At 47.0% G+C, this 71,667-nt stretch overlaps 4 protein-coding genes and 1 pseudogene across 5 annotated transcripts in view; 1 reads left to right on the top strand and 4 right to left on the bottom strand.

Moving 5' to 3' along the window:
• Nucleotides 1-12,626, bottom strand: part of LOC135531669 (coiled-coil and C2 domain-containing protein 1A-like) — a 301,157-nt gene extending 288,531 nt beyond the window's left edge. Inside the window, 11 exon segments of the mRNA XM_064959578.1 lie at nt 1-20; nt 343-470; nt 667-759; nt 1,284-1,356; nt 10,228-10,337; nt 10,478-10,796; nt 11,077-11,304; nt 11,488-11,597; nt 11,725-11,836; nt 11,949-12,038; nt 12,463-12,626. The exon segment at nt 1-20 is cut by the window's left edge and continues 53 nt beyond it. Coding sequence (XP_064815650.1) covers nt 1-20; nt 343-470; nt 667-759; nt 1,284-1,356; nt 10,228-10,337; nt 10,478-10,796; nt 11,077-11,304; nt 11,488-11,597; nt 11,725-11,836; nt 11,949-12,005 — 1,250 coding nt within the window. The 5' untranslated portion in view covers nt 12,006-12,038; nt 12,463-12,626.
• Nucleotides 12,627-12,680: 54 nt separating this feature from the next.
• Nucleotides 12,681-26,885, top strand: LOC135531549 (cyclic nucleotide-gated cation channel beta-1-like). 2 transcript variants are annotated; one of them, XM_064959569.1, is made up of 7 exons: nt 12,681-12,916; nt 13,135-13,186; nt 13,878-13,996; nt 14,139-15,590; nt 15,662-15,774; nt 22,224-22,310; nt 26,293-26,885. In XM_064959569.1, exons 2-7 carry the CDS (start codon nt 13,159-13,161, stop codon nt 26,399-26,401), a joined length of 1,908 nt encoding a protein of 635 aa, XP_064815641.1. In that variant the 5' UTR covers nt 12,681-12,916; nt 13,135-13,158; the 3' UTR covers nt 26,402-26,885. The 2 variants fall into 2 exon arrangements, with proteins under 2 accessions (XP_064815641.1, XP_064815635.1); XM_064959563.1 differs by having other exon boundaries at nt 12,681-13,186.
• Nucleotides 26,886-47,201: 20,316 nt separating this feature from the next.
• LOC135526121 (nanos homolog 3-like) lies at nt 47,202-47,791 on the bottom strand (annotated as a pseudogene).
• Nucleotides 47,792-57,459: 9,668 nt separating this feature from the next.
• Nucleotides 57,460-59,277, bottom strand: LOC135526113 (nanos homolog 3-like). The gene has a single exon (XM_064954229.1). The coding sequence runs from the start codon at nt 59,117-59,119 to the stop codon at nt 58,469-58,471; it is 651 nt and encodes a 216-aa protein (XP_064810301.1). The 5' UTR covers nt 59,120-59,277; the 3' UTR covers nt 57,460-58,468.
• A 469-nt stretch (nt 59,278-59,746) lies between these two features.
• LOC135526108 (afadin- and alpha-actinin-binding protein-like) lies at nt 59,747-71,062 on the bottom strand. The gene is made up of 11 exons (XM_064954217.1): nt 70,916-71,062; nt 68,904-68,972; nt 68,686-68,809; nt 67,160-67,229; nt 66,888-67,008; nt 66,152-66,305; nt 65,916-66,019; nt 63,031-63,192; nt 62,581-62,692; nt 60,257-60,440; nt 59,747-59,911 (listed from the first exon to the last, which is right to left on the bottom strand). The coding sequence occupies exons 4-11, from the start codon at nt 67,225-67,227 to the stop codon at nt 59,812-59,814; spliced, it is 1,005 nt and encodes a 334-aa protein (XP_064810289.1). The 5' UTR covers nt 67,228-67,229; nt 68,686-68,809; nt 68,904-68,972; nt 70,916-71,062; the 3' UTR covers nt 59,747-59,811.
• Between the last annotated feature and the right edge of the window lie 605 nt (nt 71,063-71,667).

Raw genomic sequence — 71,667 nt, 5'->3', positions numbered from 1 at the left:
CTGATGGCATCCTGGTATTGCTGTTACACACACACACACACACACACACACACACACACACACACACACACACACACACACACACACAAACACAGAAAAAACATTAGTACGATATATCCAAGCAGGTATACATTAGTGTGGGTGTGAGACGTTTCTGCTGTCAAAAGCATGGAACTTTTGGAGTTATTTTTCATTCTTTGTGTGTGTGTGTGTGTACGTGAACCACCAGTCATTTCTTTGATGTGTGTGTGTGTGTGTGTGTGTGTGTGTGTGTGTGTGTGTGTGTGTGTGTGTGTGTGTGTGTGTGTGTGTGTGTGTGTGTGTGTGTGTGCGCGCGCGTACCTTGACGATGCGCTGGTGCATGCGTGCCTTGCGGTCGTCTCCTTTGCTCTTGGCCCCCTCTGCTGCAGCTTTGTATCTGTCCATCCTCTGTTGTAACGCTTCCCCTACACTGCCTGGGGCTGGGAGGGCTGTCACACACACACACACACACACACACACACACACACACACACACACGTCTCCACTGAGCGACCTGGCACAAAATGGCTGCCGTGCATCAACCAGATGGGAGCAACACATTAGTGATGGAGGTGATTTCCCCCTTTAGAAAGACCCTTTATATATCCAATCCGTCATTATTATCATTAATATTATGTGTGTTACCGGAGTCGACCACCGGGGGAGCTGCAGGGGGAGCTGCAGGGGAGGGCCTGGAGGAAGACTGGGGAGGAGCTGAACGCTCTACCACTGCATCTCCTGAGGAGAGAGAGAGAGATGAGAAGAAAGAGGAGTTGCACCGTACGGGGGGGGGGGGGGGTTGAGATCAGATGTTTAGGGGTCAGGGCAGAATGTACGAAGTGTCTCAGATTAGGAGTCCTGGTCTAGGATCAGGTTCCCCATGTCCTCTTTTTCATTGTGATCTAAAAGGGGAAACTGATCCCAGATCTACACTCTCTCAGAGACTGAGACACTATGAATACAGATCCTGGTCTTCTAGTCTCTAGCAGGTCTTTAGGGATGAGACAGACACTATGAATACAGACCCTGGTCTTCTAGTCTCTAGCAGGTCTTTAGGGATGAGACAGACACTATGAATACAGACCCTGGTCTTCTAGTCTCTAGCAGGTCTTTAGGGATGAGACAGACACTATGAATACAGACCCTGGTCTTCTAGTCTCTAGCAGGTCTTTAGGGATGAGTTTCAAATGGCAGCCTATAGGCCCTAGTCAAAAGTAGTGCACTATATAGGGAATAGGGTGTCATTGATAAACCAAGCGCACCTGGAGGGGGAGGTAGAGAGCTGAGGTCCACTGGTTCCCCTCTGTCCAACGCCTCTACTACTGGGTCTAGTTTCTGTACAAGGAGAGGTGGTGGAGTGGGAGAGGAGGTGGAGAGGGAGAGGAGGTGGAGAGGGAGAGGAGGTGGAGAGGGAGAGGAGGTGGTGGAGAGGGAGAGGAGGTGGTGGAGAGTGAGAGGAGGTGAAGAGGTGGTGGAGAGGGAGAGGAGGTGGAGAGGGAGAGGAGGTGGAGAGGTGGTGGAGCGCGAGAGGAGGTGGAGAGGTGGTGAAGAGGGAGAGGAGGTGGAGAGGGAGAGGAGGTGGAGAGGTGGTGGAGAGGGAGAGGAGGTGAAGAGGTGGTGGAGAGGGAGAGGAGGTGGAGAGGAGGTGGAGAGGGAGAGGAGGTGAAGAGGTGGTGGAGAGGGAGAGGAGGTGGAGAGGAGGTGGAGAGGGAGAGGAGGTGGAGAGGTGGTGGAGAAGGAGAGGAGGTGAAGAGGTGGTGGAGAGGGAGAGGAGGTGGAGAGGAGGTGGAGAGGGAGAGGAGGTGAAGAGGTGGTGGAGAGGGAGAGGAGGTGGAGAGGAGGTGGAGAGGGAGAGGAGGTGGAGAGGTGGTGGAGAAGGAGAGGAGGTGAAGAGGTGGTGGAGAGGGAGAGGAGGTGGAGAGGGAGAGGAGGTGGAGAGGGAGAGGAGGTGGAGAGGAGGTGGAGAGGTGGTGGAGAAGGAGAGGAGGTGAAGAGGTGGTGGAGAGGGAGAGGAGGTGGAGAGGGAGAGGAGGTGGAGAGGGAGAGGAGGTGAAGAGGTGGTGGAGAGGGAGAGGAGGTGGAGAGGAGGTGGAGAGGGAGAGGAGGTGGAGAGGAGGTGGAGAGGGTGAGGAGGTGGAGAGGGAGAGGAGGTGAAGAGGTGGTGGAGAAGGAGAGGAGGTGGAGAGGTGGTGGAGAGGGAGAGGAGGTGAAGAGGTGGTGGAGAAGGAGAGGAGGTGGAGAGGGAGAGGAGGTGAAGAGGTGGTGGAGAGGGAGAGGAGGTGGAGAGGGAGAGGAGGTGGAGAGGGAGAGGAGGTGGAGTCTTTTATACAGGGAGAGGAGGTGGAGAGGTGGTGGAGAGGGAGAGGAGGTGGAGAGGGAGAGGAGGTGGAGAGGGAGAGGAGGTGATGGAGAGGTGGTGGAGAGGGAGAGGAGGTGGAGAGGGAGAGGAGGTGGTGGAGAACGAGAGGAGGTGGAGAGGTGGTGGAGAGGGAGAGGACGTGGAGAGGGAGAGGAGGTGGAGAGGTGGTGGAGAGGGAGAGGAGGTGGAGAGGAGGTGGAGGTGGAGAGGTGGTGGAGAGGGAGAGGAGGGGGAGAGGGAGAGGAGGTGGAGAGGTGGTGGAGAGGGAGAGGAGGTGGAGAGGGAGAGGAGGTGGAGAGGAGGTGGAGAGGGAGAGGAGGTGGAGAGGGAGAGGAGGTGGAGAGGAGGTGGAGAGGGAGAGGAGGTGGAGAGGAGGTGGGAGGGAGAGGTGGTGGAGAGGGAGAGGGAGAGGTGGTGGAGAGGGAGAGGAGGTGAAGAGGTGGTGGAGAGGGAGAGGAGGTGGAGAGGTGGTGGAGAGGGAGAGGAGGTGGAGAGGTGGTGGAGAGGAGGTGGAGAGGTGGTGGAGAGGTGGTGGAGAGGGAGAGGAGGGAGAGGAGGTGGAGAGGTGGTGGAGAGGGAGAGGAGGGAGAGGTGGTGGAGAGGGAGAGGAGGTGGAGAGGGAGAGGGGGTGGAGAGGAGGTGGAGAGGAGGTGAAGAGGTGGTGGAGAGGGAGAGGAGGTGGAGAGGAGGTGGAGAGGTGGTGGAGAGGGAGAGGAGGGAGAGGTGGTGGAGAGGGAGAGGAGGTGAAGAGGTGGTGGAGAGGTGGTGGAGAGGTGGTGGAGAGGGAGAGGAGGTGGAGAGGTGGTGGAGGGAGAGGATAGGGAGGTGGAGAGGTGTAGTCAGGTGGGTGTGTTCCTGTACATTGCCAACATGCCACATCTCACAATGGCTGGATAGGTCACAGGAGGTTGGTGGCACCTTAATTGGGGAGGATGGGGCTCGTGGTAATGACTGGAGCAGAACAGGTGGAATGGTATCAAATCAAATACATCAGACACATGGTTTCCATTTGCTCCGTTCAGGCCATTATTATGAGCCGTCCTCCCCTCACCAGCCTCCACTGGGATAGGTGTTGAACATATCAGCTAACCACATCATGTGATACAGCAACTTGATGTCAGACTGAGCAGTCGATGACGTGGCACGCAGCTATTGGTTGATGCAATGCAGCAGCTGGCATCTAGTCAGACAGGAACACCACCTTGTTTACTTTTACAACACTACATTCCTAAAGACAATTATGGACTTTTTACTCCATTTTCCCTGACTCCTAAAAGTACTTGTTACACTTTGAATGCTTAGCAGGACAGGAAAATGGTCCAATTCACACACTTACCAAGAGAACATCTCATCCCTACTGCCTCTGACCTGGCGGACTCACTAAACACACGTGCATCTTTTGTAAATTATGTCAGACTGTGCCCCTGGCTATCTGTACATTTAAAAAAACATGACATTTTTTGCTAAATATAAGGAATTTGAAATGATTTTTACGTTTACTTTTGATAGTACTCAAGTAGTATTTTGCAGAGTGACTTGAGATATTTTCTTTTAAGGTATCTTTACTTTAACTCAAGTATGACAGTTGGGTCCTTCTCCCACCATTACAGGACATTCCACCTGGGAAAGTGGGTGTGTCCTTCTCTCTGAACTCCTACAGGTTTTACAGGACCTCACTGCTGCCTCGTCTTTCTCTGCCATTTCTGACACGACGGAGTGGTGGAGAGTCGACTTCAACATAATTGATTCCTCGACTCCCGGTGTCAACTTCCCTTTCTGAGTGTCACGATTCGATTTCGCGAGGAATCAACTCCTACGATTCAGTATTTTTTTTAGATAGGAGGAGAATGATTGGTTGCCGTACACAAACACTCAAGAGAGAGAGAGGGGGCACAGTATAGGCAGGTCAGCCACCAGACAGACAGACAGAACCGTGCACTGGGTCTATCTATCAGTATAGACAGGTCAGCCACCAGACAGACAGACAGAACCGTGCACTGGGTCTATCCATCAGTATAGTCAGGTCAGCCACCAGACAGTCAGAACCGTGCACTGGGTCTATCTATCAGTATAGGCAGGTCAGCCACCAGACAGACAGAACCGTGCACTGGGTCTATCTATCAGTATAGGCAGGTCAGCCACCAGACAGACAGAACCGTGCACTGGGTCTATCTATCAGTATAGGCAGGTCAGCCACCAGACAGTCAGAACCGTGCACTGGGTCTATCTATCAGTATAGGCAGGTCAGCCACCAGACAGTCAGAACCGTGCACTGGGTCTATCTATCAGTATAGGCAGGTCAGCCACCAGACAGACAGACAGAACCGTGCACTGGGTCTATCTATCAGTATAGGCAGGTCAGCCACCAGACAGACAGTCAGAACCGTGCACTGGGTCTATCTATCAGTATAGGCAGGTCAGCCACCAGACAGACAGACAGAACCGTGCACTGGGTCTATCTATCAGTATAGGCAGGTCAGCCACCAGACAGACAGAACCGTGCACTGGGTCTATCTATCAGTATAGGCAGGTCAGCCACCAGACAGACAGAACCGTGCACTGGTTCTATCTATCAGTATAGGCAGGTCAGCCACCAGACAGACAGAACCGTGCACTGGGTCTATCTACCAGTATAGGCAGGTCTGCCACCAGACAGACAGTCAGAACCGTGCACTAGGCCTATCTATCAGTATAGGCAGGTCAGCCACCAGACAGACAGACAGTCAGAACCGTGCACTGGGTCTATCTATCAGTATAGTCAGGTCAGCCACCAGACAGACAGAACCGTGCACTGGGTCTATCTATCAGTATAGGCAGGTCAGCCACCAGACAGACAGACAGAACCGTGCACTGGGTCTATCTAGCAGTATAGGCAGGTCAGCCACCAGACAGACAGAACCGTGCACTGGGTCTATCTATCAGTATAGGCAGGTCAGCCACCAGACAGACAGACAGAACCGTGCACTGGGTCTATCTAGCAGTATAGGCAGGTCAGCCACCAGACAGACAGAACCGTGCACTGGGTCTATCTATCAGTATAGGCAGGTCAGCCACCAGACAGACAGAACCGTGCACTGGGTCTATCTATCAGTATAGGCAGGTCAGCCACCAGACAGTCAGAACCGTGCACTGGGTCTATCTATCAGTATAGGCAGGTCAGTCACCAGACAGACAGAACCGTGCACTGGGTCTATCTATCAGTATAGGCAGGTCAGCCACCAGACAGTCAGAACCGTGCACTGGGTCTATCTATCAGTATAGGCAGGTCAGCCACCAGACAGACAGAACCGTGCACTGGGTCTATCTATCAGTATAGGCAGGTCAGCCACCAGACAGACAGTCAGAACCGTGCACTGGGTCTATATCAGTATAGGCAGGTCAGCCACCAGACAGACAGAACCGTGCACTGGGTCTATCTATCAGTATAGGCAGGTCAACCACCAGACAGACAGAACCGTGCACTGGGTCTATCTATCAGTATAGGCAGGTCAGCCACCAGACAGACAGACAGAACCGTGCACTGGGTCTATCCATCAGTATAGGCAGGTCTGCCACCAGACAGACAGAACCGTGCACTGGGTCTATCTATCAGTATAGGCAGGTCAGCCACAAGACAGACAGACAGAACCGTGCACTGGGTCTATCTATCAGTATAGGCAGGTCTGCCACCAGACAGACAGACAGAACCGTGCACTGGGTCTATCTATCAGTATAGGCAGGTCTGCCACCAGACAGACAGACAGAACCGTGCACTGGGTCTATCTATCAGTATAGGCAGGTCAGCCACCAGACAGACAGACAGAACCGTGCACTGGGTCTATCTATCAGTATAGGCAGGTCTGCCACCAGACAGACAGACAGAACCGTGCACTGGGTCTATCTATCAGTATAGGCAGGTCAGCCACCAGACAGACAGTCAGAACCGTGCACTGGGTCTATCTATCAGTATAGGCAGGTCAGCCACCAGACAGACAGAACCGTGCACTGGGTCTATCTATCAGTATAGGCAGGTCAGCCACCAGACAGACAGACAGAACCGTGCACTGGGTCTATCCATCAGTATAGGCAGGTCTGCCACCAGACAGACAGAACCGTGCACTGGGTCTATCTATCAGTATAGGCAGGTCAGCCACAAGACAGACAGACAGAACCGTGCACTGGGTCTATCTATCAGTATAGGCAGGTCAACCACCAGACAGACAGAACCGTGCACTGGGTCTATCTATCAGTATAGACAGGTCAGCCACCAGACAGACAGACAGAACCGTGCACTGGGTCTATCCATCAGTATAGTCAGGTCAGCCACCAGACAGTCAGAACCGTGCACTGGGTCTATCTATCAGTATAGGCAGGTCAGCCACCAGACAGACAGAACCGTGCACTGGGTCTATCTATCAGTATAGGCAGGTCAGCCACCAGACAGACAGAACAGAACCGTGCACTGGGTCTATCTATCAGTATAGGCAGGTCTGCCACCAGACAGACAGAACCGTGCACTGGGTCTATGTATCAGTATAGGCAGGTCAGCCACCAGACAGACAGTCAGAACCGTGCACTGGGTCTATCTATCAGTATAGGCAGGTCAGCCACCAGACAGACAGACAGAACCGTGCACTGGGTCTATCTATCAGTATAGGCAGGTCAGCCACCAGACAGACAGACAGAACCGTGCACTGGGTCTATCTATCAGTATAGGCAGGTCAGCCACAAGACAGACAGACAGAACCGTGCACTGGGTCTATCTATCAGTATAGGCAGGTCAGCCACCAGACAGACAGACAGAACCGTGCACTGGGTCTATCTATCAGTATAGGCAGGTCAGCCACCAGACAGACAGACAGAACCGTGCACTGGGTCTATCTATCAGTATAGGCAGGTCTGCCACCAGACAGACAGACAGAACCGTGCACTGGGTCTATCTATCAGTATAGGCAGGTCAGCCACCAGACAGACAGAACCGTGCACTGGGTCTATCTATCAGTATAGGCAGGTCAGCCACCAGACAGACAGAACCGTGCACTGGGTCTATCTATCAATATAGGCAGGTCAGCCACCAGACAGACAGAACCGTGCACTGGGTCTATCTATCAATATAGGCAGGTCAGCCACCAGACAGACAGAACCGTGCACTGGGTCTATCTATCAGTATAGGCAGGTCAGCCACCAGACAGTCAGAACCGTGCACTGGGTCTATCTATCAGTATAGGCAGGTCAGCCACCAGACAGACAGTCAGAACCGTGCACTGGGTCCATCTATCAGTATAGGCAGGTCAGCCACCAGACAGACAGTCAGAACCGTGCACTGGGTCTATCTATCAGTATAGGCAGGTCAACCACCAGACAGACAGAACCGTGCACTGGGTCTATCTATCAGTATAGGCAGGTCAGCCACCAGACAGACAGACAGAACCGTGCACTGGGTCTATCTATCAGTATAGGCAGGTCTGCCACCAGACAGACAGTCACTGGGTCTATCTATCAGTATAGGCAGGTCAGCCACCAGACAGACAGACAGAACCGTGCACTGGGTCTATCTATCAGTATAGGCAGGTCTGCCACCAGACAGACAGACAGAACCGTGCACTGGGTCTATCTATCAGTATAGGCAGGTCAGCCACCAGACAGACAGACAGAACCGTGCACTGGGTCTATCTATCAGTATAGGCAGGTCAGCCACCAGACAGACAGACAGAACCGTGCACTGGGTCTATCTATCAGTATAGGCAGGTCTGCCACCAGACAGACAGACAGAACCGTGCACTGGGTCCATCTATCAGTATAGGCAGGTCTGCCACAAGACAGACAGACAGAACCGTGCACTGGGTCTATCTATCAGTATAGGCAGGTCTGCCACCAGACAGACAGACAGAACCGTGCACTGGGTCCATCTATCAGTATAGGCAGGTCTGCCACCAGACAGACAGAACCGTGCACTGGGTCTATCTATCAGTACAGGCAGGTCTGCCACCAGACAGACAGAACCGTGCACTGGGTCTATCTATCAGTATAGGCAGGTCAGTCACCAGACAGACAGAACCGTGCACTGGGTCTATCTATCAGTATAGGCAGGTCTGCCACCAGACAGACAAAACCGTGCACTGGGTCTATCTATCAGTATAGGCAGGTCAGCCACCAGACAGACAGAACCGTGCACTGGGTCTATCTATCAGTATAGGCAGGTCAGCCACCAGACAGACAGAACCGTGCACTGGGTCTATCTATCAGTATAGGCAGGTCAGTCACCAGACAGACAGAACCGTGCACTGGGTCTATCTATCAGTATAGGCAGGTCTGCCACCAGACAGACAGAACCGTGCACTGGGTCTATGTATCAGTATAGGCAGGTCTGCCACCAGACAGACAGAACCGTGCACTGGGTCTATCTATCAGTATAGGCAGGTCTGCCACCAAACAGACAGACAGAACCGTGCACTGGGTCTATCTATCAGTACAGGCAGGTCAGCCACCAGACAGACAGACAGAACCGTGCACTGGGTCTATCTATCAGTATAGGCAGGTCAGCCACCAAACAGACAGACAGAACCGTGCACTGGGTCTATCTATCAGTATAGGCAGGTCAGCCACCAGACAGACAGTCAGAACCGTGCACTGGGTCTATCTATCAGTATAGGCAGGTCAGCCACCAGACAGACAGAAACGTGCACTGGGTCCATCTATCAGCAATCAAAAGCTGTATTCACAACTTATTGGCTTGCAATGTCTCACAGCGTCAGTAATGCAGGACTCTAGACTAGGATATTGACATGAGCAAGATGCAACACTTGGCTCTCACGCAGTATCTGCGCATGTGCACTGGTTCACTTCACAGCGTGGTAGACAGGGCACCAAAATAGCGGAGAAGCTTAACCTCGCGCTTCAACACCCTTAGTTGTTGCGGAAATTGACCCACTATGCTGTTGACTCTCTGCATCTACTTCATATCGCTGAGTCAACCTTTAGAATGACACTAGTTTCCCCACGCCTTTATAGCCTATCGTCTTGTTATGATATAAATAATATAGATTTTGTGATAACTGCACTTAGAGTTTAAAAAACATTTAGGGATTTTTCTTAACATTAAGGATCCCAATTTGAAGACTTGGTCGAGGTCAATGGAGGTCCTTTAACCCCTAGTGGAGGTCCTTTAACCCCTAGTGGAGGTCCATTAACCCCTAGTGGAGGTCCTTTAACCCCTAGTGGAGGTTGTTTAACCCCTAGTGGAGGTCCTTTAACCCCTAGTGGAGGTCCTTTAACCCCTAGTGGAGGTCCTTTAACCCCTAGTGGAGGTCCTTTAACCCCTAGTGGAGGTCCTTTAACCCCTAGTGGAGGTCCATTAACCCCTAGTGGAGGTCCTTTAACCCCTAGTGGAGATCCATGGAGGTCCTTTAACCCCTAGTGGAGGTCCATGGAGGTCCTTTAACCCCTAGTGGAGGTCCATGGAGGTCCTTTAACCCCTAGTGGAGGTCCATGGAGGTCCATTAACCCCTAGTGGAGGTCCTTTAACCCCTAGTGGAGGTCCATGGAGGTCCATTAACCCCTAGTGGAGGTCCATTAACCCCTAGTGGAGGTCCTTTAACCCCTAGTGGAGGTCCTTTAACCCCTAGTGGAGGTCCTTTAACCCCTAGTGGAGGTCCTTTAACCCCTAGTGGAGGTCCTTTAACCCCTAGTGGAGGTCCTTTAACCCCTAGTGGAGGTCCTTTAACCCCTAGTGGAGGTCCTTTAACCCCTAGTGGAGGTCCATTAACCCCTAGTGGAGATCCTTTAACCCCTAGTGGAGGTCCATTAACCCCTAGTGGAGGACCTTTAACCCCTAGTGGAGGTCCTTTAACCCCTAGTGTGTGGGGTACCTTGGCGATGTGGTAGTGTTGTCTGGCCAGTTCTGACTCTCCTCCCTGCTTGGCGTGGAGGGCTGCCAGCTTATACTCCCTCTGTCTGTTTAGAACACACTGCTTCAACTCTACAGAGAGAGAGAAGGGAGTAGGGAGAGAGGAGGGAGAGAGAGAATGATATAACAACCAGAATGTTCCAGTGCTTAGGGGACTGCATTGACATTTACAGGCTGGTGTCTGTCTTCAAAAAGGTGTATGTGTGATCTACCTGAGTGCCGTGCGTCTGGTTGAATGGGGGTGAGGGGGGAGATAGCAGGTGTATCCGGGGTAACGGCAGTGTGTTTCTGAGGGGGGACCAGGAGGCGGGGCTTAGGAGGAGGGACAACAGGCGTAGCCTCCCTCAGTGGCTTCTGATTGGTGAACGGGGAGGGTGTCAGCACTGGGGTTGGCAGCCCCCGCTCTTTGATTGGTTTAGGTTGCTGCACGGGGGCTGGGGCAGGCTTTCCACCTGTGGAGACAGGAGGCGGGATTTCCTCTTCGTTGATCGGTTTTCCTTTCTTGGCTGACGTCATCATGGACTGCAACGTCTAGGGGGAGACAACAAGCAAACATAAAATTCAGCTGGCTGGAAAAGTAGACCTTCACATGTCGAATCACAGGTTTACATATGGCTAGATGATTGTGGGGTAATTCATGTTCCTGGAGGGGGAGATATATCAAGCGTTTCATAGGATTGCTGATCTAGGATCAGGTCCATCCTGTCCAGTAATCTTGTTCATTATAATCTTAAGGGAAAAACTGGTCATAGATCAGCACTCCTACTCTGAGACACATCATCATACAACCAGCCCATGGTCTCTGGCTCACCTTCAATCCGCGGTCGTATCTGCGAGCCTTGCTGGTCTCCCCCTCTGCATTAGCATTGGAGATGGCTGTCTGGTACATGTCAATGCGTTCAGCCAGGCAGGCCTCCAGCCCGGTTGCACCACTAGGAGTACTGGGGGTGGAGCGGGGGGTGGAGTTAGAGCTTGGAGTGGTGGCAGGTTTCTGAACCTCTTCATCATCATCGTCCTCCAAAACCTCATTCAGCTCAGCCTGGGGTTGGATAAAGACACATAAATGCATAAAACACACACAGATAGGGAGAGAGAGAGAGACACACATACACACACACACACAATTCATGAAAAGTGTTGCCATTGGGAATGAAACAACAACCAATAGGAGGAAGATAAAGGACAAGAGAAGTGTGAAGAGGAGTGTAAACATGGTGGATACCAGGAGATCATCATCATCCTCCAGATCATCATCCCCATCATCATCATCCTCATCAAGGTCCTTCATACACAGAGCCGCCATACGCTCGATATCAGCCATGGGAACTGGAGCTGTGGAGGGGCAGGCAGGTCAGACACACACACGGTATCAACCCGGTTCGAGTGGTAGGGTCTGTGGAAGTCATTTCATACAAGATTGGGTGAGGATGATGATGACGATGAATAGGTTGATCCTCACCTTTTCCTGTCCCTTTCTTCCCCTGGGACCCGCCCATCAGTGCCAGTAGCTCCGCCTCCAGCTCTTTTTCATTTCCTCCTCCATCCGGAGACAGATCCAGGAGCAGCCCCATCTTAGAGAGACAAAGAGAGGGAGAAAGAAAGAGAATTGAAAACACAAATGACTGGTGTTATCAATGACAACTTGACTTACAGTTATCAAAACAATGATCAAAATGACGTTACCTGTTTGGCTCGCGCTGCCCCCTGTCCCCTGGGCGGGGGGTTCCGAATGTGACTCATGGAGAGAACCTTGTCAACTGACCTGTGATACAACTACAACAACACAGTAGAACCAAAGAGACCTATATTATAACATGTGGCAAATAGTTCCAGTAGTTAGCTACATGCAGCTTTTATCGTACACGTGTTGACAGACACAAATGGACAGCTAGCTACAGGACTTTGTTGAATTTACACTGCATTTAGCTAGTTGGATAAATGTCATTGATATCGTGGCTGCTAATAACACGTTCGTTGACTTGCTCACGTTTTGTGTCAGTCTCTGACAACGCTTAGCAACAAATGTTAGCAGTTAGCTAGCTATCAACAGCAAATTCATAGTATCATCCATGGCACAAATGTTGTTTATCCTCATTCGATGTTGAGCAGCTCTGACTTGTAGTAGTTAGCTTGTTAACAAGGTAACGTTAGCTTGCTATAAGCAATGTAAACATTGCCACTAAAAGCTTTGTTTTACCTTGTCATACGTTATCCACGGACCATATGTTGAGCGCTTTCTTAGTTCACACGACGACTGATCATTTCAAAAACATACGAGAGAACCCTAGTCACGTATAAATCATTGCTAGTTAGAGAGCTATTAAAAACACGAAAAGGTGTATACATTGGCTACTTCCTACTTCCTGCATTGGGTAACCATTGACAACGCGACTACCTCGCTTTACGGCGTTTGAAGAACACGCCCAGAAATCGCTGAAAAATATTCTAACAAGTGTCTAGCTGTCAGGTCCAGTCAAAGTTATATGTAAAAAATCTTATATTCGTCACCGAACATTAGATTAGTTTAAATCTTAGCAAGACAGTTGTGCTTGGTATGCACTGTAGCTATATGTTTCAGTGGGAGTGTTAAACGTTTGATAGCTAGCTAGCAAGAGAGACCACTCACAATCCGTCTTGATCTGCACTGCCAGGTAGGCTAGCTAGCTACAGTTGTGACCAAACCAAGAGCTTGAGGAGAAACTAAGATCTCCCATCAAAATTCAAAAGTATTAGCTAGATAGATGTTATTGGCTAGTTATCTTTGTTTTGAATGAGATGTTTTGTCAGTGTCATGATATCATATTATTGGCAAATCATTGTTAGCTAACTTAGCCAACTGACACTTTGTCTCTGTTTTGTTTTTGCATAGCATTTGAAGAGCTAGCTTGGGAGGATGACCAAAAAACAAAAGCAAACCACAAGTAAGACTGAAATAACCCCCGTTAAATTCACATCAACTGTATATTGGGGCTTAAATGATCTCCAATGCTTTCATTGGCTGAAATCATTAATTCCTAAAGTGAATACCTGGACATAAAACATTCATCCAACATAGTTGAATTTATCGGAGATTTTAATTTAACCAGGTAAGTCGACTGAGAACACATTCTCAGTTACAGCAACAACCTGGGAAATAGTTACAGGTATGAATGAGCCAATTGGAAGCTGGGGATGATTCAGTGACCATGATGGTACGAGGGCCAGATGGGGAATTTATCCCAGACACCTTTGTTAACACCTCTACTCTTACAATAAGTGCCATGGGATCTTTTAGTGACCACAGAGAGTCAGAACCCACATTTAACGACCCATCCAAAAGACAGCACCCTACACAGGGCAATGTCCCCAATCACTGACCAATATTTTTTTTGACAAGAGGAAAGTGTGCCTCCTACTGGCCCTCTAACACTACTTCCAGCAGCATCTGGTCTCCCATCCAGGACCAACCCTGCTTATCTTCAGAAGCCAACCAGCAGTGGGATGCAGGGTGGTATGCTGCTGGCAAGATACTGAAAAACAAAGTGAAAGGTTGCCAGTCCACCCGTTTGCTTGCTAATGGATGTGTGAAAGAAAGGACATTTCCTTAGCATGAAGTGGATGTTTTCTCTCCAGGTTTCACACCTCCCCAGCCTAGGTCACTCAGGTCAAGGAAGAGAAAGTGCAGTAATGAGTCAGAGGAGAGCGCCCCCTCTGGAGAGACAGTGGAAGCACAGCCCTCACACCTAGAACAGGTAGCCACCAGAAGTTCCATTTGCTGGTTGAGCGTTTGTCAGTTACAATTCAAATGTTGCTATGTTCTATGTTGAGCGTTTGTCAGTTACAATTCAAATGTTGCTATGTTCTAACTGATTCCTCCTCCTCTGCTGTGTGCAGCAGGACACTGAGGGAACAGTGTTAAACACCACCCCTCCTCCTAAAGATCCCCACTGCCCTCTGACGGCCTGTACTACTCATCCATCTCAGCAGGCTAACAAAGCGGGAGATACCACTGCACCCAAGCAAGAGGGGGATCCAGTGGAGGAAAGGCCGGTTGTGATTGGCTTCGAGGGAGAACAGGCCATTGGAGGGGCTGTGGAGGGGGCGGGCACAGAGGAGTCAGTTCCAACCAATCAGGATGGTGGAAATAGTCCACAGGAAGACCATAGTGTGGAGTCCTCTGTCAAAGATGACGAGGGTAGAGAAGAAGACATCAAGACACAGAGTTTCCTCAGCTTCCCCCCACACCCACTGACTGTAGCACAGCCCCAACCCCAGCCCTCCCTACTTCCCTCCAAGGAGGTCAACGTTGGGCACGGGGACAGTCAAACCGACAAGGAAGAGGAGCAGTGTGGAGAGAAGAACCCAAAGCCCAATATGGAGGAGCTCGACAGTGAACAGCAGGAGGCTATAGATGACAGAGGTGTTTGTCTGGGTGGTGGGAGGGAGGGGCCACCAGTGGAGGAGGACAGATCTGTGGAGGAACCAGTGAAGAAGAGGAGAAGGAGAATGGGGATGTGTGGTCTGGGAGAGAGAGAGAGGAGAGGAATAGATGAGCAGTGGCAGAAGGAACGAAAGAGTGTGATGGAAGGAGGGAGGGAGGGAGAAGAGATGGTGCTGGTGAGGAAAACGGAGGAGGAGAAAGTGGAGAAAGAGAGAGAGGAGGACATCGGGCAGAGTGGTGATAGTGGTGGTGGTTGTGCCAACCTGGTGGCTGTAGAGGGAACTACAGCAGCATCATCCTCTGAGCCGTCCCTCCTTTCATTCATCCCTCCATCCAATCCTCTGGGGAGTACCACTGAGCAGAGGAAGGAAGAGGGGGAGAAGTTAGATGAGGAGCAGCTTCAGTCAGGGGGAGAGGCCAGCCATGCAGACCCCAGAGAAGTGGCTTATTCTGGGACAGAGCAGGTCACAGGAGAGGGTCTCCGGACCGGCCTGGAGGTGGACCCACTGGGCAGTGAGCAGCCTGTGTTGGTGGAAGAGCTAGACACAGAGGGGGTTGTGGAGAAGAACCAGGAGGGGGACAGGGGGGGCTGTGGGTCTAATGAGCCAGAGGAGAGCCCCCCTAGGGCCCCTACAACATCCTCCACCACCACCCCTACCTCTATCCCTCTGGAGGCTGGGACAGAGAGGGAGCACCACGGAGAGGTTCAGAGCTCACCTACCCAGAGAGAGGGGGGGGCTGAAGATGGGGCAGGGACTGGGAGTGTGGCCGACCCCCGGGCACTCATTCTGGCCCCGGCTGACAGAGGAGAGTCCACCATGCCTCCCCCCACAAAGCCAGGTCCTGGAAGGGAGGGGCACAACCAGGCTCCTGTGAAACCTGGTGGCTCGGAGGAGAACGACCACGTGAGTGTTTTTGTTGACGTCTTTGTTTGTTACTTTGTTTGTTTTGAGTCCTGATTGTTTGTGTATTTCAGTCCACCACCCCAGACCTGACCCTTGACAACGATGAGGCTGCTGTCGTTGATCCGTTTGGAGTGCTGCCTCTGGACGACGTGTCCGACTCTCAACTCAACACCATCACTCTGACGTGAGAGAGGGGAAGGAAGGAGGGGTATAGGAGGGAGACACAGGGATGGGGGAGGAAGGAGGGGGTATAGGAGGGAGACGCAGGGATGGGGGAGGAAGGAGGGGGTATAGGAGGGAGACGCAGGGATGGGGAGGAAGGAGGGGGTATAGGAGGGAGACACAGGGATGGGGGAGGAAGGAGGGGGGTATAGGAGGTAGACGCAGGGAGGGGGAGGAAGGAGGGGTATAGGAGGGAGACACAGGGAGGGGGAGGAAGGAGGGGGTATAGGAGGGAGACGCAGGGAGGGGGAGGAAGGAGGGGGTATAGGAGGTAGACGCAGGGATGGGGAGGAAGGAGGGGGGTATAGGAGGTAGACACAGGCATGGGGGGAGGAGGGGGGTATAGGAGGGAGACGCAGGGAGGGGGAGGAAGGAGGGGGGTATAGGAGGGAGACGAGGGATGGGGAGGAAGGAGGGGGTATAGGAGGTAGACGCAGGGAGGGGGAGGAAGGAGGGGTATGGGAGGTAGACGCAGGGAGGGGGAGGAAGGAGGGGGGTATAGGAGGTAGACGCAGGGATGGGGAGGAAGGAGGGGGGTATAGGAGGGAGACACAGGGATGGGGAGGAAGGAGGGGGGTATAGGAGGTAGACGCAGGGAGGGGGAGGAAGGAGGGGTATGGGAGGTAGACGCAGGCATGGGGGGAGGAAGGAGGGTGTATAGGAGGTAGACAGGGATGGGGGGAGGAAGGAGAGGTATAGGAGGTAGACGCAGGGAGGGGGAGGAAGGAGGGGTATGGGAGGTAGACGCAGGGAGGGGGAGGAAGGAGGGGTATAGGAGCTAGACGCAGGGAGGGGGAGGAAGGAGGGGTTTAGGAGGGAGACGAGGGAGGGGGAGGAAGGAGGGGGTATAGGAGGTAGACGCAGGGAGGGGGAGGAAGGAGGGGTATGGGAGGTAGACGCAGGCATGGGGGGAGGAAGGAGGGTGTATAGGAGGTAGACGCAGGGATGGGGAGGAAGGAGGGGGTATAGGAGGGAGACACAGGGATGGGGAGGAAGGAGGGGGTATAGGAGGTAGACGCAGGGAGGGGGAGGAAGGAGGGGTATGGGTAGAGGTAGACGCAGGCATGGGGGGAGGAAGGAGGGTGTATAGGAGGTAGACAGGGATGGGGGGAGGAAGGAGAGGTATAGGAGGTAGACGCAGGGAGGGGGAGGAAGGAGGGGTATGGGAGGTAGACGCAGGGAGGGGGAGGAAGGAGGGGTATAGGAGCTAGACGCAGGGAGGGGGAGGAAGGAGGGGGTTTAGGAGGTAGACGCAGGGAGGGGGGAGGAAGGAGGGGTATGGGAGGTAGACGCAGGCATGGGGGGAGGAAGGAGGGTGTATAGGAGGTAGACAGGGATGGGGGAGGAAGGAGAGGTATAGGAGGTAGACGCAGGGGAGGGGGAGGAAGGAGGGGGTATAGGAGCTAGACGCAGGGAGGGGGAGGAAGGAGGGGTATAGGAGGTAGACGCAGGGAGGGGGAGGAAGGAGGGGTTTAGGAGGGAGACGCAGGGAGGGGGAGGAAGGAGGGGTATAGGAGGTAGACACAGGCATTGGGGGAGGAAGGAGGGGTATAGGAGGTAGACGCAGGGAGGGGGAGGAAGGAGGGGTATAGGAGGTAGACACAGGCATGGGGGGAGGAAGGAGGGGTTTAGGAGGGAGACGCAGGGAGGGGGAGGAAGGAGGGGTTTAGGAGGGAGACGCAGGGAGGGGGAGGAAGGAGGGGGTATAGGAGGGAGACGCAGGGATGGGGGGGTATAGGAGGGGGTATAGGAAGTAGACACAGGCATGGGGGGAGGAAGGGGGGGTATAGGAGGTAGACACAGGCATGGGGGAGGAATGAGGGTGTATAGGAGGGAGACGCAGGGATGGGGGGGTATAGGAGGGGGTATAGGAGGGAGACGCAGGCATGGGGGGAGGAAGGAGGGGGTATAGGAGGTAGACACAGGCATGGGGGGGGAAGGAGGGGGGTATAGGAGGTAGACACAGGCATGGGGGGGGAGAGAAGTGCTGATATGCAGATGAGGTAGATGAGATGCAGGTATATGAGGAAATTTGAAAATAAGAGTGAGAGAGAGAGAGGGATGAGAAGGAGGGATTTGAGAGTTAGAGAGAGGGATGAGATGGAGGGATAGGAGAGAGAGGGATGAGAAGGGATGGTAAAGGATGAGTGTGACAGAGATGAGAGTAGATGAAGGGATATCTCCATCTTTACCTCTGGGCCTGGAGACAGAGATTAGAGTAGATGAAGGGATATCTCCATCTTTTCCTCTGGGTCTGGAGACAGAGATGAGAGTAGATGAAGGGATATCTCCATCTTTACCTCTGGGCCTGGAGACAGAGATGAGAGTAGATGAAGGGATATCTCCATCTTTACCTCTGGGTCTGGAGACAGAGATTAGAGTAGATGAAGGGATATCTCCATCTTTACCTCTGGGCCTGGAGACAGAGATGAGAGTAGGTGAAGGGATATCTCCATCTTTACCTCTGGGTCTGGAGACAGAGATGAGAGTAGATGAAGGGATATCTCCATCTTTACCTCTGGGTCTGGAGACAGAGATGAGAGGAGATGAAGGGATATCTCCATCTTTACCTCTGGGCCTGGAGACAGAGATTAGAGTAGATGAAGGGATATCTCCATCTTTACCTCTGGGCCTGGAGACAGAGATGAGAGTAGATGAAGGGATTTCAATTCAAGGGGCTTTATTGGCATGGGAAACATGTGTTAACATTGACAAAACAAGTGAGGTGAAATGTAGTGCATTTTAGCAGTGACATGAACGGCCTGTTATGAACCTTTAGCATTGTGAAAAGTAATGTCAAGTGGCTTATAACACCATTAATAACCTCAACTGTTATTATTTTTGGAAGATTGTTTTTTATCCTCCCAGAAATTGCGACCACCTGCAGTACCCAACGATAACCACTGATCTAGATATACCACCTGCAGTACCCAGCGATAACCACTGATCTAGATATACCACCTGCAGTACCCAGCGATAACCACTGATCTAGATATACCACCTGCAGTACCCAACGATAACCACTGATCTAGATATACCACCTGCAGTACCCAACGATAACCACTGAACTAGATATACCACCTGCAGTACCCAACGATAACCACTGATCTAGATATACCACCTGCAGTACCCAACGATAACCACTGATCTAGATATACCACCTGCAGTACCCAGCGATAACCACTGATCTAGATATACCACCTGCAGTACCCAACGATAACCACTGATCTAGATATACCACCTGCAGTACCCAACGATAACCACTGATCTAGATATACCACCTGCAGTACCCAACGATAACCACTGATCTAGATATACCACCTGCAGTACCCAGCGATAACCACTGATCTAGATATACCACCTGCAGTACCCAGCGATAACCACTGATCTAGATATACCACCTGCAGTACCCAGCGATAACCACTGATCTAGATATACCACCTGCAGTACCCAGCGATAACCACTGATCTAGATATACCACCTGCAGTACCCAGCGATAACCACTGATCTAGATATACCACCTGCAGTACCCAGCGATAACCACTGATCTAGATATACCACCTGCAGTACCCAGCGATAACCACTGATCTAGATATACCACCTGCAGTACCCAGCGATAACCACTGATCTAGATATACCACCTGCAGTACCCAGCGATAACCACTGATCTAGATATACCACCTGCAGTACCCAGCGATAACCACGGATCTAGATATACCACCTGCAGTACCCAGCGATAACCACTGATCTAGATATACCACCTGCAGTACCCAGCGATAACCACTGATCTAGATATACCACCTGCAGTACCCAGCGATAACCACTGATCTAGATATACCACCTGCAGTACCCAGCGATAACCACTGATCTAGATATACCACCTGCAGTACCCAGCGATAACCACTGATCTAGATATACCACCTGCAGTACCCAGCGATAACCACGGATCTAGATATACCACCTGCAGTACCCAGCGATAACCACTGATCTAGATATACCACCTGCAGTACCCAGCGATAACCACGGATCTAGATATACCACCTGCAGTACCCAGCGATAACCACTGATCTAGATATACCACCTGCAGTACCCAGCGATAACCACTGATCTAGATATACCACCTGCAGTACCCAGCGATAACCACTGATCTAGATATACCACCTGCAGTACCCAGCGATAACCACTGATCTAGATATACCACCTGCGGTACCCAACGATAACCACTGATCTAGATATACCACCTGCAGTACCCAGCGATAACCACTGATCTAGATATACCACCTGCAGTACCCAGCGATAACCACTGATCTAGATATACCACCTGCAGTACCCAACGATAACCACTGATCTAGATATACCACCTGCAGTACCCAACGATAACCACTGATCTAGATATACCACCTGCAGTACCCAACGATAACCACTGATCTAGATATACCACCTGCAGTACCCAACGATAACCACTGATCTAGATATACCACCTGCAGTACCCAGCGATAACCACTGATCTAGATATACCACCTGCAGTACCCAGCGATAACCACTGATCTAGATATACCACCTGCAGTACCCAACGATAACCACTGATCTAGATATACCACCTGCAGTACCCAGCGATAACCACTGATCTAGATATACCACCTGCAGTACCCAACGATAACCACGGATCTAGATATACCACCTGCAGTACCCAGCGATAACCACTGATCTAGATATACCACCTGCAGTACCCAGCGATAACCACTGATCTAGATATACCACCTGCAGTACCCAGCGATAACCACTGATCTAGATATACCACCTGCAGTACCCAGCGATAACCACTGATCTAGATATACCACCTGCAGTACCCAGCGATAACCACTGATCTAGATATACCACCTGCAGTACCCAGCGATAACCACGGATCTAGATATACCACCTGCAGTACCCAGCGATAACCACTGATCTAGATATACCACCTGCAGTACCCACGGATCTAGATAACCACTGCAGATCTAGATATACCACCTGCAGTACCCAGCGATAACCACTGATCTAGATATACCACCTGCAGTACCCAGCGATAACCACTGATCTAGATATACCACCTGCAGTACCCAGCGATAACCACTGATCTAGATATACCACCTGCGGTACCCAACGATAACCACTGATCTAGATATACCACCTGCGGTACCCAGCGATAACCACTGATCTAGATATACCACCTGCGGTACCCAACGATAACCACTGATCTAGATATACCACCTGCAGTACCCAGCGATAACCACTGATCTAGATATACCACCTGCAGTACCCAGCGATAACCACTGATCTAGATATACCACCTGCAGTACCCAGCGATAACCACTGATCTAGATATACCACCTGCAGTACCCAACGATAACCACTGATCTAGATATACCACCTGCAGTACCCAACGATAACCACTGATCTAGATATACCACCTGCAGTACCCAACGATAACCACTGATCTAGATATACCACCTGCAGTACCCAACGATAACCACTGATCTAGATATACCACCTGCAGTACCCAACGATAACCACTGATCTAGATATACCACCTGCAGTACCCAGCGATAACCACTGATCTAGATATACCACCTGCAGTACCCAGCGATAACCACTGATCTAGATATACCACCTGCAGTACCCAGCGATAACCAATGATCTAGATATACCACCTGCAGTACCCAGCGATAACCACTGATCTAGATATACCACCTGCAGTACCCAGCGATAACCAATGATCTAGATATACCACCTGCAGTACCCAACGATAACCACTGATCTAGATATACCACCTGCCGTACCCAGCGATAACCAATGATCTAGATATACCACCTGCAGTACCCAGCGATAACCACTGATCTAGATATACCACCTGCAGTACCCAACGATAACCACTGATCTAGATATACCACCTGCAGTACCCAGCGATAACCACTGATCTAGATATACCACCTGCAGTACCCAGCGATAACCACTGATCTAGATATACCACCTGCAGTACCCAACGATAACCACGGATCTAGATATACCACCTGCAGTACCCAGCGATAACCACTGATCTAGATATACCACCTGCAGTACCCAGCGATAACCAATGATCTAGATATACCACCTGCAGTACCCAGCGATAACCACTGATCTAGATATACCACCTGCAGTACCCAGCGATAACCACTGATCTAGATATTTCATCTTGTTTCAGTAACATTACTGGTCAGATACATGTATCCATCTTCCTAGAACCAGTACACTATTTTATAACTTTGTATTGGCTTGTTTTGAAGCCTACGATGAACCCGTATTCCCCATATAGTGCACATGTGGTCCTGGTCGAAAGAAGTGCATTATATAGGGAATGTTGCCATTCTCTGTCTCTCTCTTCCCCTTTACTAGTGAGAAAGAGGAAGAGGAGAAAGAGGAAGGGCATGAAGACGCTACACAACTGGTCTGTGGCCTGATCAGAGAACTCTCCTACCTAAAGTGAGTCTTCGTCTCTTTTCCCTCCTCTCCCTCCATCCTTCTACTGCTTCACCACTTTCTCCTAGTGATGACCTTTGACCTAATGAACTTTAGAAGTCAGCCTGATCCGCCCCACAGATCTCTGAGCTCTGATTGGCTAGATGGTTGTATGCTCAGATGGACACATAGATAAGAAACTCTCCTTAGTTAACACAGGAGAGGAGGAGAACAGGGGATGAGGTTCTAAATTCTGCTGTTAGCTGTACCATGTGTTCCTCTCCTTCATCCTTCACTACTGTTAGCTGTACCATGTGTTCCTCTCCTTCATCCTTCACTACTGTTAGCTGTACCATGTGTTCCTCTCCCTCCTCCTTCACTACTGTTATCTGTACCATGTGTTCCTCTCCCTCCTCCTTCACTACTGTTAGCTGTACCATGTGTTCCTCTCCTTCATCCTTCACTACTGTTAGCTGTACCATGTGTTCCTCTCCTTCATCCTTCACTACTGTTAGCTGTACCATGTGTTCCTCTCCCTCCTCCTTCACTACTGTTAGCTGTACCATGTGTTCCTCTCCCTCCTCCTTCACTACTGTTATCTGTACCATGTGTTCCTCTCCCTCCTCCTTCACTACTGTTAGCTGTGCCATGTGTTCCTCTCCCTCCTCCTTCACTACTGTTAGCTGTGCCATGTGTTCCTCTCCCTCCTCCTTCACTACTGTTAGCTGTACCATGTGTTCCTCTCCCTCCTCCTTCACTACTGTTAGCTGTACCATGTGTTCCTCTCCCTCCTCCTTCACTACTGTTAGCTGTACCATGTGTTCCTCACCCTCCTCCTTCACTACTGTTAGCTGTACCATGTGTGCCTCTCCCTCCTCCTTCACTACTGTTAGCTGTACCATGTGTTCCTCTCCCTCCTCCTTCACTACTGTTAGCTGTACCATGTGTTCCTCTCCCTCCTCCTTCACTACTGTTAGCTGTACCATGTGTTCCTCTCCCTCCTCCTTCACTACTGTTAGCTGTACCATGTGTGCCTCTCCCTCATCCTTCACTACTGTTAGCTGTACCATGTGTGCCTCTCCCTCCTCCTTCACTACTGTTAGCTGTACCATGTGTTCCTCTCCCTCCTCCTTCACTACTGTTAGCTGTACCATGTGTTCCTCTCCCTCCTCCTTCACTACTGTTAGCTGTACCATGTGTTCCTCTCCCTCCTCCTTCACTACTGTTAGCTGTACCATGTGTTCCTCTCCCTCCTCCTTCACTACTGTTAGCTGTGTAATGTGTTCCTCTCCCTCCTCCTTCACTACTGTTAGCTGTACCATGTGTTCCTCTCCCTCCTCCTTCACTACTGTTAGCTGTACCATGTGTTCCTCTCCCTCCTCCTTCACTACTGTTAGCTGTACCATGTGTTCCTCTCCTTCACTACTGTTAGCTGTACCATGTGTTCCTCTCCCTCCTCCTTCACTACTGTTAGCTGTACCATGTGTTCCTCTCCCTCCTCCTTCACTACTGTTAGCTGTACCATGTGTTCCTCTCTCTCCTCCTTCACTACTGTTAGCTGTGCCATGTGTTCCTTTCCCTCCTCCTTCACTACTGTTAGCTGTACCATGTGTTCCTCTCCCTCCTCCTTCACTACTGTTAGCTGTACCATGTGTTCCTCTCCCTCCTCCTTCACTACTGTTAGCTGTACCATGTGTTCCTCTCCTTCACTACTGTTAGCTGTACCATGTGTTCCTCTCCCTCCTCCTTCACTACTGTTAGCTGTACCATGTGTTCCTCTCCCTCCTCCTTCACTACTGTTAGCTGTACCATGTGTTCCTCTCCCTCCTCCTTCACTACTGTTAGCTGTACCATGTGTTCCTCTCCCTCCTTCTTCACTACTGTTAGCTGTACCATGTGTTCCTCACCCTCCTCCTTCACTACTGTTAGCTGTGCCATGTGTTCCTTTCCCTCCTCCTTCACTACTGTTAGCTGTACCATGTGTTCCTCTCTCTCCTCCTTCACTACTGTTAGCTGTGCCATGTGTTCCTTTCCCTCCTTCTTCACGACTGTTAGCTGTACCATGTGTTCCTCTCCCTCCTTCTTCACTACTGTTAGCTGTACCATGTGTTCCTCACCCTCCTCCTTCACTACTGTTAGCTGTACCATGTGTTCCTCTCCCTCCTCCTTCACTGCTGTTAGCTGTGCCATGTGTTCCTCTCCTTCATCCTTCACTACTGTTAGCTGTACCATCTGTTCCTCTCCTTCACTACTGTTAGCTGTACCATCTGTTCCTCTCCTTCCTCCTTCACTACTGTTAGCTGTACCATGTGTTCCTCTCTCTCCTCCTTCACTACTGTTAGCTGTACCATGTGTTCCTCTTCTTCACTACTGTTAGCTGTACCATGTGTTCCTCTCCTTCACTACTGTTAGCTGTACCATGTGTTCCTCTCCCTCCTCCTTCACTACTGTTAGCTGTACCATGTGTTCCTCTCCCTCATCCTTCACTACTGTTAGCTGTACCATGTGTTCCTCTCCCTCATCCTTCACTACTGTTAGCTGTACCATGTGTTCCTCTCCCTCATCCTTCACTACTGTTAGCTGTACCATGTGTTCCTCTCCCTCCTCCTTCACTACTGTTAGCTGTACCATGTGTTCCTCTCCTTCACTACTGTTAGCTGTACCATGTGTTCCTCTCCTTCACTACTGTTAGCTGTACCATGTGTTCCTCTCCCTCCTCCTTCACTACTGTTAGCTGTACCATGTGTTCCTCTCCCTCATCCTTCACTACTGTTAGCTGTACCATGTGTTCCTCTCCCTCCTCCTTCACTACTGTTAGCTGTACCATGTGTTCCTCTCCCTCATCCTTCACTACTGTTAGCTGTACCATGTGTTCCTCTCCCTCCTCCTTCACTACTGTTAGCTGTACCATGTGTTCCTCTCCCTCATCCTTCACTACTGTTAGCTGTACCATGTGTTCCTCTCCCTCCTCCTTCACTACTGTTAGCTGTACCATGTGTTCCTCTCCCTCCTCCTTCACTACTGTTAGCTGTACCATGTGTTCCTCTCCCTCATCCTTCACTACTGTTAGCTGTACCATGTGTTCCTCTCTCTCCTCCTTCACTACTGTTAGCTGTACCATGTGTTCCTCTCCTTCACTACTGTTAGCTGTACCATGTGTTCCTCTCCCTCCTCCTTCACTACTGTTAGCTGTACCATGTGTTCCTCTCCCTCATCCTTCACTACTGTTAGCTGTACCATGTGTTCCTCTCCCTCCTCCTTCACTACTGTTAGCTGTACCATGTGTTCCTCTCATTCCTCTTTAAGTTGTCTCACCTCAGTCCGATGAGCAGCTCTCTCAGACGTCCGTCTCCACCTTCTGCCCCCCGGGTCTTGTTGGGGGGGTGTTGTTGTGCGGGTCTGTTTTGTGGTCTGTTCTGTCTGGATAGTGTGGACTAGATCTCTGAGCTCCATGTCTCTCTCCGGCTCTGTGAATGTATCCCTCTCAGTGATGGATGCAGTTGTGGGACCTGGGTGTGTTCAGTGCTGAGGGGGGCGACTATCCTCGTCTACAGGACAGTTTGAAGAGATGTGATCAGACTCACTCAGGATGGGGGAGTCGTCACAGAGAGAGATCTTGTCCTGCTATGCTCTCTCTTTGATCTCTCTCTCAATTCAATTTCAATTCAATGGGCATTATTGGCATAGGAAACATGTGTTTACATTGCCAAAGTAATCTCACACCTCTCAAGATCAAACCAACAACATTTGCATGACAGTGGTGATCAGATGTTTTGTAAGTAGTAGTAAAAACAGACAAATAAGCAACTGAAAATAATATCACTCTCTCCCAATGCATCTCTTCCTTCCTCCCCCATCCTTCTCTTTTCTCCTCTTCTCTCCCTCTTTTCTTTCCTCCCTCCATCTCTATCTCTCCCTCCTTCATCCTTCTCTTTTCTCCTTTTCTCTCCCTCTTTTCTTTCCTCCCTCCATCTCTATCTCTCCCTCCCCCATCCTTCTCTTTCAGTCGGGTAGTGATGGCTACCCATCGGGAGCTAGAGTCTCTTCGCCGTGGCAACAAGACTGTGAGGCCTCCACCACGCCGCGTCTTCCCCCCACGACGCTCTGAGATCTAGAATGCCTCCCAAATAGCACCCTATTCCCTATATAGTGCCCTACTTTTGAGCTGGGCCCATAGACACTATATAGGGAATAAGGCTCTGGTCAATAGTGGTACACTATATAGGGAATAAGGTGCCATTTGGGACCTAGGGCGAACAATCATCGCAATGCCCCCAAAGGCTCATGGGTAACAGTCTTCACATAGTGGAGGCTCACTTGAAAGTTGATTTGTATTTATGTTTTGACTTGAATACTCAAGATCAGTTTGAGAACAATGATCCAAAGTATCAACCCAGATGAGAACTGAATGTTTGTCAAGTTATATGGACACAACGTTATCATAATAATGCTGGTCTATAATACCATTTAAGGGATATTTTCTTCTCCTCTGCCTTTCCTAATGCTGAGGACATCAGTTTGGAACAGTATGTAGTTACTGTGTTTTGTAGAATGTGTTATAAAATAAATGATCACGAAGGTGAATCTTTGGTTATTGTACATCTCCTCATCTCAGTCGTGTCTCTATGAAACATGTTGCTTTAATAATCAACCAGTCTAAAGATTCCCAGCTTAAAGATCACCTTTACCACTAAGACCTAAAGTCCACCTGTAGACAATGCCCTATATAGTGCACTACTTTAGACCACAGCCCTATATAGTGCACTACTTTAGACCACAGGCCTATATAGTGCACTACTTTAGACCACAGCCCTATATAGTGCACTACTTTAGACCACAGCCCTATATAGTGCACTACTTTAGACCACAGCCCTATATAGTGCACTACTTTAGACCACAGCCCTATATAGTGCACTACTTTAGACCACAGCCCTATATAGTTCACTACTTTAGACCACAGTCCTATATAGTGCACAACTTTAGACCACAGCCCTATACAGTGCACTACTTTAGACCATAGCCCTATATAGTGCACTACTTTAGACCACAGTCCTATATAGTGCACTACTTTAGACCACAGCCCTGTATAGTGCACTACTTTAGACCACAGCCCTATATAGTGCACTACTTTAGACCACAGACCTATATAGTGCACTACTTTAGACCACAGACCTATATAGTGCACTACTTTAGACCACAGCCCTATATAGTGCACTACAGGTGTAGTAGACCTTACAGTGAAATGCTGAATACAACAGGTGTAGTAGACCTTACTGTGAAATGCTGAATACAACAGGTGTAGTAGACCTTACAGTGAAATGCTGAATACAACAGGTGTAGTAGACCTTACAGTGAAATGCTGAATACAACAGGTGTAGTAGACCTTACAGTGAAATGCCGAATACAACAGGTGTAGTAGACCTTACTGTGAAATGCTGAATACAACAGGTGTAGTAGACCTTACAGTGAAATGCTAAATACAACAGGTGAAGTAGACATTACAGTGAAATGCTGAATACAACAGGTGTAGTAGACCTTACTGTGAAATGCTGAATACAACAGGTGTAGTAGACCTTACAGTGAAATGCCGAATACAACAGGTGTAGTAGACCTTACAGTGAAATGCTAAATACAACAGGTGAAGTAGACATTACAGTGAAATGCTGAATACAACAGGTGTAGTAGACCTTACTGTGAAATGCTGAATACAACAGGTGTAGTAGACCTTACAGTGAAATGCTGAATACAACAGGTGTAGTAGACCTTACCGTGAAATGCCGAATACAACAGGTGTAGTAGACCTTACAGTGAAATGCCGAATACAACAGGTGTAGTAGACCTTACAGTGAAATGCTGAATACAACAGGTGTAGTAGACCTTACAGTGAAATGCTGAATACAACAGGTGTAGTAGACCTTACAGTGAAATGCTGAATACAACAGGTGTAGTAGACCTTACAGTGAAATGCTGAATACAACAGGTGTAGTAGACCTTACAGTGAAATGCTGAATACAACAGGTGTAGTAGACCTTACTGTGAAATGCTGAATACAACAGGTGTAGTAGACCTTACCGTGAAATGCTGAATACAACAGGTGTAGTAGACCTTACAGTGAAATGCTGAATACAACAGGTGTAGTAGACCTTACCGTGAAATGCTGAATACAACAGGTGTAGTAGACCTGAATAGTGAAATGCTGAATACAACAGGTGTAGTAGACCTTACAGTGAAATGCTGAATACAACAGGTGTAGTAGACCTTACTGTGAAATGCTGAATACAACAGGTGTAGTAGACCTGAATAGTGAAATGCTGAATACAACAGGTGTAGTAGACATTACTGTGAAATGCTGAATACAACAGGTGTAGTAGACATTACTGTGAAATGCTGAATACAACAGGTGTAGTAGACCTTATAAGGAGTCTGTGGGCACCGATATAGAGGCATTGTGTGGGGGTACAGGTCAGTTGAGGTCATTTGTTGGTGGAGGTTGGTAGTAAAGGGGGACAACAGTTCTGCTTTTTCCTCCCCAAAGTAGCAGGGAGAAACGTGGATAAATGTCTAATTCTCTAATGAGAGAGAATTACGTTGTTAATGTTGTAAATGACTGTTGTAGCTGGAAATGGCTGATTTTTAATGGAATATCTACAGAGGCGTACAGAGGCCCATTATCAGCAACCATCACTCCTGTGTTCCAATGGCACAACATTACAACATTAACCATGTCTACACTATATTTCTGAGCAATGATGTTATTTTAATGGACAAAAAATTTGCTTTTCTTATAAAAACAAGGACATTTCCAAGTGACCCCAAACTTTTGAACGGTTTTGGTCGACCAACATATGTTTTATGACTGCATATCACCGGCAAGGGTTTTGGTCGGCCAACATGTGTTTTATGACTGCATATCACCGGCAAAGGTTTTGGTCGGCCAACATATGTTTTATGACTGCAAAGAGCGCTACAATACCCACAAAAATTAAGTGAAATCAAGCTTATTAAACAGTATTGCCATTGATTAAAAAATAAATATATATTCACATATATGTATATAAATGTTCCCTGGCAAAGAGCCCAGAGAGGACCATTACTTGGAGTAAATCCTGAACGGTTTCAAAATGCCGACCTGTTGAATATCCTCGTCTGCAGCCAAGAAATATATTATAGAGCATTGGTTAAATGCGGACATTCATACTACGGAAGAGTGGAGAGGTAGACTCAAAGAACTGTATTTAATGGAAAAGATCACCCTTAACATAAAAAACTACAGACAGATGTAGTCTACTTGAAAAGGATTAGAACCGCTTGTTGTAAATAATATTGCGTCGATACGACTCAGTCTCAAAGCAACCAAACAGATGATAATTGTATATATATATATAATTTTATTGTTTAATTATTATGACTTTAGTTTCTTAGTTCTAAAGTTATCTTGTTTATTGTATAGTCGCACATAAATGTGTGTCTTTTCTCAGAAATTCTGTTCAGAAAGTCTGCTCAGAAGAATCGAAAACAGTATATATAGCAATACAAACACCATTTCTAAAACGGGATTAAATAAATACAACATTAAGGTATATTCATAACGTTCAATAATGCAGAAAAAATAGAAATATAGGTTATCGTGTTTAAAATATTGTCTTTTCTCACGAATTGAGCTACAAAAAAACGCACGACATCTGCTGAAATACATTATGTACATGCACGAATTGAATGTGAGATTGTGTTGTCAAATTGGCCTGAACTGGTTTTGAGTGACCATTTACAATTTATTTACATTCAATTTAAGGAATAATAGCAAACCACTCAAGTCAATTGAGCACACATCAATTCACGGGAGACGCCAGGGTTGGGTCACTAACCCTGATTCACAGAATAATGATGATTAATGGCCCATCTCAGGGTCCGAGACTCATGTCGTCATTGGAGCCTAAACAACAATGGTTTGATGATTATCCATCTGTGGAGCATTCTAGAAGGACTGTGCTGATCCAGAAAGCTGGTTGTGTGGCTTGTGCTGCCCTACTTAGTTTGTTCATTTGGGAGTAAAAGATTGCCTGTTGACAACATTGAAACGGTGTCTGTTTCTTTACATCAGTGTTTCCCAACTCCAGTCCCCCAACAGCACACATTGTTGTTGAAGCCCCGGACAAACTCAGCTGATTCAACTCATTGAGGGCTTGATGATTACCACATCATAGTCTACAAAACTAGTCAGCCTGTTCCAAACGACTTCTAAGCTAAATATCCACTCCTAAACCCTCTTACAATTGTCCGCATACAGGATGTTAGAGACGCTAAACGAAGTCGCCAACACAACAGCCTGAACAGCGCGTCTCCAGCTCCGGTCCCACCCATCTCTCAACAACAAGTATCCTCAGGCCTGGGGTAGTGTACCAACGGCCTGGACCAGTTTGGCTTCTCCGACTTGAACCAGTGGTGGAAGTACCCACCTCTCATACTTGAGTAAAAGTAAAGATAACTTAATATAAAATGACTCAAGTATAAGTGAATGTCAACAGATAATACCATTTGAGTAAAAGTCTAATAGTAAATGGTTTAAAATATAAAGCAAACCAGATGTCACCTTTTTGTTGTTCTTTATTCATTCACAGAAAGCAAGGAACACACTACAAGCATTTCGCTACATTCGCATTAACATCTGCTACCCATTTGTATGTGACAAATACAATTTGATTTGACACTCCAATACTCAGACATCATTTACAAACGAAGCATGTGTTTAGTGAGTCGGCCAGATCAGATACAGTAGGGATGTTCTCTTGATAAGTGTGTGAATTACACAATTGTCGTGTCCCGATGAGCATAAAAAAATCTGAAGAATAGTTTTGGGTATCGGGGAAAATGTACGGAGTAAAAAGTACATCATTTTCTTTAAGAATGTCGTGAAGTAAAAACCGTCATTTAATTAGGGATGTCAATTAAAAACAAATAGGTATTTACAATCACAGCCAAACCCGGACGACGCTGGGACTATGGGACTCACAATCACGACCGGTTGAGATACAGCCTGGATTCGAACCAAGGTGTCTGTAGTGACGCCCCATGCGCCTTAGACCGCTGCGCCACTCGTAAGCTCAGGTAAAGTACAGCGGGGGATCTGGACGGTGCTGTAGGGGGCTCGGGACCCTCGGTGCTGCTCCGCGATCAAGGAACGTCTTCATGCAAGAGGACGATTTCGGAATCCAGGGGTTCCATTTCGTGCCATAGGAGTGGTGTCGCCACGGGTGACAGCAAGGCTCGCGACAGGAACTCTTCAAATTCCACAATGGTCAAACTTATCCCGGAGTCATGACCCTCAACGGTTGACGGTTCTGGGGTGAACTTGCCTAACTGCATCGCACGCACTTGGTCAGCTAACTTCATGTAGTCACGCCACGGTTCGAAACTCATGCAAGGCGGTAGGTCTTGGAGTTGACAAATCATAGCGTTCATACTCCCACTTGTATTTTTTTATAGCCCAACAGTCTAGTGTCTGATAACGATCAGAATGTCCCAGAATAAAGAACGCTGGGTCTGAACTGACAACTCAACAAAAGGCAAATTTGACCACCTTCACGTTTTTAACCTGTCAGTGTTATGTTAATCAGCCAATCAGATGGCGTTGTGCGGAGTCCGTGGAACCTGACAACAGCCAATCAAATGGTTTCAAACTGACAACTGCTAAATTGGTCAACTATTTGGGGTACAATTTTACACCTCAACAATATTAAAAACGTCAAATAGAACAGTTTAATCTATTCTAGGGTCTAAATTGATAGGACTTCTAATTCTTAGTTATAGGAAGCTGTTTGATAAGAGCCTATTTTAACAAGAAAATATCAGTAAAATAACCATTAAAATTCAAAACTGCTTTTTTTCTTTTTTAATATTCATTTGGTTGAGGCCAGTTGAGAACAAGATCTCATTTACAACTGTGACCTGGCCAAGATAAAGCAAAGCAGTGCGACACAAACAACAACAACACAATAGGAAAAAGTCTATATACAGTGAACTTCCTTGCTGTTTACTATGCTTCGACGTCCTTGCTGTTTACAATGCTTCGACGTCCTTGCTGTTTACTATGCTTCGATGTCCTTGCTGTTCACTATGCTTCGACGTCCATGCTGTTTACTATGCTTCGACGTCCTTGCTGTTTACTATGCTTCGACGTCCTTGCTGTTTACTATGCTTCGACGTCCTTGCTCTTTACTATGCTTCGACGTCCTTGCTGTTATTATGCTTCGACGTCCTTGCTGTTCACTCTGCTTCGACGTCCTTGCTGTTTACTATGCTTCGACGTCCTTGCTGTTTACTATGCTTCGACGTCCTTGCTGTTTACTATGCTTCGACGTCCTTGCTGTTTACTATGCTTCGACGTCCTTGCTGTTCACTATGCTTCCACGTCCTTGCTGTTCACTACGACCAAAACGATTTTATAACACAATGGAAATGACAAAGGAATAACAACTGAAACAGACAATATTATAAAACATAAAATGGAAACTACATAAACAGGCATCCTACTGAAATGACCAGTCCAGGCAGTGACGGGGACGGGAGTTGGGGTAATCGGGGTTTGGAGAGAGGGATGGGGGACGGTAGTTGGGGTAATCGGGGTTTGGAGAGAGGGATGGGGGACGGGAGTTGGGCTAATCGGGGTTTGGAGAGAGGGATGGGGGACGGTAGTTGGGGTAGTTGGGGTAATCGGGGTTTGGAGAGAGGGATGGGGGACGGTAGTTGGGGTAATCGGGGTTTGGAGAAAGGGAAGGGGGACGGGAGTTGGGGTAATCGGGGTTTGGAGAGAGGGATGGGGGACGGTAGTTGGGGTAATCGGGGTTTGGAGAGAGGGAAGGGGGACGGGAGTTGGGGTAATCGGGGTTTGGAGAGAGGGATGGGGGACGGGAGTTGGGGTAATCGGGGTTTGGAGAGAGGGAAGGGGGACGGGAGTTGGGGTAATCGGGGTTTGGAGAGAGGGATGGGGGACGGGAGTTGGGGTAATCGGGGTTTGGAGAGAGGGAAGGGGGACGGGAGTTGGGGTAATCGGGGTTTGGAGAGAGGGATGGGGGACGGGAGTTGGGGTAATCGGGGTTTGGAGAGAGGGATGGGGGACGGGAGTTGGGGTAATCGGGGTTTGGAGAGAGGGATGGGGGACGGAGTTGGGGTAATCGGGGTTTGGAGAGAGGGATGGGGACGGGAGTTGGGGTAATCGGGGTTTGAGAGAGGGATGGGGGACGGGAGTTGGGGTAATCGGGGTTTGAGAGAGGGATGGGGGACGGGAGTTGGGGTAATCGGGGTTTGGAGAGAGGGATGGGGGACGGGAGTTGGGCTAATCGGGGTTTGGAGAGAGGGATGGGGGACGGTAGTTGGGGTAATCGGGGTTTGGAGAGAGGGATGGGGGACGGTAGTTGGGGTAATCGGGGTTTGGAGAGAGGGAAGGGGGACGGGAGTTGGGGTAATCGGGGTTTGGAGAGAGGGATGGGGGACGGTAGTTGGGGTAATCGGGGTTTGGAGAGAGGGAAGGGGGACGGGAGTTGGGGTAATCGGGGTTTGGAGAGAGGGATGGGGACGGGAGTTGGGGTAATCGGGGTTTGGAGAGAGGGATGGGGGACGGGAGTTGGGGTAATCGGGGTTTGGAGAGAGGGATGGGGGACGGAGTTGGGGTAATCGGGGTTTGGAGAGAGGGAAGGGGGACGGGAGTTGGGGTAATCGGGGTTTGGAGAGAGGGAAGGGGGACGGGAGTTGGGGTAATCAGGGTTTGGAGAGAGGGAAGGGGGACGGGAGTTGGGGTAATCGGGGATTGGAGAGAGGGATGGGGGACGGGAGTTGGGGTAATCGGGGTTTGGAGAGAGGGATGGGGGACGGGAGTTGGGGTAATCGGGGTTTGGAGAGAGGGAAGGGGGACGGGAGTTGGTGTAATCGGGGTTTGGAGAGAGGGATGGGGGACGGGAGTTGGGGTAATCGGGGTTTGGAGAGAGGGATGGGGGACGGAGGGGAATACCGGGATCAGAGGAATGAGGAGATGGAGGAATTTAGTTACAGTTAAATAAATACACATGCAACAATCTACACAAAAGTCCTTCTGTTATCATATAAGATCAATGATTACCTCAATCACCAATAACGATTTTCCCTTTGGGGATGATGAATAAAGTTACGTTGAAATCAATCGAATTGAAGAAAGATGACAAAGAAGGAAGGATTTAAACAGTTTAGTAACCAGGTCTGCGTGATAAATGACACCACATTCCCATCCAAAGTATCAACCCCGATGTGAACTGAAAGTATGTGAAGTTATATAATGCAGGTCTGTATATCACATTTTACGTTATTTAATAATTGAAATGCAGGTCTGTATATCACATTTTATTTCTATTTACACATATTTTAGCAGATATTATTGTGGTTGTATTGAAATGCTTGTGTTCCATTATTAAAGTTCCATTATTAAAGTAGAGTTCCATTATTAAAGTGACTAACAGTGCAGTGGTGTCTAACTATTGACAACAATACACATTAAATTTAAATGTTCCATGATAAATAAAATTATATATAAAATTAGGCATTGACTTAAATACACTAGAATATAATTTGATTCATGTTCCATTATTAAAGTGACTAGAGTTCCATTATTAAAGTGACTAGAGTTCCATTATTAAAGTGACTAGAGTTCCATTATTAAAGTGATTAAAGTGGCTAGAGTTCCATTATTAAAGTGACTAGAGTTCCATTATTAAAGTGATTAATGTTCCATTATTAAAGTGATTAATGTTCCATTATTAAAGATTAATGTTCCATTATTAAAGTGACTAGAGTTCCATTATTAAAGTGAAGTGTTCCATTAAAGTGATAGAGTTCCATTATTAAAGACTAGAGTTCCATTATTAAGGTGACTAAAGTTCCATTATTAAAGTGATTCATGTTCCATTATTAAAGTGACTAGAGTTCCATGTTCCATTATTTATTAAAGTGACTAGAGTTCCATTTTTAAAGTGATTAATGTTCCATTATTAAAGTGACTAGAGTTCCATTATTAAAGTGATTAATGTTCCATTATTAAAGTGACTAGAGTGTTCCATTATTAAAGTGACTAGAGTTCCATTATTAAAGTGAGTTCCTCCATTATTAAAGTGATGTTCCATTATTAAAGTGATGTTAGTGTTCCATTATTAAAGTGATTCATTATTAAATGTTCCATTATTAAAGTGATGTTCCATTATTAAAGTGATTCATGTTCCATTATTAAAGTGTAGAGTTCCATTATTAAAGTGAGTTCCATTATTAAAGTGACTAGAGTTCCATTATTAAAGTGACTAGAGTTCCATTATTAAAGTGATTCATGTTCCATTATTAAAGTGATTCATGCTCCATCATTAAAGTGATTCATGCTCCATTATTAAAGTGGCCAGTGATTCCAGTATGAATTGTGCAGTTGAATTGGCATAAAAAGCTACCACCCGGTTTAAGAGTAGAACTTAAGGGATATTTCTTCTCCTGTGCCTTTCCTAATGCTGAGGACATCAGTTTGGAACAGTATGTAGTTACTGTGTTTTGTAGAATGTGTTGTAAAATAAATGATCACAAAGGTGAATCTTTGGTTATTGTACATCTCCTCATCTCAGTCGTGTCTCTATGAAACATGTGGCTTTAATAATCAACCAGTCTAAAGATTCCCAGCTTAAAGATCACCTTTACCTCTAAGACCTAAAGTCCACCTGTAGACAATGCCCTATATAGTGCACTAATTTAGACCACAGCCCTATATAGTGCACTAATTTAGACCACAGCCCTATATAGTGCACTACTTTAGACCAGTAAACCCTATATAGTGCACTACTTTAGACCACAGCCCTATATAGTGCACTACTTTAGACCACAGCACTATATAGTTCACTACTTTAGACCACAGCCCTATATAGAGTGCACTACTTTAGACCACAGCCCTATATAGTGCACTACTTTAGACCACAGGCCTATATAGTGCACTACTTTTCACCACAGCCCTATGGCCCTTGATCAAAAGTAGGGCACTATTTATGAAATACAATGCCATTTAGGACACAAACATGATGTGCAGACAGGGACCTCCGCTTTGAGGATAACACAGTGCCACCAACGCGGCCGCTACCAAGGACTGTGTGCTCTCCTTCTCCGTGGCCGACGTGAGTAAGGCATTTAAGCATGTTACCCTCGAAAAGCTAGCTGGAGTGTTTATGGACATATTCAATCTCTCCCTATCCCAGTCTGCTGTTCCCACTGGTTTCAAGTTGTCCACCATTGCTCCTGTACTCAAGAAAGCAAAGGTTATCTGAACTAAATGACTATCGCTCCATAGCACTCACTTTGCTTTGAAAGGCAAGTCAAGGATCATATCACCTCTACCTTACCTGACACCCTAGACCCACTTCATTTTGCATACCGCCCCAATAGATCCACAGACGATGCAATCACCATCACACTGCACACTGCCCTAACCCATCTGGACAAGAGGAATACCTATGTAAGAATGCTGTTCATTGACTATAGCTCAGCATTCAACACCATAGTACCCTCCAAGCTCATCACTAAGCTCTGGACCTGGGTCTGAACCCCGCCCTGAGAGCATCCTGTCGGGCTGTATCACCACCTGATGAGGCAAGTGCACTTCCCTCAACCACAAGGCTCTCCAGAGGGTAGTGTTGTCTGCCCAACACATCACCAGGGGCAAACTACCTGTCCTCCAGGACACCTACAGCACCCGATGTCACAGGAAGGCCATAAAGATCATCAAGGACAAGAACCACGGTCTGTTCACCCCGCTATCATTCAGAAGGCGAGGGCAGTACAGGTGCATCAAAGCTGGGACCGAGAGACTAAAAAACAGCTTCTATCTCAAGGCCATCAGACTGGTAAATAGCCACCACTACTTGGCTCCCACCCGATTACGCAACCCTGCACCTTCGATGCTGCTGCCCCATATACATAGACTTAGAATCACTGGCCACTTCAATAATGGGCCACTAGTCCCGTTAATAATGTTTACATGCTGCTTTTACTCATCTCATGTATATGCTGTATTCTATTCTACAGTATTCTACAGTATTTTTTGAAAATGTCACTCTCGACATTGTTCGATCTAATGTGTACATATTTCTTAATTACATTATTTTACTTCGATTTGTGTGTTTTGTTATGAATTGTTAGATACTACTGCACTGTTGGTGCTAGGAACACAAGCATTTCGCTACACCCGCAATAACATCTGTTAAATATGTGTATGGACCAATAACGTGATTTATTTGATATGCAGAACAAGGCAGAAAGTTACCTCCCCTGCAGCCGATTGTGTTGACGAGCTGGAACGCGCTCTGCATTACGTTGGGTTGAAAGTTGCCCATGTACAGCACTGATCTTGGGTCAGTTTTCCATTATTTTCTGGTCGGCTTGGGGGGAGAAAGCTGATCCTAGATAAGTTACTACACTACCATTCAAAAGTTTGGGGTCATTTAGAAATGCCCTTGCTTTTGAAAGAAAAGCATTTTTTTTTTGTCCATTAAAATAACATCAGATTGATCAGAAATACAGTGTAGACATTGTTAATTATAGAGCATTGGTTAAAGGAGGACATTCATACTACGGAAGAGTGGAGTGGTAGACTCAAAGAACTGTATTTAATGGAAAAGATCACCCATAACATAAAACTTGCAGACAGATGTGGTCTACTTGAAAAGGATTAGAACCGCTCGTTGTAAATAATATTGCGTCGACACGACTCAGTCTCAAAGCAACCAAACAGATGATAATTGTATATATATATATTATTTTATTGTTTAATTATTATGACTTTAGTTTCTTAGTTCTAAAGTTATCTTGTTTATTGTATAGCCTATTTGCTGGTATCTCAGACGACTAGAACCTTAATAATAATCATCACACCTACGTCACAGACAATAATTCTACTGGTTGACTGAACGGACACAAAGCAGGATACTGACACTCAGTCCGCTGTGGTCGGGAATGCGTTTTGGGGCTGGACACACCGCGAACCAGCCCCTACTGTTGTCGATCACACATACTAATGCCACGTTCATGTGCAATCGGAGTTATCGGAAATCCCTAGTTCCGACTGGGAATTGTCACTTGAATGACCCTCAAATTTGGAATGACAAGTGGGAAACAGAGAAAATGTTGTTGGCAATCTATTGGTTAATTAATTGTTCCAACTTGAAAATAACTTGAACACAATCATGTCGGAGTTACGACTTCAAATGTTCTAGTGTCCCAGGAGAATATGAAGCCAGCATAATACAGCATTCAAGTGCTCGTCGGTGCAAGGAAACGGACACTTCTGACTCGCTAACATGATTGACACCGTAATAATCATAATGATACGGCCTTGTAGGAGCCATAAGTGTCAACCAACATAATTCATTATTTGACATTAACCTGTTTAACTTGTATTAAATGCATTATGAAGAATTATTGTGTGATTTAGGCTCCAATAAATATGAAATGCGTTATGAAGTCAGAAGGTGAATTCACCAATTTGTAAGTCGCTCTGGATAAGAGCGTCTGCTAAATGACTTAAATGTTAAATTAAATGTTAATGAAGAATATCGTGTACTGTTGCCTTCACGAAAGTATCCCAAAGTATTACACGAAATCAAGAACAGAAAACAGCAGTGGCATTAATACAAATGTTTTCCCCACGGATTAAGTCGCACATAAATGTGTGTCTTTTCTCAGAAATTCTGTTCAGAATGTCTGCTCAGAAAAATCGAAAACAGTATATATAGCAATACAAACACCATTTATAAAACGGGATTAAATAAATACAACATTAAGGTATATTCATAACGTTCAATAATACAGAAAAAATAGAAATATAGGTTATCGTGTTTAAAATATTGTCTTTTCTCACGAATTGAGCCACAAAAAAACGCACGAAATCTGCTGAAATACATTATGTACATGCACGAATTGAATGTGAGATTGTGTTGTCAAATTGGCCTGAACCGGTTTTGAGTGACCATTTACAATTTATTTACAAGCAATTTACAGAATGATAGTAAACCACTCAAGTCAATTGAGCACACATCAATTCACGGGAGACGCCAGGGTTGGGTCACTAACCCTGATTTACAAAATAATGATGATTAATGGCCGATCTCAGGGTCCGAGACTCATGTGGTGATTGGGGCCTAAACAACAATGGTTTGATGATTATCCATCTGTGGAGCATTCTAGAAGGACTGTGCTGATCCAGAAAGCTGGTTGTGTGGCTTGTGCTGCCCTACTTAGTTTGTTCATTTGGGAGTAAAAGATTGCCTGTTGACAACATTGAAACGGTGTCTGTTTCTTTACATCAGTGTTTCCCAACTCCAGTCCCCCAACAGCACACATTGTTGTTGAAGCCCCGGACAAACTCAGCTGATTCAACTCATTGAGGGCTTGATGATTACCACATCATAGTTTACAAAACTAGTCAGCCTGTTCCAAACGACTTCTAAGCTAAATATCCACTCCTAAACCCTCTTACAATTGTCCGCATACAGTATGTTAGAGACGCTAAACGAAGTCGCCAACACAACAGCCTGAACAGCGCGTCTCCAGCTCCGGTCCCACCCATCTCGCAACAACAAGTACCTGACCTGTAAATGGTTTCAAAATCTAAAGTAAATGTAAATGCTAAAATATACTTCGGTATCAAAAGTAAAGCAAACCAGATGGCACCTTTTTGTTGTTCTTTATTCATTCACAGAAAGCCAGAGACACACTACAAGCATTTGAGTACAAATGTAAATCTGCTGCCCATTGAATGTGACAAATACAATTTGATTGACACTCCAATATAGACATCATTTACAAACGAAGCAGTTTATCGGCCAGATCAGATGCAGTAGGGAAGTAAATGTAATCGTGTCCCGATAAGCATTCAAAATCTTAAAATAGTTTTGGGTATCGGGGAAAATCTACGGAGTAAAAAAGTACATCATTTTCTTTAGGTATCAAAAGTAAAACCGTAATTTAAAACCAATTAAGAACAAATTTTTTTGTTCTTTATTCATTCACATGGGACTCACAATCACGGCCAGTTAAGATACAACATTGGAACAAGCATTTCGCTACTGAGTTTCAGCATTAACCGCTGCGCCACCTGAAGCATTGTAAATGGACAAATACCCCAAAACTATTTGACACTCCAATACTCAGACATCATTTACACCAATGGTGGACAATGGTGTTTAGTGGCCCCGGTGACCCCGCAGAGATCAGATAGTTGCAGGTAGGGATGTCCCCATCTCTTGAGGCTGTGGGACAGAAACACCGACTCATTATCGTGTCCCAGAAGCATGCAAAATCTTAAGAATAAAATCTAGGGAGTCGGGTGATACATCATTTTCTCCCACTTAGGTCCCAGGTGTCGGGTGATGACACCTCCTCCGGCGTTTTCTCACTCATGTCCTCCAATTAAGAACAAATCCGGCGTATTTCTCCCACTCTGGTCCCAGGTGGGCCGGGTGATGGCACCCCTCCGGCGTGACTCCCACTGGTCCCAGGTGCGCTCGGGTGATGGCACCTCCTCCGGCGTGTTTCTCCCACTCTGGTCCCAGGTGCGCTCGGGTGATGGCACCTCCTCCGGCGTGTTTCTCCCACTGCTGGTCCCAGGTGCGCTCGGGTGATGACACCTCCTCCGGCGTGGTTCTCCCACTCTGGTCCCAGGTGCCAGCGGGGGATCTGGACGGTGCTGCAGGGGCTCGGGACCCCGGTGCTGCTCGGCGATAAAGGAACGTCTTAGTTGCAAGAGGACGATTTCGGAATCCAGGGGTTCCATTTCGTGCCATAGGGGTGGTGTCGCCACCGGTGTTATCGGTAACAGCAAGGCTCGCGGCGGAAACTCTTCAAATTCCACCATGGTCGACCATATCCCGGAGTCATGACCCTCAACGTTTGACGGTTCTGGGGTGAACTTGCCTAACTGCATCTCCCGCACGAGGTCAGCTAACTTCATGTAGTCACGCCACGGTTCGAAACTCATGTAAGGCGGTAGGTCTTGGAGTTGACAAATCATTGCGTTCATACTCCCGCGTGTATTTTTTATAGCCCAACAGACTAGTGTCTGATAACGATCCGAATGTACCAGAATAAAGAACGTTGGGTCTGAACTGACAACTCAACTGAAGGCAAATTTGACAACGTTCACCTTTTAACCTGTCCGTGTTTTGTTTACCAGCCAACCACATGGCGTTGTGCGGAGTCCGTGGAACCTGACAACAGCCAATCAAATGGTTTCAAACTGACAACTGCTGAATTGGTCATTTTAGAAGATCAACTATTTGGGATACAATTTTACACCTCAACAATATTAAAAACGTCAAATAGAACTGTTTAATCTATTCTAGGGTCTAAATTGATAGGACTTCTAATTCTTAGTTATAGGAAGCTGTTTGATAAGAGCCTATTTTAACAAGAAAATATCAGTCAAATAACCGTTAAAATTCAAAACTGTTTTATTTTAATTTTTTTAATATTATTTTATTTCATCTTTATTTTACCAGATTGTCCAGTTGAGAACAAGTTCTCATTTACAACTGTGACCTGGCCAAGATAAAGCAAAGCAGTGCGACACAAACAACAACACAGAGTTACACACGGAATAAACAAGCGTACAGTCAATAACACAATAGGAAAAAGTCTATATACAGTGAACTTCCTTGCTGTTCACTATGCTTCGACGTCCTTGCTGTTTACTATGCTTCGACGTCCTTGCTGTTTACTATGCTTCGACGTCCTTGCTGTTCACTACTACCAAACTACCAAAACGATTTTATAACACAATGGAAATGACAAAGGAATAACAACTGAAACAGACAATATTATAAAACATAAAATGGAAACTACATAAACAGGCATCCTTGAAAATTCAGTCCTGCAGTGACGGGGACGGGAGTTGGGGTTCGGGTTTACTATGATGGGGACGTAGTTGGGGTAATCGGGGTTTGGAGAGAGGGATGGGGACGGGAGTTGGGGTAATCGGGGTTTGGAGAAGATGACGGGGACGGTAGTTGGGGTAATCGGGGTTTGGAGAGAGGGATGGGGACGGTAGTTGGGGTAATCGGGGTTTACTAGGGATGGGACGTCCTTGCGGGGTTTCTATGCTGGGGAACGGAGTTGGGGTAATCTGTTTACTATGGAGCTGGATGGGGACGGAGGAATTTAGTTACAGTTAAATAAATACACACGCAACAATTACACTAAAGTTCTTCTGTTATCATATAAGATCAATGATTTCAATAACACAATGGAAATGGGAAATGAATAAAGTTACGTTGAAATCAACAATATGAAGAAAGATGACAAAAATGGAAGGATTTAAACAGTTTAAACCAGGTCATCCTGATAAATGACCAGTCCAGGCAAAGTATCAACGGGAACGAAAGTATGTGGTTATATGGGGTTTGGAATAATAATGCAGGTCTGTATATCACATTTTATTTCTATTTACACATATTTGGAGATATTATGGGGGGATGTATTGAAATGCTTGGGTTGGCTCCAACAGTGCAGTGGGTCTAACTATTGACAACAATACACACAAATTTAAAAGTAGGGATAAATAAAATTATATATAAAATTAGGCATTGACTTTGGAGAGAATATAATTTGATTCATGTTCCATTATTAAAGTGATTAATGTTCCATTATTAAAGTGACTAGAGTTCCATTATTAAAGTGACTAGAGTTCCATTATTAAAGTGACTAGAGTTCCATTATTAAAGTGGCTAGAGTTCCATCATTAAAGTGACTAGAGTTCCATTATTAAAGTGACTAGAGTTCCATTATTAAAGTGATTAATGTTCCATTATTAAAGTGATTAATGTTCCATTATTAAAGTGACTAGAGTTCCATTATTAAAGTGACTAGTGTTCCATTCTTAAAGTGATTCATGTTCCATTATTAAAGTGACTAGAGTTCCATTATTAAAGTGATTAATGTTACATTATTAAAGTGACTAGAGTTAAAATGATTAAAGTGACTAGAGTTCCGTTTTAAAGTGATTAATTTCCATTATTAAAGTGACTAGAGTTCCATTATTAAAGTGATTCATGTTCCATTATTAAAGTGACTAGAGTTCCATTATTAAAGTGACTAGAGTTCCATTATTAAAGTGATTCATGTTCCATTATTAAAGTGATTAATGTTCCATTATTAAAGTGATTCATGTTCCATTATTAAAGTGATTCATGTTCCATTATTAAAGTGATTAATGTTCCATTATTAAAGTGATTAATGTTCCATTATTAAAGTGATTCATGTTCCATTATTAAAGTGATTAATGTTCCATTATTAAAGTGATTAATGTTCCATTATTAAAGTGATTAATGTTCCATTATATTATTTAAAGTGATTCATGTTCCATTGATTATGTTCCATTATTAAAGTGACTAGAGTTCCATTAGAGTTCCATTATTAAAGTGACTAGAGTTCCATTATTAAAGGTGTTCCTAAAGTTCCATTATTAAAGTGATTCATGTTCCTAGAGTTCCATTATTAAAGTGACTAGTTCCATTATTAAAGTGATTAAGTTCCATTATTAAAGTGATTAATGTTCCATTATTAAAGTGACTAGAGTTCCATTATTAAAGTGATTCATGTTCCATTATTAAAGTGATTCATGTTCCATTATTAAAGTGATTCATGTTCCATTATTAAAGTGATTCATGTTCCATTATTAAAGTGATTCATGTTCCATTATTAAAGTGATTCATGTTCCATTATTAAAGTGATTCATGTTCCATTATTAAAGTGATTAATGTTCCATTATTAAAGTGATTCATGTTCCATTATTACAGTGACTAGAGTTCCATTATTAAAGTGACTAGAGTTCCATTATTAAAGTGACTAGAGTTCCATTATTAAAGTGATTCATGTTCCATTATTAAAGTGATTCATGTTCCATTATTAAAGTGATTCATGTTCCATTATTAAAGTGGCCATTATTAAAGTGATTCCATGTCTGTTATAAAGGGCAGCAGCCTCTAACGTGCAGTTGAATTGGCATAAAAAGCTACCACCCGGTTTAAGAGTTCCATTATTAAAGAACTTAAGGGATATTTTCTTCTCCTGTGCCTTTCCTAATGCTGAGGACATCGGTTTGGAACAGTATGTAGTTACTGTGTTTTGTAGAATGTGTTGTAAAATAAATGATCACAAAGGTGAATCTTTGGTTATTGTACATCTCCTCATGTCAGTCGTGTCTATGAAACAGTGTATGATGCTGAGATTGGAGGAAGCCCAACAAACGGTTGAAGCATCCAAATCATGCCACTGCATGGGTACCAGGCGCCAAGTCCAGGTCCAAAAGGTTCCTTAACAGCTCCGACACCCGAGTCATAAGACTGAACAATGCCCTTTGTTTTACCCTTCTGCTCCTCAATATCTGCATTGGCTACTCCTGTGTCTTAATTATCAGCCAGGTGTCCCTAAAAAGGTGTCCCTGTCTGCACATCATGTTTGTGTCCCAAATGGCATTGTATTTCTTAAATAGTGCCCTACTTTTGATCAGGGGCCATAGAGCTTTGGTGAAAAGTAGTGCACTATATAGGGTTGTGGTCTAAAGTAGTGCACTATATAGGGTTGTGGTCTAAAGTAGCGCACTATATAGGGCTGTGGTCTAAAGTAGTGCACTATATAGGCCTGTGGTCTAAAGTAGTGCACTATATAGGACTGTGGTCTAAAGTAGTGCACTATATAGGACTGTGGTCTAAAGTAGTGCACTATATAGGGCTGTGGTCTAAAGTAGTGCACTATATAGGGCTGTGGTCTAAAGTAGTGCACTATATAGGGTTTACTGGTCTAAAGTAGTGCACTATATAGGCCTGTGGTCTAAAGTAGTGCACTATATAGGGTTTACTGGTCTAAAGTAGTGCACTATATAGGCCTGTGGTCTAAAGTAGTGCACTATAGGGCTGTGGTCTAAAGTAGTGCACTATATAGGGCATTGTCTACAGGTGGACTCTTGGTCTTAGATGTAAAGGTGATCTTTATGCTGGGAATCTTTAGACTGGTCGGTTATTAAAGTTTAAAAAACAATGACACAAAACTAGCTCTGCCCAGCACGTCATAAAACAGAAGTTGTCTTGATGTCAATAGTAATGTTCTTATAATAGTTATTTTAGGCCCGTAGACTTGCATATGTACAGTTAGATTATAGCATGTCGTTTTAAAGTCAAGAAAACCAAGTCTCAAAACAAGACAACACTTCCGTTTTTTCCTCCCCAAAGTAGCAGGGAGAAACCTGGATAAATGTCTAATTCTGCAATGAGAGTTTGTTGATAAGGGCGGTTTATTAGTAGACACAGTATTAGAGGTTGGGAGGTTTTACAAAATCTCACACCAACATGTAAATACGCAGTTAGTTTGGTCACAGACAGACAGATTTACACTTTAAAGTATAAAACAGAAAACTCAAACCCAACATGTGTTGAAAAGAACAACTGAACGGGTATGCAAATAATCAAAAAACACGTCATAAATACATAGAAATAAGTGAGAGAAAAAAATTAAACCACACGAGAAAAAGTAAAACAAAACCACACGATAAACAGGCTATTACACAGTCTACAAACTAGTCAGGCTGTGCAGTCTACAAACTAGTCAGGCTATTACACAGTCTACAAACTAGTCAGGCCATTCCAAACGACTTCTCAGCTAAATATCCACACCTAAATCCTCTTACAATTGTCCGCATACAGTGCACTTCTAGAGACAACTCAAGAAAGTCTGCAAAACAACAGCCTGAAAAGTCTCTCAAGAGGACAGTCTATGATTTGGATGACTGGACTATTCAATCATTTGTTCGGCCTTCCTCTCCAATCTAAGTAGCATACACATTGAAAAGTAAAACAAACAAACAAGAAACCACACTTCTAGATCTTAAAAAAAACAAGTATAACACTAAAATAGTAGCTAGCATGGTAAATTACAATGACACAAAGTAGCTCTGCACACCACGTCATAAAACAGAAGTTGTCTTGATGTCAATAGCAATGTTCTTATAATAGTTATTTTAGGCCTGTAGACCTGCAGATGTACAGTTAGATTAGAGCATGTAGTTTTAAAATATTAGTCAAGAAAAACAAGTTTTCTCCCCAAAGTCAGGGAAAACAAGACAACCCTTCCGCCTTCTTTTTTCTGGACCCGGGTCCCCACGGAGGGTCTGGACGCTGCTGTATGGGTCCTGGGACCCTCTGCTGCTCGGATGCAAAAGGAGCGTCTTTACGCAAGGGAACAATTTTGGAAAGGTTTTTTTACCCTCCCCAAAAAGAAGTAGGGAGAAACGTGGATATACGTCTAATTCTGCAATGAGAGTTTGTTGATAAGGGCGGCTGATTCGTCGACACAGTATTAGAGGTTGGGAGGTTTTACAAAATCTCACACCAACATATAAATACGCTGTTAGTTTGGTCACAGACAGAGACATTTACACTTTCAAGTTAAAACAGAAAACTCAAACCCAACATGTGTTGTAAAGAACAAGTGCACGGGCTTGCAAATAATGAAAAACCACACAAATAAATTGAAATAAGTGAAAAAGTTGAGAACACACGAGAAAAAGTAAATAAATAAATCAAATCACACGATAAACAGGCTATGACACAGTCTACAAACTAGCCAGGCTATGACACAGCATACAAACTAGTCAGGCTATTCCAAACGACTTCTCAGCTAAATATCCACACCTAAATCCTCTTACAATTGTCCGCATACAGTGCGCTAGAGACGCTCAAGAAAGTCTGCAAAACAACAGCCTGAAGTCTCTTCAGCGCTTCTCTAGCTCTGGTCCCACCCATCTCGCAACAACAAGTTGACTATGTTAGTAGGTCTAGAGAGTAGCGCAGTAACGGCCTGGACCAGATCCTAGCGCTTCTATCACTTGACATAGACAGAGTTGTAGGTGGTTTCCACCCGGGGACAGAAGCGCTTGGTGTGGGCTTTGGCCCGGTGGCCCCCAAAGAGGACAGACATACTGCCGCAGGTACGGGCACACCACGCCCCCATCCTGGTCCTTTAGACTGTGGGACCCAAACACAGACTCAGACTCCCCGTTGTGTTTGCAGAAGCTGCAGGACTGGCGCTGAGGTGAAGCAATCCCTCCGGCATCTTGGAGCGGGTCGCCTTCTTTCTCTCCCTCTGGACCCTGGTCCCCACGGAGGGTCTCGACGCTGCTGTCGGAGTCGGGACCTCGCTGCTGCTCGATGTAAAGGAGCGTCTTTACGCAAGGGGACAATTTGGAATCCAGGGCTCAAAAAGCCGTAGAGGTGGTGTCGCCACCGGTGCTATCGGTGACAGCAAGGCTCGCGACGGGAACTGTTCAAATTCCACCATGGTCGAGCATATACCGGAGTGATGACCGTCAACGGTTGATTTCTGATGTGAAGTTCCCTAACTTCATCTCCCTTTTCCGTCCGCTAGCTTCTGTAGTCCCGCCACAGTTGGAAACTCTTATTTTCGGACTCCATTTTCGGTAGGTGTTGGAGTTGATAACTAAACGATGCCATGGTTCAATGAATTGAGAACTAAACTGAAGGCAAGTTGGACAATACGCACGTTTTGACCTGTCCGCGTTTTGGAAAGCAGCCAATCAAATGGTGTTGTGCGGAAGCGGTGGGAGGTGACAACTGCCAATCAAATGGTTTCAAACTGCGAAATTGGCCATTTTAGAAGATCAACTATTTGGGATTCAATTTTACACCTCAACAATATTAAAAAACTTCAAATATAACTGTTTAATCTATTCTAGGGTCTAAATTGATAGGATTTAGATTATAATTCTTAGTTATAAAATGATGTTTTATAATAGCCTATTTTAATTAAAATATCACTTAGCGGGTCGCCTTCTTTCTCTGTTAAAATTCAAAACTGCTTCGACTTCCTCGCTGTTCACTACTACCACCATTAAGTTATTGTAGCATTTCTCCTGGCTCATCGAGTCATTCCAGTAATAGTATTGGTACTGCGGAGTTGGAGGGATGGGTGGAGGGAATGGGGGTGAAGGAGAGGTTGACGGGTAATGTTTCGGAGGAGGCATGGCTCTCGAACCTCGCCTCTCCGGAGTCCGTACTGGAGTTGCAGCGATGGGGTAAGACTGTAACTACAAATTGGATGTCACGAAATTGGGAAGAAAAGGGGGTAAAAGTAAAACAAAATAAAGAATGGCCTTACTGAAGAGCTCAGCAACCCCAACTGTAATTATTTGTGGAAGATTGTTGTTTTTTATCCCCCCAGAAATTGCGGACCACCTGCAGTACCCAGCGATAACCACTGATCTAGATATACCACCTGCAGTACCCAGCGATAACCACTGATCTAGATATACCACCTGCAGTACCCAGCGATAACCACTGATCTAGATATACCACCTGCAGTACCCAGCGATAACCACTGATCTAGATATACCACCTGCAGTACCCAGCGATAACATTTTAACATTTACATTTAAGTCATTTAGCAGACGCTCTTATCCAGAGCGACTTACAAATTGGTGAATTCACCTTCTGACATCCAGTGGAACAGCCACTTTACAATAGTGCATCTAAGTCATTAAGGGGGGGTGAGAAGGATTACTTATCCTATCCTAGGTATTCCTTGAAGAGGTGGGGTTTCAGGTGTCTCCGGAAGGTGGTGATTGACTCCGCTGTCCTGGCGTCGTGAGGGAGTTTGTTCCACCATTGGGGGGCCAGAGCAGCGAACAGTTTTGACTGGGCTGAGCGGGAACTGTACTTCCTCAATGGTAGGGAGGCGAGCAGGCCAGAGGTGGATGAACGCAGTGCCCTTGCTTGGGTGTAGGGCCTGATCAGAGCCTGGAGGTACTGCGGTGCCGTTCCCCTCACAGCTCCGTAGGCAAGCACCATGGTCTTGTAGCGGATGCGAGCTTCAACTGGAAGCCAGTGGAGAGAGCGGAGGAGCGGGGTGACGTGAGAGGGCAGGAAGGTTGAACCTGCAGACGGGCTGCGGGCGTTCTGGATGGGTGTAGGGGTTTAATGGCACAGGCAGGGGCCCCGTATGACGGTTGCAGTAATCCAGACGGGAGATGACAAGTGCCTGGATTAGGACCTGCGCCGCTTCCTGTGAGGCAGGAGTCGTACTCTGCGGATGTTGCAGGCATAGACCTACGAGGCAGACCCCGCCATGATGTTGGTTGAGAACGACAGGGTGTTGTCAGGATCACGCCAAAGGTTCTTAGCGCTCTGGGAGGAGGCTGTGGAGTTGTCAACCGTGATGGCGAGGTCATGGAGCGGGCAGTCCTTCCCGGGAGGAAGAGCAGCTCCGTCTTGCCGAGGTTCAGCTTGAGGTGGTGATCCGTCATCCACACTGATATGTCTGCCAGACATGCAGAGATGCGATTCGCCACCTGGTCATCAGAAGGGGGAAGGAGAAGATTAATTGTGTGTCGTCTGCATAGCAATGATAGGAGAGACCATGTGAGGTTATGACAGAGCCAAGTGACTTGGTGTATAGCGAGAATAGGAGAGGGGCCTAGAACAGAGCCCTGGGGGACACCAGTGGTGAGCGCGTGGCGGGGAGACAGATTCTCGCCACGCCACCTGGTAGGAGCGACCTGTCAGGTAGGGACGCAATCCAAGCGTGGGGCGCCGGAGATGCCCAGCTCGGAGAGGGTGGAGAGGAGGATCTGATGGTTCACAGTATCGAAGGCAGCCGATAGGTCTAGAAAGGATGAGAGCAGAGGAGAGAGTTAGCTTTAGCAGTGCGGGCGCCTCCGTGATGCAGAAGGCAGTCTCAGTTGAATGACTAGTCTTGAAACCTGACTGATTTGGATCAAGAAGGTCATTCTGAGAGAGATAGAGGAGAGCTGGCCAAGGACGGCACGTTCAAGAGTTTTGGAGAGAAAAGAAAGAAGGGATACTGGTCTGTAGTTGTTGACATCGGAGGGATCGAGTGTAGGTTTCTTCAGAAGGGGTGCAACTCTCGCTCTCTTGAAGACGGAAGGGACGTAGCCAGCGGTCAGGGATGAGTTGATGAGCGAGGTGAGGTAAGGGAGAAGGTCCCCGGAAATGGTCTGGAGGAGAGAGGAGGGGATAGGGTCGAGCGGGCAGGTTGTTGGGCGGCCGGCCGTCACAGAAGCGAGATTTCATCTGGAGAGAGAGGGGAGAAAGAGGTCAGAGCACAGGGTAGGGCAGTGTGAGCAGAACCAGCGGTGTCGTTTGACTTAGCAAACGAGGATCGGATGTCGTCGACCTTCTTTTCAAAATGGTTGACGAAGTCATCTGCAGAGAGGGAGGAGGGGGGAGGGGGAGGAGGATTCAGAAGGGAGGAGAAGGTGGCAAAGAGCTTCCTAGGGTTAGAGGCAGATGCTTGGAATTTAGAGTGGTAGAAAGTGGCTTTAGCAGCAGAGACAGAGGAGGAAAATGTAGAGAGGAGGGAGTGAAAGGATGCCAGGTCCGCAGGAGGCGAGTTTTCCTCCATTTCCGCTCGGCTGCCCGGAGCTCTGTTCTGTGAGCTCGCAATGAGTCATCGAGCCACGGAGCGGGAGGGGAGGACCGAGCCGGCCTGGAGGATGGGGGACATAGAGAGTCAAAGGATGCAGAAAGGGAAGAGAGGAGGGTTGAGGAGGCAGAGTCAGGAGAAAGGTTGGAGAAGGTATGAGCAGAGGGAAGAGATGAAAGGATGGAAGAGGAAAGAGTAGCGGGGAGAGAGAGCGAAGGTTGGGACGGCGCGATACCATCCGAGTAGGGGCAGTGTGGGAAGTGTTGGATGAGAGCGAGAGGGAAAAGGATACAAGGTAGTGGTCGGAGACTTGGAGGGGAGTTGCAGTGAGGTTAGTGGAAGAACAGCATCTAGTAAAGATGAGGTCGGCGTATTGCCTGCCTTGTGAGTAGGGGGGAAGGTGAGAGGGTGAGGTCAAAGAGGAGAGGAGTGGAAAGAAGGAGGCAGAGAGGAATGAGTCAAAGGTAGACGTGGGGAGGTTAAAGTCGCCCAGGACTGTGAGAGGTGAGCCGTCCTCAGGAAAGGAGCTTATCAAGGCATCAAGCTCATTGATGAACTCTCCGAGGGAACCTGGAGGCGATAAATGATAAGAATGTTAAGCTTGAAAGGGCTGGTAACTGTGACAGCATGGAATTCAAAGGAGGCGATAGATAGATGGGTAAGGGGAGAGAGAGAGAATGACCACTTGGGAGAGATGAGGATCCCGGTGCCACCACCCCGCTGACCAGAAGCTCTCGGGGTGTGCGAGAACACGTGGGCGGACGAAGAGAGAGCAGTAGGAGTAGCAGTGTTATCTGTGGTGATCCATGTTTCCGTCAGTGCCAGGAAGTCGAGGGACTGGAGGGAGGCATAGGCTGAGATGAACTCTGCCTTGTTGGCCGCAGATCGGCAGTTCCAGAGGCTACCGGAGACCAGGAACTCCACGTGGGTCGTGCGCGCTGGGACCACCAGATTAGGGTGGCCGCGGCCACGCGGTGTGGAGCGTTTGTATGGTCTGTGCAGAGAGGAGAGAACAGGGATAGATAGACACATAGTTAACAGGGTACAGAAGAGGCTACGCTAATGCAAAGGAGATTGGAATGACAAGTGGACTACACGTCTCGAATGTTCAGAAAGTTAAGCTTACGTAGCAAGAATCTTATTGACTAAAATGATTGAAATGAAACAGTACTGCTGGAGTAGGCTAGCTGGTAGTGGCTGCGATGTTGACACTACACTAATCAAGTCGTTCCGTCGAGTGTAATAGTTTCTACAGTGCTGCTATTCGGGGGCTAGCTGGCTAGCTAGCAAGGTTGATTGCGTTCCGTTACTTAAAAGAACGACAATAGCTGGCTGGCTAACCTAGAAAATCGCTCTAGGCTACACAATTGTCTTAGATACAAAGACGGCTATGTAGCTAGCTAGCTACGATCAAACAAAACAAACCGTTGTACTGTAATAGTTACAACAGTGCTGCTATTCGGGGCTAGCTGGCTAGCTACGTTAGAAGAACGACAATAGCTGGCCAGCTAACCTAGAAAATCGCTCTAGACTACACAATTGTCTTAGAAACAAAGACGGCTATGTAGCTGGCTAGCTACGATCAAACAAATCAAACCGTTGTACTGTAATGAAGTGAAATGAAAATGTGATACTACCTGTGGAACGACGCGGAATGTTGACCGGGTAGTTGGAGTTCAATTCGGTAGAGGTTGGCTAGCTGTTGGCTAGCTAGCTAGCAGCATTTCCTACGTTAAGGACGACAAATAGCTGGCTAGCTAACCTCGGTAAATTAAGATAATCACTCTAAGTCTACACACTCTAAACTGCACAATTATCTTGGATACGAAGACAACTATGTAGCTAGCTGACACTACGCTAATCGAGTCGTTCAGTTGAGTGTAATAGTTTCTACAGTGCTAGTGGACAGTGGATGTTAGCTAGCTGCTTAGCTGCTTAGCTAGCTGCTTAGCTAGCTGCTGGGCAGATACGTTAGGACGACGAAATACGATAATTATGCAATTGTCGTTGATACAAAGACGGCTATGTAGCTGGCTAAGAAGAAATTGCTAAGATTAGACAAATCAAACCGTTGTACTATAACGAAATGTAATGAAAAGTTATAAAAAGTTATACTACCTGCGGACCGAAGTGTAGATGCGGCCGCTCGTCTCCAACCGGAACCGGAGACATAACCACTGATCTAGATATACCACCTGCAGTACCCAGCGATAACCACTGATCTAGATATACCACCTGCAGTACCCAGCGATAACCACTGATCTAGATATACCACCTACAGTACCCAACGATAACCACTGATCTAGATATACCACCTGCAGTACCCAGCGATAACCACTGATCTAGATATACCACCTGCAGTACCCAACGATAACCACTGATCTAGATATACCACCTGCAGTACCCAGCGATAACCACTGATCTAGATATACCACCTGCAGTACCCAGCGATAACCACTGATCTAGATATACCACCTGCAGTACCCAACGATAACCACTGATCTAGATATACCACCTGCAGTACCCAGCGATAACCACTGATCTAGATATACCACCTGCAGTACCCAGCGATAACCACTGATCTAGATATACCACCTGCAGTACCCAGCGATAACCACTGATCTAGATATACCACCTGCAGTACCCAGCGATAACCACTGATCTAGATATACCACCTGCAGTACCCAGCGATAACCACTGATCTAGATATACCACCTGCAGTACCCAGCGATAACCACTGATCTAGATATACCACCTGCAGTACCCAGCGATAACCACTGATCTAGATATACCACCTGCAGTACCCAACGATAACCACTGATCTAGATATACCACCTGCAGTACCCAGCGATAACCACTGATCTAGATATACCACCTGCAGTACCCAGCGATAACCACTGATCTAGATATACCACCTGCAGTACCCAGCGATAACCACTGATCTAGATATACCACCTGCAGTACCCAGCGATAACCACTGATCTAGATATACCACCTGCAGTACCCAGCGATAACCACTGATCTAGATATACCACCTGCAGTACCCAGCGATAACCACTGATCTAGATATACCACCTGCAGTACCCAGCGATAACCACTGATCTAGATATACCACCTGCAGTACCCAGCGATAACCACTGATCTAGATATACCACCTGCAGACTTTTGTCCAAAGCGATAACCACTGATCTAGATATACCACCTGGTCCCAGCGATAACCACTGATCTAGATAAGCCATGCTCTACCGACTGATAACCACAGATCTAGATATACCACCTGCAGTACCCAGCGATAACCACTGATCTAGATATTTCATCTTGTTTCAGTAACGATAACCACTGATCATTTATCCATCTTCCAGAACCAGATAACCACTATTTTATAACTTTGTACCTGGCGTGTACCCTACGATAACCACTGATCTAGATAGTGCACCTGCAGTGTATGGTAACCTTTCTCTCCTCTCTCTTCCCCTTCTACGATAACCACTGATCTAGAATATACCACCTGCAGTACCCTTAACTATGAACCAGAGATCTTTTTATACCACCTTTATTTAACCAGGCAAGTCAGTTAAGAACAAATTCTAGATTTTCAATGAGAACAGTGGGTTAACCACTGATCTAGATAACCACCAGATTTGTACCTTGTCAGCTCGGGGTTTGAACCACTCATCTAGATACTAGTCCAACCTCAGTAACCACTAGGCTAACCACTGAAGAGGAGAAATACCACCTGCAGTAAGACGATAACAACTGGTCTGATGGCCTGACCAGAGTACCCTACGATAACCACTGATCTAGATATACCACCTGCTACCTCCATAACCACGGATCTACTGATTCACCACTTTCAGTCCTAGTGATAACCTTTGATCTAATGAATATACCACCTGATCCGCCCCACAGATCTCACTGATGGCTAGATATACCACCTGCAGATGGACACATAGATAACCACTGATCTAGATAATACCACCTGCAGTCCACTCAAATCAAGTTTCAAGTGATAACCACTGATCTAGATATACCACCTGCAGTACCCAGCGATAAAACTGATCAGATATACCACCTGCATTACCCAGCGATAACCACTGAATAGATATACATTTCACCTGTCAGTATTATGTATATAACCACTGATCTAGATATTTCAAATGGTTCAACTACAAAAGGTAAAATAAATTGGGGAAACAGACCGAACATCATCCATCTTCCTAAAGGCTCATGGGTAAAGTACACAATTTATATAATATTGGGATGAGCAATGTCAGTTTGGCATAGACTCAAATACAGTAGAATAGAATACAGTATTACATATGAGATGAGTGCACATGTAAACATTATTAAAGTGACTAGTGCATTATTAAAGTGACTAGTGTTCCATTATAAAGTGTCCAGTGATTCCATGTCTGTGTATATACTAGTGAGTCTCTAAGGTAAGAGGAGAACCGGGTGGTAGCTTTATTGGCATAAAAAAGCTACACAACTGGTCTGTGGCCTTTCAGAGAATCTCCATTTAAGGGATATTTTCTTCTCCTGTGCCTTTCCTAATCCCTGAGGACATCAGTTTCAGTATGTAGCTTCACCACTTTCTCCTGTAGATGACCTTTGACCTAATGAACTTTAGGTGAAAGTCAGCCTGATCCTCATCACAGATCTCGGAGCTCTGATTGGCTAGATGGTTGTATGCTCAGATGGACAATAGATAAGAAACTCTCCTTAGTTAACACAGGAGTCAGAGCTGTTTATAATTTGCATCCTCCATCTAGACATTCCTCGCCCAATTGAATGTTTCAAGTGAAATAATAAAACAACGAAGTAAACATTACAAACATTTCAAAAGAATAAATGCATTTCAAATGTCATTAAACATGACTGTAAAACCACAAGTGTTGTAATGATTGCAAATGGTTAAAACCACAAAACGTGGAAAATAAATTTTCAAACATCATCGAACCATCATCCCAAGCCCCCAAAGGCTCAGGGTCATTTGAAGTTTTAACATAACATGAACAAACTTGAATTAATTTGTTTTAAATTTAACTTGACATGTCAGTTAAGAATCAGTTTGAGAACAATGATCCAAGAAAAGTATTAACCCTTGATGAGAACTGAACGTTTGTTTAGTCATATGGACACAACATAATAATAATAGCCGAACGGTCTATACCATCAAATCAAGTGGCATTGTGTCACAGTACGCACTCTGCATTTATAGCTACCATTGCGGAAGAGGACGTGAAATGCTTCTGTGGCTGGCAGAGCTGGACCACTTTATTGCAGTAGTATCTTATAACAATATTCACAACAGCTGGCAGAGCTGGGTCTAAAAGATAAAACAATGTTTATTAAGCATCTCCCACTTTGCGGATGAGTTCAATGTATAGTGCATGACTGAAATTACAGTAGTTCTTTAGCTCGTGGGTATATACATCCATCTCGTGAGATGGTAAATCAGCTCCATCCAAACATTATTAAAGTGGCCAGTGATTCCATGTTGTGTACATCCGCTTCTTTCTCTAAGGTTGTCAGGAGTGGAGCGGCATATACGGCAGTCTGGTAGCTTTGGAAGTTGGCTTTTAAAAATGGCTACCACCCGGTTGGAAGCTGTATACCATTTTAGAGTTATTTCTGTCCTGTGCCTTTCCCTATACTGAGACATCGGTTTGGAACAGTATGTAAGTTACTGTGTTTTGTAGAATGTGTTATAAAATAAATGATCACGAAGGTGAATCAGTTATTGTACATCTCCTCATCTCAGTCGTGTCTCTATGAAACATGTTGCTTTTATAAGAACCAGTCTGAGATGAAGGGAGGTGATAGAAAATAATGCTCTTAAAAGTAGAATGCTCTTTCAGGATTTTCACCGTCCAGACAATGTTTAAAGGTCTTATTTAATTATATGCCCGCCCATGATCTGTAAATGAACATCAAATGGGGTTGATGCTGTAAATGTGAACATGAGTTAATGCCCGGGTGTATGATGCTTAAATGTGCATTTCATCAGTATTCTAATGATGATGCTGTAAATTAACATGAGTTAATGCCCGGGCGTATGATGTAAAAATGTGAACATGAGTTAATGCCCGGGTGTATGATGCTGTAAATTAAACATGACTGTAATGCCCACGTATGATGCTGTAAATGTGAACATGAGTTAAATTTGATCATAAATCATGAGTTAATGCCCGGGCGTATGATGCTGTAAATGTGAACATGAGTTAATGCCTCCACTTCATATTACTCTGACGGTTTATCCTGCAGAGTACGTAATGATTTATAAAAACTACTACTTCAGACCACAGCCCTATATAGTGCACTACTTCAGACCACAGCCCTGTATAGTGCACTACTTCAGACCACAGCCCTATATAGTGCACTACTTCAGACCACAGCCCTATATAGTGCACTACTTTTCACCACAGCGCTATATAGTGCACTACTTCAGACCACAGCCCTATATAGTGCACTACTTCAGACCACAGCCCTATATAGTGCACTACTTCAGACCACAGCCCTATATAGTGCACTACTTTTTACCACAGCCCTATGGCCCCTGATCAAAAGTAGGGCACTATTTAGGAAAAACAATGACATTTGAGACACAAATATGATGTGCAGACAGGGACACCTTTTTAGGGACACCTCGCTGATAATTAAGACACACGACACACAGGAGTAGCCAATGCAGATATTATTGTTATAGAAGACATGTATAATAATAAACAAACATACTATTCAACATGGGGTAGCGCAGTTCTTTAAAGTGAGATTAGACTTAACATTAAAGTCCTGTACAGCCAATGTAAGATGCATCGAGGTTGAAAAGTCAAATTTAAAATAAAATAAAGAACACTTCTAGATCTATTAAAGTAATTCAAATACAAGTATAACAGTTCTTAATAGTAGCTAGCATGGTAAATGAGGAATACAAAGTAGCTCTGCACACCACATCATAAAATAGCAGTTGTCTTGTCAATAGTCATTTTCTTATAATAGTTATTTTAGGCCTGTAGACTTGCAGTTGTACAGTTAGATTAGAGCATGGTCGTTTTAAAGTCAGGAAAACAAGTCTCAAAACAAGACAGCACTTCCGTTTTTTCCTCCCCAAAGTAGCTGGGAGAAACGTGGATAAACGTCGAATTCTGCAATGAGAGTTTGTTGATAAGGGCGGTTCAGTAGGCGACACATTAAGAGGTTGATGTTTTACAAAATCTCATACCAACATGTAAAGACGCAGTTAGTTTGGTCACAGACAGACAGAGACATTTACACTTTAAAGTAAAAAAAAAAAACTCAAACCCAAAATGTGCTGAAAATAAATGCACGGGCACGCAAATAATCACACGTCATAAATACATAGAAATACGCGACAATGGTTGAAAAACACACGAGAAAAAGTCAAGGAAATAAATAATAAAAATCACACGACTAACAGGAAATTACACAGTCTACAAACTTGTCAGCCTGTTCCAAACTGCGTCTAAGCTAAATATTCACTCGTAAATCCTCTTACAATTGTCCGCATACAGTGCGCTAGAGACGCTGAAGAAAGTCTGCAAAACAACAGCCTGAAGTCTCTTCAGCGCTTCTCTAGCTCTGGTCCCACCCATCTCGCAACAACAAGTTGACTATGTTAGTAGCTCTAGAGGGTAGCGCAGTAACGGCCTGGACCAGATCTAGCGCTTCTATGACTTGACATAGACCGAGCTGTAGGTGGTTTCGACTTGGGGACAGAAGCGCTTGGTGTGGGCTTTGGCCTTGGTGGCCCCGCAGAGAGGGCAGATATACTGCCGCAGGTACGGGCACACAACGCCCCCATCCTGGTCCTTTAGACTGTGGGACCCAAACACAGACTCTGACTCTCCGTTGTGTTTGCAGAAGCTGCAGATCTTGCGCTCAGGTGATGACACCTCCTCCGGCGTCTTAGAGCGAGGCTCCCTCATTCTCTCCTTCTGGCCCCGGGTGCCCGCGGAGGATCTGGACGCTGCTGTAGGGGGCTCGGGACACTTGGTGCTGCTCGGACGTAAAGCAGCGTGTTTATGCAAGGGGACGATTTCGGAATCCAGGGGTTCCATTTCGTGCCATAGGGGTGGTGTCGCCACAGGTGTTATCGGTGACAGCAAGGCTCGTGGCGGAAACTCTTCAAATTCCACCATGGTCGACCATATCCCGGAGTCATGACCCTCAACGGTTGACGGTTCTGATGTGAAGTTCCCTAACTGCATCTCCCGCACTGCTTCCGCTAGCTTCATGTAGTCCCGCCACGGTTGAAATCTCCTGTTTTCGGACTCCATGTAACGCGGTAGGTGTTGGAGTTGACAAATCATAGCGTTCATATTCCCAACAGACTAGTGTCTGACAATCAGAATGTGCCAGAATAAAGAAAGCGGTGTCTAAACTTCTGAACAATGCGATGGGTTCAATTTATTGATAACTCGACTGAAGGCAAGCTTGACAACATGCATCTTTGGGCTTTTCCGTGTTGGGGAAAGCAGCCAATAAGATGGTGTCGTGCGCCAGCAGTGCGGAGTCCGTGGCACGCGACAACAGCCAATCAAATGGTTTCAAACTGACAACTGCTAAATTGGCCATTTTAGAAGATCAACTATTTGGGATACAATTTTACACCTCAACAATATTAAAAACTTCAAATATAACTGTTTAATCTATTCTAGGGTCTAAATTGTTAGGACTTAGATTATAATTCTTAGTTATAAGAAGATGTCTTATAATAGCCTATTTTAATAAAATATCACTTAGCGGGTCGCCTTCTTTCGCTGTTAAAATTCAAAACTGCTTCGACTTCCTCGCTGTTCACTACTACCACCATTAAGTTATTGTAGCATTTCTCCTGGCTCATCGAATCATTCCAGTAAACATTAGTAGAGAAGGAACGTGTCAAACAATAAATCTTTATTAATCACACTAAAAAACGATTTCATAAAACACAATAGAAACGACAAAATGAACAACTGAAACAGCCAAAATTATAAAACATACAATGGAAACGACATATAAAACAGCAATACTACTGAAATGACCCGTCCAGGTGAGGACCAGGGGGGGCGAACTGTAGCCTCTCTGCCCCCACATCCCAGCCCTCTGACTGGGCATCACTCTCACTGGACCTGCAGAGTTGGAGGGACAGGGCGGGGTAATGGCAGAATTTATATATATATATATATCACACACACCAATCTACAACGAAAATCCATCTGTAATCATATAAGATCTGTGATAACCTCAATCACTAATAATGATTTCCCTTTGGGGATGATTAATAAAATATCTTACTGAAGAAAGATGACAAAGACTGGATGGATTTAACAGTTTAGTAACTAGGTCCACATCTTAAATGACATCCCATTCCCTATATAGTGGCCTTCTTCTGACCAGGCCCTGGTCAATAACAGAGCACCAACTAGGGAATAGGGGGCCATTTGGAACTGAGCCAGGACATGTCTGGGCCTGACCTGCAGCTGTAGGGCAGTTGGAGGGCAGAGTAGAGCTCTGGGGTGCTGGGCGTGTGAACGTTGACCTTGCCATGAACCTGCAGAGACCCCGATGACCCTAACCAGGGTATGATCCCAGACTCGGCAGAGGAGGGCGTGGCCGGCCGGCAGCCGGACAAGATCATGTGATCAGAATCCGAGAGATCTGAGAGTGCACACAGGAATCCCCCGAAGTGACTAAAATACGATGCTATAGTAAAACCCGTTGTTAGTAAAGCAATAACTATAGTTGAAACCAAACGAGTAACGCTTTTGCAAATATCTAGCAGTATGTAGTGTTCATTGTTGATTATAAACTGGGTAGTTGGAGCCTAAATACTGATTGGCTGAAAGACATGGTATATCAGACATTTTGTTATTTTACCTTTATTTTACCAGGCAAGTCAGTGTTAAGAAAATAAAAACAAATTCTTATTTTCAATGACGGCCTAGGAACAGTGGGTTAACTGCCTGTTCAGGGGCAGAACGACAGATTTGTACCTTGTCAGCTCGGGGATTCCAACTTGCAACCTTCCGGTTACTAGTCCAACGCTCTAACCACTAGGCTACGCTGCCTCCCCACATGTACCATGAGTATGACAAAAACAAAGTAACATTTACGTTGGTGACCAGTTTATAACAGCAGTAAGGCACCTCAGGGGGTTGTGGTTTATGGACAATATTTGACATTTAACAAGTCAGATAAGAACAAATTCTTATTTACAACGGAAGGCCAATATTTGACATTTAACAAGTCAGATAAGAACAAATTCCTATTTACAACGGAAGGCCAATATTTGACATTTAACAAGTCAGATAAGAACAAATTCTTATTTACAACGGAAGGCCAATATTTTACATTTAACGAGTCAGATAAGAACAAATTCTTATTTACAACGGAAGGACAATATTTTACATTTAACAAGTCAGATAAGAACAAATTCTTCTTTACAGTGGACGGCCTACCGCGGCCAAACCCGGACAATTGTGCGCCATCCTATGGGACTCCCAATCACGGCCGGTAGTGTAGTGACGCATCAGCCCTGAGATGCAGTGCCTTAGACCGCTGCGCCACTCGGGAATCCCCAATATACACTATTTGACAAAAGTATGTGGACACCACTTCAAATTAGTAGCTTTGGCTTTCTCCGCCACGTTCGTTGCTGACAGCTGTATAAAATCGAGCACACAGCCATGCAATCTCCATAGACAAACATTGGCAGTAGAATGGCCCAACTGACTTTCAACATGGCACAGTGATTGGATGCTACCTTTCCAACAAGTCAGTCCCTCAAATTTCTTCCCTGCCAGAGCTGCTCCTTTCAACTAAGTGCCGTTATTGTGAAGTGGAAACATCTAGGAGCAACAACGGCTCAGCCGCAAAGTGGTAGGCCACGCAAGCTCACAGAACGGGACCACCGAGTGCTGAGGCACGTAGCGAGGAAAAAATAGTCTGTTGTCCTTGGTTGCAACAGTCACTAATAAGTTCCAAACTGCCTCTAGAAGCACCATCAACACAATAACTGTTCGTCGGGAGCTTCACGAAGTGGGTTTCCATGGCCGAGCAGCCGCACACAAGCTTAGGATCACCATACACAGTGGTGTAAAGCTCACTGCCATTAGACTCTGGAGCAGTGGAAATGCGTTCTCTAGAGTGATGAATCACGCTTCACCATCTGGCAGTCCGACGGACTAATCTGGGTTTGGAGGATGCCAGGAGAACGCTACCAGCCCCAATGTATAGGGCCAACTGTAAAGTTTGGTGGTGGAGGAATAATGTTCTGGGGCTGTTTTTCATGGTTCGGGCTAGGCGCCCTAGTTCCAGTGAAGGGAAATCTTAATGCTACAGCATACAATGACATTCTAGACGATTCTGCGCTTCCAACTTTGTGGCAACAGTTTGGGGAAGGCCCTTTCCTGTTTCAGCATGACAATGCCCCTGTGCACAAAGTAAGGTCCATACAGAAATGGTTTGCCGAGATCAGTGTGGAAGAACTTGATTGGCCTGCTCAGAGCCCTGACCTTAACCTCATCGAAGACCTTAGGGAAAATTTGGAACTCCGACTATGAGCCAGGCCTAATTGTCCAACAGAGCCCGACCTCACTAATGCTCATGGGTGAATGGAAGTAAGTCCCTGCAGCAATGTTCCAACATCTATTGGAAAGCCTTCCCAGAAGACTGGAGGGGGACCAACTCCATATTAATGCCCATGATTTTGGAATGAGATGTTTGACCAACAGGTGTTCACATACTTCTGGTCATGTATATACAGTAGATGTATAGAACAAGATTTATGCTGACTCACTGAGGACGGTGCTCTCTCTCCTGTTGTGACGCTGCAACGTCCTCCCAAACGGAGAGTCAAACAGATACTGCTGCTTCACCACACAGGCCCTCTGCTGCTCAAACTCACGTCTCTGCACACACACACACACACACACACACACACACTGCAGTATTTTTTCAAATTACAAGCATTTCACTACACTTGCAATAACATCTGCTAACCATGTATGTGACCAATAAAAATGTGAATTGATTTGAGACACTAAGTACGTAATAAAATAATCACAGTCAAACACTTCACTAAGAGGGGTTGGGTTAAATGCAGAAGACACACTTCAGGTGACTGCATTCAGTTGTACAACTGACCAGGTATCCCCCTTTCCCTAACCACCCATCCCTCTAATCTTTCTTTCAATACAAGGAGCCAGTTTTCACAACCCTCCCCTTTCCTGTCTCTCCCGTCCCTCACCTCGTGGCCCAATCGGATGGCGGCGTCGGTGAAGGCCCGTCTCTCCCAATGGAAGCTCCGCTTCTGGTGTTCTAGCTCCGCCCAGCTGTCCTGAAGCCGCTCCCACTCTTCCAGGAAGTAGCAGTCTGTCAGAGCGGCCGGGACCGGAGTGATCACACTGTCCTGGGGAGGGGGAGATTACATGGGGAAATGGGGAGGGGAGGTAGGTAGAGATGGAGGAGAGGAGAAAGAGGGGCATGGGGAGAGAGAGGGCACGGAAGAAGGGGGATGACACGGGAGAAGGGGGATGACACGGAGAGGGGGATGAAGGGGGATGACACGGGAGAAGGGGGATGACGCGGGAGAAGGGGATGACGCGGGAGAAGGGGGATGACACGGGAGAAGGGGGATGACGCGGGAGAAGGGGATGACGCGGGAGAAGGGGGATGACGCGGGAGAAGGGGGATGACGCGGGAGAAGGGGGATGACGCGGGAGAAGGGGGATGACGCGGGAGAAGGGGGATGACGCGGGAGAAGGGGGATGACACGGGAGAAGGGGGATGACACGGGAGAAGGGGGATGACACGGGAGAAGGGGGATGACACGGGAGAAGGGGGATGACACGGGAGAAGGGGGATGACACGGGAGAAGGGGGATGACACGGAGAAGGGGGATGACACGGAGAAGGGGGATGACACGGAGAAGGGGGATGGCAGGGAGAAGGGGGATGGCACGGGAGAAGGGGGATGACGCGGAGAAGGGGGATGACGCGGGAGAAGGGGGATGACGCGGAGAAGGGGGATGACGCGGAGAAGGGGGATGACGCGGAGAAGGGGATGACGCGGAGAAGGGGGATGACGCGGAGAAGGGGGATGACGCGGAGAAGGGGGATGGCACGGGAGAAGGGGGATGGCACGGGAGAAGGGGGATGGCACGGAGAAGGGGGATGGCACGGGAGAAGGGGGATGGCACGGGAGAAGGGGGATGACACGGAGAAGGGGGATGACACGGAGAAGGGGGATGACACGGAGAAGGGGGATGGCACGGGAGAAGGGGGATGGCACGGGAGAAGGGGGATGGCACGGGAGAAGGGGGATGGCACGGGAGAAGGGGGATGGCACGGGAGAAGGGGGATGACACGGAGAAGGGGGATGGCACGGGAGAAGGGGGATGACACGGGAGAAGGGGGATGACGGGAGAAGGGGGATGACGCGGAGAAGGGGGATGACGCGGAGAAGGGGGATGACGCGGAGAAGGGGGATGACACGGAGAAGGGGGATGACGGAGAAGGGGGATGGCACGGGAGAAGGGGGATGACACGGGAGAAGGGGGATGACACGGGAGAAGGGGGATGGCACGGAGAAGGGGGATGGCACGGGAGAAGGGGGATGACACGGGAGAAGGGGGATGACACGGAGAAGGGGGATGACACGGAGAAGGGGGATGACACGGAGAAGGGGGATGACACGGAGAAGGGGGATGACACGGAGAAGGGGGATGACACGGAGAAGGGGGATGACACGGAGAAGGGGGATGACACGGAGAAGGGGGATGACACGGAGAAGGGGGATGACACGGAGAGGGGGAAGGGGGATGACACGGAGAAGGGGGATGACACGGAGAAGGGGGATGACACGGAGAAGGGGGATGACACGGAGAAGGGGGATGACACGGAGAAGGGGGATGACACGGGAGAAGGGGGATGACACGGAGAAGGGGGATGACACGGAGAAGGGGGATGACACGGAGAAGGGGGATGACACGGGAAAAGGGGGATGACACGGGAGAAGGGGGATGACACGGGAGAAGGGGGATGACACGGGAGAAGGGGGATGACACGGAGAAGGGGGATGACACGGAGAAGGGGGATGGCACGGAGAAGGGGGATGACACGGAGAAGGGGGATGACACGGAGAAGGGGGATGACACAGAAGAAGGGGGATGACGTGGAGAACCAGAGAGAAAGATAACTATGTAACTTTGTCCAAAACGTCAAAGCTCGTCTTCGCTGCCAAGTTAATGCCTCGACCAGCTCAGCAGATTAACATTCCTGGGTTTCACAGGTTGGAACCCAGCTGGTCACATACGTGTGTTTCTATGAACGCCAGTGTGTGTCGGTTTCTTCAGTAACGAGCCGTAACATTGTAGCGCGTGTCGGTTTCTTGAGTAACTAGCCATAACATTGTAGTGTGTGTCGGTTTCTTTAATAACTAGCCATAACATTGTAGCGTGTCGGTTAATATAGTAATTAGCCGCAACATTGTAGCGTGTCGGTTTCTATAGTAATTAGCCGCAACATTGTAGCGTGTGTCGGTTTCTATAGTAACTAGCCGTAACATTGTAGCGCGTGTCGGTTTCTATAGTAATTAACCGCAACATTGTAGCGCGTGTCGGTTTCTTTAGTAACTAGCCATAACATTGTAGTGTGTGTCGGTTTCTTTAATAACTAGCCATAACATTGTAGCGTGTCGGTTTCTATAGTAATTAGCCGCAACATTGTAGCGCGTGTCGGTTTCTATAGTAACTAGCCGTAACATTGTAGCGCGTGTCGGTTTCTATAGTAATTAGCCGCAACATTGTAGCGTGTCGGTTTCTATAGTAACAAGCTGTAACATTGTAGCGCGTGTCGGTTTCTTCAGTAACTAGCGATAACATTTTAGCGTGTGTCGGTTTCTTTAGTAACTAGCAATAACATTTTAGCACGTGTCGGTTTCTTCAGTAACGAGCCATAACATTGTAGCGAGTCGGTTTCTTCAGTAACGAGCCGTAACATTGTAGCGTGTCGGTTTCTTCAGTAACGAGCCGTAACATTGTAGCGAGTCGGTTTCTTCAGTAACGAGCCGTAACATTGTAGCGAGTCGGTTTCTTCAGTAACGAGCCGTAACATTGTAGCGGGTATAGTCCACCTGTAGTAGATGCTGCTGCAGTTTGACCAACTGTTGACTCTGATCCAACTCTGTCTCTAGCTGGGCCAATAGCTTATCCTGGTCGGTCCCCACAGCCACGTGACCTAAACACACAAAAACCACTGAATATGTCTTTAGTCATAAACAAATTCATGTTTATCTCCTACAAGTCGCTGTGTTCGTCCAAAATGTTCATAAGTGGTGCACTACGTAGGTGCCGCTTCATCCCCTCTCACCCTGACTCAGGAGGTCACCTAGTCTCCTCTGCACACGCTTCCATCCCTGGAACACACCCCCTGTCACATGTTCGCCCAGGGACTCCTCTGACTGGACCAGCATCTTGGCGCTGTCTGGGTCCTCTTCCTGGTCACCCACAGTGTCCAATAGGGTCTGTGGGAAAAGTGACAAAGTAGTAGGTTTCGGCCAATCAGCTCAATCCTCTCACCATACCCAGGGTTGGGTTCAGTTGCCAAATATTGCAGATAGAAATGCCATGAATAGAGCTGAGAGGATTTCATGCATCGAGGGGCATTTTAGTTTTACATAACATGTTTACAGCTGAATGTTCCAAAATGTTCTCCCCTGCTGTCCGTGCACAAGTTTCAGTTCCCATCCGTAGCCCCTTCCTCCACCCCAAGACCCCGCCCCGTCCTCCTCCACCCCAAGACCCCGCCCTCCTCCACCCCAAGACCCCGCCCCTTCCTCCTCCACCCCAAGACCCCGCCCCTTCCTCCACCCCGCCCCGACCTGCCCCACCTGGTCCTGGGAACCAGGATGTGTTAGTACTAAGGCACCCCTTTGGTGGAGACCTCTCCCCAGGACCAGGAAACACACCGGGAGGGGTTCCCCTAGGTACAGGTCTAGGACCAGCATCCCCTCCCCCAGTCATAACCTTAAATCATTAGTGGAGGAAATGCAAAACCGTGTCTAGGGCCACCGTCACCCTGCTCTGAGCTATAGGAGCCGTCTAACCCGTTCCATGTCTGCTCTGAGCGCGTGCAGTAGCGTGGTGAGTTTGTGTCGGAGCTTCATGGCCTCCCTTAACTCCGCCTCTCGCCGCTCCAGCATCACACGTAGCGCTGCCTCCTCCTTCCTGGGGGGGGGGGGGGGGTAAATCAGGTGCATTAGTGCTGTGCTGGAACAGAAGCCTGCGTCTCAATCTCCTGGATCAGAATAGGTGATCTCTGGGGTTCCAACCGGAGTCCACAGCCCCAGTAGTCAACAGTAGTGCACTATGCCTCTACCTTCCGTTGGTCCTGGCTGGTCTGTCCCTCTTCACCTGACCTCTGGGCACCGGGTTCAACAGCTCCATGGCTACAGAGAGAGAGACAAGGATGCAGTTAAGCCCCGCTCTCGTCAACATATCCATCAACAAATTGGCGAGGGCACTAGAACAGTCTGCAGCACCCGGCCTCACCCGACTAGAATCCAAAGTCAAACGTCAACTGTTTGCTGATGACCTGGTGCTTCTGTCACCAAACAAGGAGGGCCTACAACAGCACCTCTCTCTTCTACACAGATTCTGCCAGACCTGGGCCCTGACAGACCTGGGCCCTGACAGACCTGGGCCCTGACAGACCTGGGCCCTGACAGTAAATCTCAGTAAGACAAAAATAACGGTGTTCCAAAAAGGACAGTTGAGCTAACGTAGGCTAATGCGATTAGCATGAGGTTCTAAGTAACAAGAACATTTCCCAGGACATAGACATATCTGATATTGGCTGAAAGCTTAAATTCTTGTTAATCTAACTGCACTGTCCAATTTACAGTTGCTATGACAGTGAAAATACCATGGTATTGTTTGAGAAGAGTGCACAGTTTTGAACTGGAAAAGTTGTTAAACAAATTAGGCACATTTGGGCAGTCTTAATACAACATTTTGAACAGAAATTCAATGATTCATTGGATAAGTCAAACTTTACATACACTGCTGCCATCTAGTGGCCATAATCTAAATTGCACCCGGGCTGGAATAATACATTACCTTTATTTTATTTAACCAGGCAAGTCAGTTCAGAACAAATTCTTATTTTCAATGACGGCCTAGGAACAGTGGGTTAACTGCCTGTTCAGGGGCAGAACGACAGATTTTGTACCTTGTCAGCTTGGGGATTTGAACTTGCAATCTTTCGGTTACTAGTCCAATGCTCTAACCACTAGGCTACACTGCCGCCCCATTATTATGGCCTTTCTCTTGCATTTCAAAGATAGTTTTTTTTAACAAACATTAAATTCCATTGTGTTACCTTTTACCAGATCTACTGTGTGATATTCTCCTACATTCATTTCACAAAGTGTTTCCTTTCAGATGGTTTCAGGAATATCCACATCCTTGCTTCAGGACCTGAGCTACAGCCAGTTAGATTTGGCTCATTTTAGGCAAAAATTGAAAAAAAAAACAAAGTGGAAGATCTTTCAAGCCAATAAGAAACAGTTAAATATATTACTGTCATTTATTTACAAGGACTGAATGCTAAGGTTACCTTGGTTGCTAGCAACTTCAATTAGCACCGAGGTGTGACGCGAGGGGTCAAAGCTCATGAGCCCAACAACAGCAGGAGAGTTTCACAGCCTCCCCCCACCCCAAATGCAGAGGCCTTTGAGGCCCTCTCCCTCTGTGCAGAGGTCATTACAATAGGTAGGTAGAAGGAGAGTGACAGAACGGTGTGTGGGTTTAAGATTAGGAGAAATGTAGAGAGAAAGATGGAGTGGGATAGAATATGAGAGGGCACATTGAGTGTGAGAGAGATGGTTAGACAGAGATCCTTACAGGCGCCTCTCTCTCTGTGTCTCTCTGCCAGTTGGGTTAGTCTCTCCTTCAGTCTGGCGCTGTGCTGCTCTCTACGCCTCAACTCTGACCCCTGCTGGTTACACCGACACTGCAGGCTGGAACCCTTCAGAGTGTGTGTGTGAAATAGAGCAGAGGGAAATGGTTATTCATCAACATGGTTGATATTTTCCATCAAACTCATGATACATGAGACACACCTTCTCTCTCTCGCGTCTCAGTGCATCCTGTAGTCTGGCAACGTGCTGATTTCTCTCAACCAGTTGCTCCTGTGAACAAAACACTATTTTTTTAATCAACCCATATTTTACCAGGTAAGTTAACGGAGATCACATTCTCATTTACAGCAATGACCTGGGGAATGGAGGGGGGTATGAATGAGCCCTATCTAAACTGGGGATGATTAGGGGGCCATGATGGTATGAGGGCCAGATTGGGAATTTAGCCAGGACACCAGGGTTAACACCTCTACTCTTACGATGAGTCCCATGGGATCTTCTTTCCTTGTCTCTCAGATCGTTCACAGCTTTGTGGAAGTTACCTGTGGCGCTGATGTTTAGGCCGAGGTACATACATCCCATCCGAAAGACAGCACAGGGCAATGTCCCCTATCACTGCCCTGGGGCATTGGGATATTTTTTTAGACCAGAGGAAAGAGTGGGGCCTATTGGTCCTCCAACACCACTTCAGCAGCATCTGGTCTCCCATCCAGGGACCAGATGCTTGAGAAGCCAGGGATGCAGGGTGCTATGCTGCTGGCATGAGTTGTTAACACAGTAAAACACACTATTCTATCACTCGCATTCTCACCTGACTGACTCTCAAACCCACAGGTGGTGAGGGTAGGCAACAACATCTCCACCCCGCTGATCCTCAACACTGGGGCCCCACAAGGGTGCGTTCTGAGCCCTCTCCTGTACTCCCTGTTCACCCACGACTGCGCGGCCACGCACGCCTCCAACTCAATCATCAAGTTTGCGGACGACACAACAGTGGTAGGCTTGATTACCAACAACGTCGAGATGGCCTACAGGGAGGAGGTGAGGGCCCTCGGAGTGTGGTGTCAGGACAATAACCTCACACTCAATGTCAACAAATCTAAGGAGATGATTGTGGACTTCAGGAAACAGCAGAGGGAACACCCCCCTATCCACATCGATGGAACAGTAGTGGAGAGGGTAGTAAGTTAAGTTCCTCGACATACACATCACAGACAAACTGAATTGGTCCACTCACACAGACAGCATCGTGAAGAAGGCGCAGCAGCGCCTCTTCAACCTCAGGAGGCTGAAGAAATTCGGCTTGTCACCAAAAGCACTCACAAACTTCTACAGATGCACAATCGAGAGCATCCTGGCGGGCTGTATCACCGCCTGGTACGGCAACTGCTCCGCCCACAACCGTAAAGCTCTCCAGAGGGTAGTGAGGTCTGCACAACGCATCACCGGGGGCAAACTACCTGCCCTCCAGGACACCTACACCACCCGATGTTACAGGAAGGCCATAAAGATCATCAAGGACAACACCCACCCGAGCCACTGCCTGTTCACCCCGCTATCATCCAGAAGGCGAGGTCAGTACAGGTACATCAAAGCAGGGACCGAGAGACTGAAAAACAGCTTCTATCTCAAGGCCATCAGACTGTTAAACAGCCACCACTAACATTGAGTGGCTGCTGCCAACTCACTGACACTGACTCAACTCCAGCCACTTTAATAATGGGAATTGATGGGAAATGTAAAATATATCACTAGCCACTTTAAACAATGCTACCTAATATAATGTTTACATACCCTACATTATTCATCTCATAGGCATACGTATATACTGTACTCTATATCATCTACTGCATCCTTATGTAATACATGTATCACTAGCCACTTTAACTATGCCACTTTGTTTACATACTCATCTCATATGTATATACTGTACTCGATACCATCTACTGTATCTTGCCTATGCTGCTCTGCACCATCACTCATTCATATCTTTATGTACATATTCTTTATCCCCTTACACTGTGTATAAGGAATTAGTTTTGGAATTGTTAGTTAGATTACTTGCTGGTTATTACTGTATTGTTGGAACTAGAAGCACAAGCATTTCACTACACTCACATTAACATCTGCTAACCATGTGTATGTGACAAATAACATTTGATTTGATTGGACAAAGTTAATTTGTTAAGTACACACCACACGCACAAGCTTACCCCAAGGGAGGGCCCTGTCTCTCTGTGCTCGTCCCTGCCAGACCACCAGGAGGCATGGAGAGACAGGTTACTGAGAGGAGGGCTGGGCCCCCCATGGAGGAGGTATGTGTCCTGGAGGTCTGGAGACAGAGAGAGAGGAGAGGGGGAGGGGTGGTATGAGGAGAGGGGAGGGAGGGAGGGGGTGGTATGAGGAGAGGGGGAGGGAGGGAGAGACAGGTTACTGAGAGGAGGGCTGGGCTCCCCATGGAGGAGGTATGTGTCCTGGAGGTCTGGAGACAGAGAGAGAGGGGAGGGAGGGAGGGGTTGGTATGAGTAGAGAGAGGGAGGGAGGGGTTGGTATGAGTAGAGAGAGGGAGGGAGGGGTTGGCATGAGTAGAGAGAGGGAGGGAGGGGTTGGTATGAGTAGAGAGAGGGAGGGAGGGGTTGGTATGAGTAGAGAGAGGGAGGGAAGGGTTGGTATGAGTAGAGAGAGGGAGGGAGGGGTTGGTATGAGTAGAGAGAGGGAGGGAGGGGTTGGTATGAGTAGAGAGAGGGAGGGAGGGGTTGGTATGAGTAGAGAGAGGGAGGGAGGGGGTTGGTATGAGTAGAGAGGGGGAGGGAGGGGTTGGTATGAGTAGAGAGGGAGGGGTTGGTATGAGTAGAGAGAGGGAGGAGGGGTTGGTATGAGTAGAAAGAGGGAGGGAGGGGTTGGTATGAGTAGGGAGAGAGAGGGAGGGTGTGTTATGAGTAGAGAGAGGGAGGGAGGGGGTGTT

The sequence above is a fragment of the Oncorhynchus masou genome, chromosome 5 (assembly GCF_036934945.1).
Source record: "Oncorhynchus masou masou isolate Uvic2021 chromosome 5, UVic_Omas_1.1, whole genome shotgun sequence".
NCBI lineage: Eukaryota > Metazoa > Chordata > Actinopteri > Salmoniformes > Salmonidae > Oncorhynchus > Oncorhynchus masou.
The sequence above is the reverse complement of the archived record's forward strand: the minus strand, read 5'-3'. Positions and strand labels throughout refer to the sequence as shown.

Coding starts and splice junctions, on each gene's coding strand:
- LOC135526108 (XM_064954217.1), bottom strand. CDS start 67,227: ATGGAGCTGTTGAACCCGGTGCCCAGAGGTCAGGTGAAGAGGGACAGA. Junction 66,306..66,887: donor TCAGAGCAGACATGGAACGG/GTTAGACGGCTC, acceptor CTTTTCCCACAG/ACCCTATTGGACACTGTGGG. Junction 62,693..63,030: donor CCATCCGATTGGGCCACGAG/GTGAGGGACGGG, acceptor GTGTGTGTGCAG/AGACGTGAGTTTGAGCAGCA.
- LOC135531549 (XM_064959569.1), top strand. CDS start 13,159: ATGACCAAAAAACAAAAGCAAACCACAA. Junction 13,997..14,138: donor AGCCCTCACACCTAGAACAG/GTAGCCACCAGA, acceptor TGCTGTGTGCAG/CAGGACACTGAGGGAACAGT. Junction 15,591..15,661: donor GCTCGGAGGAGAACGACCAC/GTGAGTGTTTTT, acceptor TGTGTATTTCAG/TCCACCACCCCAGACCTGAC.
- LOC135526113 (XM_064954229.1), bottom strand. CDS start 59,119: ATGAACGCTATGATTTGTCAACTCCAACACCTACCGCGTTACATGGAG.